At 38.0% G+C, this 72,089-nt stretch overlaps 3 protein-coding genes and 1 long non-coding RNA gene across 4 annotated transcripts; 1 reads left to right on the plus strand and 3 right to left on the minus strand.

Annotated features, from left to right (window-relative positions):
- Positions 1-8,250: 8,250 nt before the first annotated feature.
- Positions 8,251-24,308, minus strand: LOC307146822 (alpha-tectorin-like). The gene is made up of 25 exons (XM_079851124.1): positions 24,056-24,308; positions 23,881-23,979; positions 22,547-22,689; positions 21,334-21,612; positions 21,116-21,211; positions 20,878-21,031; positions 20,472-20,725; positions 20,231-20,377; positions 19,565-20,144; positions 18,862-19,445; positions 17,348-17,912; positions 16,629-17,233; positions 15,960-16,515; positions 15,165-15,370; positions 14,682-14,891; positions 13,268-13,456; positions 12,874-13,163; positions 11,799-12,070; positions 11,239-11,358; positions 10,930-11,114; positions 10,428-10,588; positions 9,817-10,062; positions 9,407-9,569; positions 9,126-9,228; positions 8,251-8,990 (listed from the first exon to the last, which is right to left on the minus strand). Exons 1-25 carry the CDS (start codon positions 24,285-24,287, stop codon positions 8,881-8,883), a joined length of 6,549 nt encoding a protein of 2,182 aa, XP_079707250.1. The 5' UTR covers positions 24,288-24,308; the 3' UTR covers positions 8,251-8,880.
- A 9-nt stretch (positions 24,309-24,317) lies between these two features.
- LOC307146694 (uncharacterized protein) lies at positions 24,318-31,587 on the minus strand (the record flags this gene model as incomplete). Its single annotated transcript, XM_079850904.1, has 6 exons — positions 24,318-24,436; positions 29,675-29,761; positions 29,859-30,260; positions 30,387-30,779; positions 31,041-31,112; positions 31,191-31,587. Coding segments are annotated over 6 exons (1,470 nt in total), but the record flags the coding sequence as incomplete, so codon positions are not given.
- Positions 31,588-34,992: 3,405 nt separating this feature from the next.
- Positions 34,993-40,428, plus strand: LOC307146846. The gene is made up of 5 exons (XR_013819165.1): positions 34,993-36,126; positions 36,356-36,387; positions 36,560-36,810; positions 37,220-37,384; positions 39,947-40,428. It is a non-coding gene; the product is annotated as an uncharacterized lncRNA (long non-coding RNA).
- A 16,163-nt stretch (positions 40,429-56,591) lies between these two features.
- LOC307146695 (uncharacterized protein) lies at positions 56,592-62,595 on the minus strand (the record flags this gene model as incomplete). The annotated part of the gene is made up of 8 exons (XM_079850905.1): positions 56,592-57,651; positions 57,741-57,852; positions 58,770-59,162; positions 59,288-59,680; positions 59,951-60,022; positions 60,113-60,502; positions 60,751-61,164; positions 62,520-62,595. The coding sequence occupies 8 exons, from the start codon at positions 62,593-62,595 to the stop codon at positions 56,592-56,594; spliced, it is 2,910 nt and encodes a 969-aa protein (XP_079707031.1).
- Between the last annotated feature and the right edge of the window lie 9,494 nt (positions 62,596-72,089).

Below are 72,089 nucleotides of genomic sequence, written 5' to 3' on the forward strand. Positions count from 1 at the left end.
ACTGCCCACTATTATTTTGTGTTAGAAGACACATGAATGAAGCTAGGGAGATTGTTTTAAGTGTGTTTTAAGAGAGTGAATTTTCCATAAGCTCACAGTGCCAAAAGTGCTCCTAGTTGGAAAATCACCCATATATATGATATATATAAATGTATATATAAATAAATAAATAAATTTAGTAATAATCTCCTGTGACTCCAAATATATATATTTTTTCTTTTCTTTTGGATTCTCCTGTTAAAATCAATGTGTAAGAAAGTGCTAAAACATGAGAAGGTTTTATATGAATAGGAAAACTATTTTATCATAATTATGAATTATTTCTACTACATTTATTTCAACATTTTTAATGAAAAACAAAGGATGAATTGAAGATTGGATGAAATGAAAGAATGATCGTACCTGTTGTTTGTCCATTGGTTTTTTCACCTGTTAAAAACACAATATAAGCACAATTGTTTATTATTGAGAAAATAATTCAGTAATTTTATATGACAGATTATAAAACACCCACCATTAATAAGCAGCAGCAGTGACACACACAGTGAGATCAGAAACCTCATTGTGACGAACAGAACCTGCACACACACACACACACACACATATGAAATATGGTTCTTATATGTTGTTGTATTTTATTCTTTCTTTGTTGTGCACATTTGTAAAAGAACTATAACTTCACTTAAATATTTAAATAGCACACTAATTTTACATAATATAAGAAACAGACAAACTCATTAGAGCCTAATGGTATATAAAACAGAAGTAACTTTACCTGAGGTCAGATGCTGCTGCAGAGCAAACCCAGATTGATGACTGGTCTATGAGATTCTCTCTTCAGTAGTTCAATACAGTGATGCTGAACTGCAGCGCTCACAATCTTATCAGTGCCTTTAATAACTGTAGGTGGACCTAGATTGAATTCCTCAACAATAGCTTAAACCAGTTTTTTATTTTTCATTTGACATCAAGATATTTGTTATTTGAACTGATGTTTCCTTGTGTACGCCTGCATTCAGAAAGACATTCTTTCACTCTTTGTTCACATAGATGTGAATCTAGATGGAATAACGATGGGTCAGTTTGATTAGTTCAGTGCATTCAGTACAGTTCAGTACAGTACAGTAAATGTACAACCTTAAAACACACAATGAGTGAACCAAGTGTCACAGGGAAAAAAAATCATTAATTATTTTACTAATTAGTTTAATAATCACATTAAAAGCTTTAGAGTTCATCCCTAAGACATATTGGATGCAGGCAGTGGTCAAGTAAGGCAAGGTTTGTAAGTTGTGCAAACTAGCAAGATCATAACAGAAATGCAGAAATACATATCAAATGTTTTTTAATGCAACTCAACCTCAAAGCTAAAGCCTAAAGTAAACTGTAATGTATTTTAAAATGGCTGGGAAACGGCATGCTCATTTGCAAATTAATGAGGCAAATCGATATCTAATATTTGGGTATTGACAATGAAGGAAAAAACAATGATAAACAGCAACAAATCCTAATTATGGAACTTGATTTACAAAGACCGCAGTTAATAATTCATAAAATTAGGCCAAACAGACAAATGCTGGCCCTTACCTAAATGAGAACATGTCATATACGTAGGCCTATATGTTTTATATATTGTTCGCGTTGACAACACCCAAGACATGCAACTCTGGCATTTGTTCTTAAATAATTTAAAGAAGTGAACATTATGTTCTCCGTTTACCGGAGGAGCAACAATTACACTCTTTACAAGAATTGTTCTAAATTCCTCACATGCACAAACACTTCATCATCATTCAAAGAAGCCTGTGACACACTTTAATGTGTCCTGATACTGTGTCCCCTCTGTAAATGTACATATGTACAATCGTGTGTATTTGTATACACACACACATACATTTACACATATAGGTAACATTTAAACTAGATGTGTCACCATGTTGATTTGGCTCTCTATTCTTACCAGTTATCAAATGTGCAATGCTTTGTATATGTATGTCAAGAGTTTTTGTTAAAGAATTGAACAGTGAGGTTTGATTAATTAGTCATGACATTATTATGTCATTTACACACTCCCTTGTCAAAATGAGGATCATGAGAAGCTTGAGAGCATGATAATTTTGTAACAAGCAGAATAAATGAAGGTTAGTTGATGTATTATGAGTTTAAATTCACACAGTAAATCCGGCACTGATATAAAGCACATTTCATCCTCTGAATACAGTAAATGAGAATCTCATGAGATGTACTGTGTATTTCATAACCTGATATTCAGGTTTACTGTCATTTTTACACATTTCAGAGCTTTTAGTACATGACTGTCACCACTGCATTAACAGTCTTTTTTATTTTATTTTGCATTCACACAACGGCAAATATGATGATTGCAGTTTCTGCATATTATTACAAATTGGCTAAATAATCATGTTAAAAACAGTCATAAGAATGCAGTAGATCATGTGATAAAAATTAAAAGGGTTACAAATGATGACGAGATTATCTAACCATCGATAAAGACAAACAGAATGAAATGTATGAATGTACAGCATGAAACCTGAACATTATTAGGAGCTGATCGTATACTGGCTCTCAGTGAAGCTCAAGCCTCATGTATAAAAGCGTTATAGAGACTCACTGAAGAGGATGAATACTATCTAATTATTCCCTAAACAATCTCTGATTAGCCTCTCATTTAATTAAAATGGATACTAATTTGACCCAAATGTTCATCATAAGCTTTTGTATGCCTAAGGTAAATGGATGTGCAATGAAAGATAAGCAAATGTATATCTGACACATTTAAAAACCTGTTATACTGAATATACCGGCTAAACTACAAGTTGTTCTGTGGTAAAACTAGTCGAAACCAGATCAAACAGCTCCATGTAAACTGAAGTGTTGAGGTCAAATACACAACATAATTAAGCTTTTCAATACACACAGAAATTACCATGCAACTACTAAAGGTGTAGAAATATGATATTGTTTTTTATTGTTAATATTAAAGGTGCTATATGTAACTTTTCTTATAAAATTAATCCTTTTTTTATTGTCTGTGTGTAGGGGTTTTAATCACACATTACAATGATCCACTTGTCGTGTTTTGCTATTACCTCTGAAGGCCAGTATTCCTATTTCTATGTGAAGTCTCCGGGTCGGATTTTCTGCGAAATCCACCGGATGTGACGTGCATGCGCGCTCCCGAGCCTCTCTCCTTTTTATATACAGTCTATGCGACATGGAGTCTGATAACACCCAAAAACGACCTGCCTCCAGCACAACACAGACTCCAAAACAAACTCCAAAAAAAAAAAAAAAAAAAAAAAATTGTATCTGCTGAAGCTCGTCAGGCCAAACATCAATCGGATCGACTCAGGACGAAAACACGGATCAACATCGGCAGAGCGTTTGAATTATGGAGAGACCTCCGCTTTGTTTTAGGTATAAAAACAGACCCTGAGTTGGCTTTCATCCTTTTGGACAGGTAAGCTAACATTACTTCAAAGCATGTAAAATATATTGTGATTTTGTGCTTTAGTTGGCTCAAGTTAGATATCATTAGTTCGCCAGCTAACGCCGACCAGTTGCTAACGTTATCTGATGTGAAATACTACAGTTGTAACGTTATGGCTTTCCACATTACATCACCAGCTAAGTGTTGGTTCTGCAAGAAATTATGACTTGGTACAAATTAAACAGTTTCGTAACGTTGGGTTAGATTTATTGTCGTTATACCGATAGATATTCATGCACACACTTGCACGCCAGAACATGACAGATAGTGAAATGAAATAAATAATAGTAAACTGTAATGAAATAGCAAGGTAAACTACAACATACATGAGACATGAAATGAATACAACTCATCCCACTACTATCATATTGTTTATAATACACATTTCCAGACACGTTCAGTACAGTAATATTACTTCATACTGTCTTATTGTTACACTGAAATTGTTCAGTCTAGTTGACTAACCGTTTTCGTTATCATTCATTGACCTATGTTGACATTGCTGATTGTGAAAGATACACGAATAGTTAGTGAAATGCCTTATGCTAGATAACACCACATGTCGGCAAAATTCAGTCAATGTAACGTTATCATGGTACTACGAGCATAGAGCATTAGTTCTACGTCAAGCTGATAAAAGTAGCCTATTATTGTAACTTTGCAGTGGGAGTTTACATGAGTTTCCTATGGAAGCTTGTTTCCACCACAAAATAAAAAAATAAAAAGATAATTGCGACTTTTTATCTCACAATTGCGAGTTTACATCTCGCAATTCTGACTTTATTTCTCAGAATTGCGAGATATAAAGTCAGAATTGCGTGAAATAAAGTCAGAATTCTGAGATATAAAGTCAGAATTCTGAGATATAAAGTCAGAATTCTGAGATATAAAGTCAGAATTGCGAGATATAAAGTCGCAATTGCGTGTTATAAAGTCAGAATTCTGACTTTTTTTCTCGCAATTCTGACTTTATATCACGCAATTCTGACTTTATATCTCAGAATTCTGACTTTATTTCACGCAATTCTGACTTTATATCTCAGAATTCTGACTTTATATCTCAGAATTCTGACTTTATATCACGCAATTGCGAGATATAAAGTCAGAATTGCATGATATAAAGTCGCAATTGCGTGTTATAAAGTCAGAATTGTGAGATATAAACTATTCTAAGGTAAAAAAAAAAAAAAAAGTCCGTCTTTTTTTTTCCCCTTAGAATTGGACTTTATATCTCACAATTCTGAGAAAAGATGTCAGAATTGCGAGATATAAACTCGCAATTATGTGTTATAAAGTCAGAATTGCGTGATACAAAGTCAGAATTCTGAGATATAAAGTCAGAATTGCGTGATATAAAGTCAGAATTGCGAGAAAAAAAGTCAGAATTCTGACTTTATAACACGCAATTCTGACTTTATATCTCAGAATTCTGACTTTATATCTCAGAATTCTGACTTTATTTCACGCAATTCTGACTTTATATCTCGCAATTCTGAGAAATAAAGTCAGAATTGCGAGATGTAAACTCGCAATTGTGAGATAAAAAGTCGCAATTATCTTTTTATTTTTTTATTTTGTGGCGGAAACAAGCTTCCATAGTTTCCAGCATGTTGTGTGATGCTTTCTCCGTTGTGTTGAAAGTCTCAGTGTGGCCGGGAGTGAGTGCGCACTCTTGAGTTCGAGCACGCGCACGAGCGCTCTTGTTGCAATCTGAAACATCACCGCTAGAGGCCGCTGGAACCTACATACAGCACCTTTAACATTATTAGTTTTACATTAAATATTGGGTAATATTAGGGCAAACAAGTCACTTTTATAGAGGTTGTTTTATAGTGTTTAAGATTTTTTTCATTACAAATACCATAGTTTATTATTAATATTGTTGTTGTTGCTATAGAAACCATAAAACCATGGTAATGCAGAGCCTGGTTTTTAGCTGTGTCTTGAACTTACATGTAAACTCTGGATTCTAAGCAGTAACTATGGCAACTTTTCATTAGGGAAACTACAAAGGAGAATTAAGAGCTTTATAGCCTGGATGAATTAAGGACAAAGCTATGACGTTTGTGTAGATATGTTCAGTTCTAATAAACTTTAACTTTAAAATATTATTGAACATATTTACATATTTAATATATATATATATATATAATAACTAAGATCCTTGTAATATAATGCAATATTTATATTGTCAAGCACATTTGCAGTATACTCTAAAATATTTATTTTTATTTGTTTCTGTTCTTTATTTGTTCAGTAATTTATTTATTTATTCCAATTTAAAGGACTTAACCCAGCAAAACATTAATGAGGAAACGTATGGAGACAGAAAGAAGACATTCTAATGTTAAACCTATTTAAAGTAAACTAAGTTATATATGCGCAAAAGTTGTTGCTTTTCTGGAAACCTGTTTGCTTTGACCTCATATTTAGTGTTAATGCATTTATGCTTTTAATATGTTGTAACCTGGAATATTTTCATATTTTATATACTGTAGAGATATAATACATTGTATATCTGTGTTAAAGATATGGCTTTTCTTAATGCTCTTGGGCCTGACTACAACATGACATACAGGCCAAGGAGTCTTTCACATGTTCAGCATGTTAACCCTTAGAGACCAACTGGAACACAATCAATACCTTTTATAGGTTAAAACTACACATGCAGGTCATACTTTATCTTTCTTTCTACTTTATCATACAATAGCTCATATATTTATCATGTATTTTACATGTTTGATAGGAATTTGCAATCTGAATCACACAATATGGTAATTGAATATACTGACATACTGCTCATTGTTTATGATCAAATGTAGAAATCTTCTAAGTATTTGATCTGTAATATTTTGTTGTCAAATCCAAACATATTTAGTAATAGAAACACGTTCACAATATGGTATTAATAATAATAATAATAATAACAGTTATTAATATTACGCTCTCAATCGAGGACAGTGTCAGAGGACTGCCTGAATGTGAACTTGCTAGTCAGGCATGCTAAATCAGCATGTATGGCCTATACTAAATCAGCATGTATGGCCTATACTAAATCAGCATGCCTGACTATATGCAATGCAATAACCTTGCATATTTAATATTTAATTCCACAGTGCCTTTAAAGGTGCATTGTGTAATATTTAGGAGGATCTGTTGACAGAAATGCAATTTCATATACATTACTATGTTTTCAGTGGTGTATAAAGACCATAATGAACCGTTATGTTTTTATTACCTTAGAATGAGCAATTTCTATCTACATACACACATAAGGGTCCCCTTATATTTAAATAGCCATTTTGAGCTGACATTAGCCAGTAGCCCGTAACGGACACTTTCATTTCTATGTTGTTCTTCGTGCAAAGAAGCTAGTTAAAGTCAGCAAATAAAACACTGACACAATGATGAACGAGTAGCAATAACATATTGTTTTACTGAATAATTAAGTGAACGTAATTTCTTAATTAAAGGGTTACTTCAGGATTTAGCATTAAGCTTTGTATTAGTAGAAAACCTGTAGTATTTTCGAATTACCATGCTTTCCACCCTCATATCCCCCTGAGACAAGAGATTTATGTATTTTTTGTCTGGAAAAAATCCTCCGATGACGCAAAAATCGTCATTTTGCGTCATCTGAGGATTTTCTGGCCAGAGGCTAAAGACTACAGCCAGTAGATGGCGTTGTTCCGCATGTTTTCAGCCCGCCCATAGGAGGTGGGATCTCACTCACAGAATGTACACAGTGTTAGCCGTCTTTCTTTGGAAGCTAAGCTAGCAGGCTCTTGTTCTGTGGAGAAAGCTTAATAGTATGAGAAAGCTGAGTAAGTAACCATCCTCCTTTTCCCGGACTTGTCCGGCAGGCGAGATCGTTCAAAATGTCCGGGATTCAGCTTTTGCTTTCTGCGGTCGCCATTGTTTACATGCACACCTTTTGTTTCAATCTAACTGAATTCATTCCGATTGGTGAATTTGAATGTAGCGTTTACATGAACGTTAAACAAGTGATCGGTTGATGTGCGTTTTACCATTGCTAAGAAAAATTCCCGCTCCTCCGTGAGAGATGGGAGACCCGGCGCGTCTCAGTAATGACGCCACCGGCCTTGCGCTGTTCTCCCGTGGCCGTCAGCCTCGTCCTGCTCGCCACAGTAAACATGATGAATGAATGGCGACTGTAGAACGCAAAAGCCGAATCCCGGACATTTTGGACGATCTCTAAATCCCTCGCAAACTCATCACGTAGGCTAGCTTTGTTGTTTTAAACTGCGCACTCTTACCGGTAGGCGTGGCCTCCTGAGACAGCGAAGCAAGTGCATTCTGGGAGTTGTTGTCTTTCATCCACATAAGCCAAAAATACATTTTCTGGCTTTTCTCAGTCTAGAAAGCTCCAAATTCAAAAATTTCTTCACATTTCTTCTACTTAAATGACATATTTTAAATACACATTCATCTTCCCAGAGGTGAAGTATCCCTTTAATCTTTGTAAAGAAACATCATTGCTTAACTGGCTACTCTCTGGCTTCATCTTTTCCTGTCTCCACCGTAACTTCTGTTGGTTTCAATTCACGACATCACCACAGTGCACCTTTAAGTGAAGTACAGGTTAAGTAAATGCTATGTAGACCTAATATAGTGCATTTAGGAAAAAATCCTATATTAAGTTGTTGTTTTTTTGGCAAGTTGTTTGAATTTGTAAGCCGAGACTTTGTTTCCTATCAAAAGTAACAAAAGCACAAGTCCTAGTTTTCTCCGGTTTGTGTTTATTTACTGTTCTAACTTAATTTTAAGTATGCAGGCTACATGTATTTTCCTATATTTTAAGAAAAACACACACAGAGATATGATCATGTTAATAATTTTTTTTAAATATTAGACCTTTAAATCCATGTCCTTAGAAGCAGTCGAAGGTCAGGACACCCTTCAGAAAAACAAGGCGGCCTAATACTATCATAAAATTACACAAGGACCGGACAGTTTTACATAATCACAGTCTGGATGAGGATTTAAAAAAAAAAAAAATGTATTTAGGAAGGAAGCATTTTTTCCCCTCATAATACAGTTATTAGCTTAAAGCATTTATCGCAGTAAATATATAGAGTATTTAAAATATATTTTAAGTATTTTAAGTACAATTGAAAATAAAGAAAGAAGCAATCAAATTAATTCTTATTTTACCATACTAGACAGAGAAAGATATCATCATAAACTTAAGGGTCCTCATTATTATTAGGTGCAAATGCAAGTCAAAGCAGAACAATTTATAAGTTCAATGTCATTTGTTCCTAATCCAATGTACAGTGTACAAATCAGATATGACAAACAACATTTTTTGAAATGTAAAATCAAAGAATTCAAAGGTAATTGTATGTCTAAACATACAACAAAGTGTAGGCACTAAGGAGTGAAACCATCAAAATGATCAAGGAACCACAGAGGCCTGGTGCCCTGGACACTTGCACTTTTTCTGGGATCGGTATGTCTGAAGGGGGACAAGAAATGGTTCAGTGCATGGTAAAGTTGCAAAAAATAAATAAATATGGATTAAATCTTACAGAAAATTGACATAAGTAAAAAAAGAAAATTAAGCATTAAGGTTATTAAATGTAATGTTTACCTGAGCTCCGTTCAGACCAAACCAGAGGACCCAGGGATATGGAAGCACTGTCATGGAAGTCGAGAGACCTGCTCTCTCTCCGCTGGTGTCCAGAAGAACAGTTCTAAAGATTAAAAATGGATAACCAGAATGTGATGAGATTTTTACAGTCTTCAACAGTGTCTTACTGCATACGCACAGACTACTTCACTCTAAATGGCGATATAATGCTAAAAACAGATTTTCAGTCTTCTGAAGGAACCAGAACAATCTGACACACGATTAGTGCACACTAAACTCACAGTTGAGCAGCGATTGCTTGACAGAAGGCAAAGGTGAACAGCACAGTGCAGGTAAAGCTTAGTGGAGTTTGCAGTGAAGATAAACATCCTGAAGGAGAAACGGCTGGATGTCGAGACACCGTTCTGCAGCAGATCCACTGTGTCGTCATGTGGATTGGGACACCTGAGAATATCAATAATGACAAATTATTCCTTTTTGAAACAGTCATTACAGAGTGATCTCCTTTAAATCATCACATGTTTGCATTCCATGTTCAAAAATGTAATATTTTCCTTTAGTCCTGAAAAACTGAAAGACATGTAACATGTAATGTAATCCTAGAGGTGATATGATTATTATTTATTCAGTAAAAATGTTACAATGAGTAAAGGCTAAGCTTAAAATAATTTTTTAAAAATCTCTGCTTTACTCTGAAAGGATGAGATCCCAGCGGAGGCTGTAATCAGGATCATTCACAGGTGTAGCCCAACACGTGTCCATCACCAGGGCAAACTGGCGGCTGTCGACCCCCTCAACACGAACTTCCACATGCATCTCCTGGTTGAGCTCTGCATCCACACTACCAGTGAAGGGCCGGGTAAACTCATCATCCTGATATGGAATCATCCGGACCTGATATCTGCCTTCACCAGCGGGAAGAGTCTTGTGCACAATGCTGTCGAAATAATGGATAGATCTGTGTTAAAACTATTATGTTTATGGATAAAATTATGTTTAAAATAGATATTCTTGGTTTCGAGAATATAACCATATATTTACTTTTTAAATACATTTATTTTTCTGCTAAAAGGATTAGTTCACCTAAAAAGATTTGGAATATAGTTCAGGAGTTATATGGACCTTTTTTTTTGTTTTGTTTTTTTACCTTTCTTAAGCTTGAAATTCCCCATGGGGATTAACTGCATTGAAAGATATGACCAGAAAAATGTGTGTGTTCCTTGGAACAAATATTAACAAACAAAATTTCTGTTTTTGGTGAACTACTCCTTTTTAAAAAAAATAGTGCTGTTTCACTCGCACCTCTCCAGTGGGTTGATTTCCACATTCATGGAAAGTGTTTGTGATTGAGGATAAACACAGCTGAAAGAAAGCTTCAGGATTTTCTCTCTGCTGATGATGAGACCTTCTGACCTCGGTGTCCCCAGAATAAAGTTATTATAGATGAAGTGGGTGCCGTTAGCCTGTGGACAACAAAGAAAACATTTGGAATTTAGTTTAAACTGAATTCAAAGTATTTATATATATATATATATATATATATATATATATATATATATATATATATATATATATAAAGCTAAAATGTTTCATCAGTAAAGTAAAATAAGAAGTCTTTAGGGAGGTCTGTTTGGGCCCTTCCTTTGGTTGTTACAGAGTGATTATTTCAGTATCCTTACAGACCTCCCTACAGACTTCTCAAAGTCTCATAGAGATTCCCCAAGAGGACAAACTAATCTGGTTATATCAGGCACTACAAATATTTTGATTGTGTACTGAATAGATTATACATAGTTAAACCTACCACAAGATTTGTACCACAGATGTGTTCATCATCATCAAAATGGAATTCCACTCTGCCATTCCGGACCGTTCCTTTGCAGCTGGGATCATTGAGGTGTAAGACATCAGCTGGAAAACCAGCCTCAAAGAGCTGACAGCGAGACACAGACATGGAGCCAGAGCTGCTTTCACAGGTTTCTGAGAACTCTGAGTTAAAAAAAAAAAAAAGGCAAAAGATTGTCAGAATTATAAAAAAAAAAAAAAAGAAGAAAAAAGGTAACAAATGACTGTTTTTTTTGTTTTTATTTTTTTATTTGTTTATGATACGAACCAAAAGAGTCCGGTTGTGGTCTGGGTTGGTCATCGTTACATAAACAGCCATAAACACCATTTTTCTTTCCACACCATTCATGCTCAGTACAGTTGAGTTTAGAACAGCGATCTCTCACATCTAAGAGGAAAAGCACAGATAGATTAAATACAACACAAAGACACTGAGTCATGTTAACAGAATCAGAACTTAATATTCTGGTCCCCTGAATGATTATTGCTCTGTATTCCTCAAGGTATTTTTCTCTAGTGAATTAAATGAGTCATTTTATTTTTAATCATTTTCCCATTGAGATCCAAAAAGATAGTGATAGTCAGGGTTTTTCACATCCATTTTCCATCCACCTGGCCATAAGAATTATATTGCTGGGGGGTTGTTACTTTCCCATTAAGATTTCCATATAAATGTCCTCAAAGTTCTCCACATGTGAAATGTGTAGCAACGAATACTTTTAACCCAATCTAAGTCTGCGTAATTGCCTCTTTCTCAAAAGGTTAGCTCTTAGTTTAGTTCAGCTGCCTACATTTTTAGTAACACTGGTGACAAAATAATTTACTTACCGCACCGAAGACCCGAGCGCCATTCTAGGATCTGTGTCTCCAAGATGGCACAAGCTGTCTCATAGGCCTCAACAGCTGAACATAGCATGCCATTTGCACGTGTGTAGAGACACAGATCATACACACAAGAGTAGAAGTAAGGTGCTGGGTCAACATGAAGATGGCAGTTCTGGAAGGGGCCAGTGGTGTTGGTGATAATACTACAGAGATCAGAATACCTCTGCCTGGATGGACACTCATCAACATTACCGGTCTGGTCTCTGGCACCACAGCTGAAGAATACAAGGAAACTTCACGTCAGTTGCTCATCATTTGGATAAAGAAAGGGTTTACAGGTGAACAACAAACATAATTTCCTATTCATAAAAATTTTAAACTAAAGCAGTGCTTCTCCACTTGTTATGAAGCAAGACCTTTCAGTAGAGGCATTACATTGGACATTGAGTGGTGACTCAACAAAATACTAAAAGCAAACAAAAGTAAAACATATTGAACATTAGCATGAAATCAACATTTGGAAGCCAATCTCTCTCTCTCTCTCTCTCTCTCTCTCTCTCTCTCTCTCTCTCTCTCTCTCTCTCTCTCTCTCTCTCTATTTTGGTTTCTCCCACTCAAGGGTTGGCAGAGTGGAGTCATCCACAGAGTTATTCGGCACAGCTTTTACACCGGATACATAACCCTTTAAAAGTCCTTAACTTTTGCAACCCTGAGCAGCACTGAGACTGCAGTAGCTTGTGTAACCTTAGTGGTTGGGACACTCAGACTTGGAAACCCACCCTGACACAAGGAAAGCATGCAAAACCCAGCCGGAACATGAGCCAGTCAATAATAAACCATTTAATGCATTTATGCAGTGTTTCATTCTGTCACTCCATTTACTTTTCTGCATTTGCCAGACTCTTTTATACAAAGTGAGTGTATTGCTTTCAATACATTTTATCAGTTCATGTATTCTCTGGGAATCAAACCCATGGTCTTGCCTTGACAGTGCCTTGCCATTTCCCCTGTCCACCACTCTATCAAAACAAACCTGAGACACATTTTTGTCACAAATGTAAAGTCTTGCGGTTCTTACCCTGGAATGCTGGTGTCTGATTTCCAGCTGTGGCCAAAGGAAATGTCATCAGAAGCGAGTTCTCCACTGGGCAGCACTTTGTCATCTGCAGGATTACCATTGAAATTCCCACACATTCCACACAGAGATCCAGAGAATCTTTCACTCACTCTGACTAGAAGGCTGCTATGTCCATCAAAATGGACAATGAATTCATTGAATGCATTTAGAATTACAAATCCCTGATCCTCGTGTACCTCTACAAGATCATTGATTTGATAAGCTGGTGTGTCAATAGCATTTCCATCAACCTGGAGGAGAATCAGAAAATTTCAACATAAAAAAACGAGAGAAATTGAGAGAAAATTTACATTGAAGTGTATACCAAATTTATATCATTTCAAGTGCAACTTACTTTAACTCTCCTGTTCTGCCCAATACTGATGTTCATATGCTGTCCATGCTGAGACAACCAAACATCCACTGCAGACACAAATGACACCACCATGTTCCCCCGGTGCCTGTTGGTGGCCACCACACGGAACTGCAGATCACTGTCCGTAACATTACCACAGGTCTGGGCAATCTCATACGAACACGTGCCCTGGTAGGATTAACACAATACACAGTCTCCATTATTACTTTCACTTCCAACACAGAAATAAGTCATGGCATACATTCATTAATCAAAGAATCTTCACGTATTTATGAAATACGTTAGCAGTCAAACTTGTTAACATATTCTAAACTTGACTGTTTACTCAGCTGTCCCTCATTAGTCAGATACAAAACAAAAGTTAAGGTAAGGTGCATAAAAAAAAATAAATAAATAAAAATAAAAAAAAACAGCAGACTTTATGTTATGGTCTAGTTCTGTTTTGTTTTGGGTTCATTTTCATTGATTGCCACATTCCCGTTTGCCTGATTTCTGTCTGCTAGTTTGTTTCCATACTTAGTTTCAGTTTCTGTTGATTACTTCACTGTGATGGCCTGGGACACACAAGAATTTTCAAATCTTAAATTATTTTAAAAGAAAAGGAGATTGATTTAAAAAAAAAACAAAAAAAACATTATAATCCTCTCAATGCACACACTAGACGATTTGGCTAGACCGCGGGACAACACACCTGCCGATTGTAGCAACATTTTCACATCACAGTGGCAATTACACATATATGAGATCTCACAGAAAACCGCGTGATCAAATGTGACTTTAAAAGAAAAACAAATATGGAGGACAATCAACGTCGTCAGCTGGCTCTTCTGGAATGTGTTATATTTTACAGCGAAAACCATAAAAGGAGAAAGAATAGGGGTGAAATCTTGGCTGAGAAGACACTAAAGATGCGGCTTATACATTCAGCAGCGCAAGCTTTCGTGACATGTTTGTGTGCCATGTTTCAGCTATAAAAACACATAACATCTGGTTGAAATTATATTGCGGTTATCCCGTCGGAGGCAGCCCGATCAAGAGTCATAAATATAAAAAAATATATATTAACAATTTGGGATTGGAGAGGCTCAGACTCGATCGGGAGCAGTAAAATTTTCGTAATGACAACACAATTAATGATTTTTTTGGACAAAAAGTCGGTTGCGACAAGCCTCGACAAGCCAGATCGTGGCTGAATGCAGATCAGGCCCCAAAATCGGGCTTAAAATCTTGAAGCGTGAGGCCAGTTCTTTGTCCAGTCATGTTAATGTTATTGTGTACTTGCCTTGTTGGTTTTCTCCAGTGTATTCCCCTGGATTATTAAAAAGAATTGTGGAATTCATTCTGATTTGTGCATGTTTATCTACACATACTGTAACAGTTTAGCAGTTTATACCTGAAAGTGGGCCACAGCCCCATCAAAGGTGATGTAGTGGGGATCGCCCCAGACTGTGCATGTGGACATTGGACTGAAGCAGTCACGACGTCCATTTCTGACCGCACACTCCATGGCCGCTGGGCAGAAAGATGCAGTGCAGCGTAGATCATTTGGAGCAAAACACTGACAGCGTTGGGAGCATGTTGAATCCCAGAACTGTTCATCAATCTACAAAATCAACAATGACAAAAAACTTTACATTTCCATGACATAACATCAGTGAGTATTTTTACATACAAAAAAAAAATCATGATATAGCCATGTAGTTTTTAGGAGTACCATGTATGATGACTATACAATCTTTGTACCATGGCATCACCAGAATGGTTTTAAGTGTTTAAGATGATTTATGGAACCATAATACACTAAGGCTATGCTTCCCCTTACCCAATGCTCTATATAATAAGGCTCAACATGTAAACATTATATTTTAATCCTCACATGATAGTAGAATCCATCATACAAGCAGCCACATTGTTCCACTGGTACACAGAGTCCTCCACTCCTCACAAATCCCTCATCACAGAAACAACCTTCTGAGCATGTGTGTTCACAACTAGCATCGATGCTGCTGGCGCACGTGTGGCCACAGTCTGTTCCACACACCTCATAATGACTGTTTGGGATGTTTGATGAGCAGTCCATGACTGGCAATGTAACAGAAAATATATGTACATGAAACATAAATGCTATTAATATATATGCACAGCATTAAATATTTGAGATGAAATGAAAACATATTTGTTTCATAAATTAATTTAGCAGACGCTTTAATCCAAAGCAACTTACAAATGAGAACAATAGAAGCAGTTAAACTAACATTAGGACATTAAATTAAAATGTAGTTTAAGGGGCCATTCACATATAGCGTCCTTTGCGCGCTCAAATTCGTTATTTCAAATGTATGAATTTTCTCCATGTTTTTTACGTTTTTGAAGGATGGAGTGCACCCAAACACTACAGGTTTTTTTCTCTTCTCCGTAAATAAATCTTGTAGCAGAGCTACAGCGTTTTTCAGTGGTGGAAATCCATTACTAAACTTCCTGGTCATTGTGGAGAGCGCAGTTCATGGTTTCATAGCAACGACAGACACCACGGGAGCACAAGCGCTTTGGAAAGGAGGAGAAAACGGTGCAACCGTGGTTTCCATGGTTTCTTAGACGCGATATGTGAACGGCCCCTAATTGCACTGGTCTTTTTACACACTGTATCTCAGCCACATCTCCAGTCACTTACCACACAATGCAAGTTCTCTCCAGGGGTAGACCATGGCATTGACAGACTGACAAGCACTCACATATGACTGGACAGAGCGACACAAAACTTCATTACTGTTCCCAGAGATGCACACATCAAACACACAGTTATCAAAATAGGCCTGCGGATCTACAGATCCATGGCAGAAGCTAAAGGGACCCTGGCTGTCTCTGATGATTCCACACAAGGCTTGAGTTGTGCTCTCATCTTGGCACAAAGGACAATGGTCCCCACAGCCATGATTGCATGACATGTCATCTTCAACCATCCATTCTGCCCCAAACTGGTCTACTGAAGGTGCCAGAGCACCTGAAGGAGTGAGGAAGTCATCCTCCGGATGGCCATTAAAGTTACCACAGATGCCACACATAATTCCACTGTAGTCTGCTGGCACAACAATGTTGACCTCCCAGGAACCACCATAAATGACACTTAAACCAAAGTCAGTTGAGACATAGACAAACTGTCCTGTGGAGTAGACAGACACTCGACCAGAGTCAAGATAAACAGGGAGGTTTCTGATCTCTTCATCAACCTAATTGAAGAAAAAGTTGAGCTTGTTAATACAAACATTCTTATCAATATTTACAACAATAAAGTTTTTCACGTATAATCAATGGCAAAATACTGTAAGTGGGACTTGCTTACCTTAACAGCAGAATAACCATTCATGTCCTGTGACATGTGAACAAGATGCCCAGAGACATTAACAAAAACTTCAACAGTTATTGACACAGGCCATCCATTCCATGCTTCATTTCTTGCTTCCACTTGGAAGTATGGTAGTCCACGAGTATCATTACATACTGTGGCCAGCACATATCGGCATGTGCCTTGAAAGTCAAAGTAGGTTCTATCAAAGGAGATATAATGGGGATCTCCAGAAGCATAACAGCTACCATGTGGATGAGGATGGCAGCCATACTCCCCCTCCACCACACTGCAGATTTCTTGGTAACTGCAAGATGATGGTGTACAACGGACATTACCAGTGATTCCATCACAGACACACAGGAACTGGCACTCTTCACCATGCCAGAACTGTTCTCCAGGCTGCCGATAGCGGCCATGATAGTGGCAGCCGCAACCAGTGGGGGGAACACAGCGATCTCCATCCAGCACTAGTCCATTATTGCACTGGCATCCCCCCTGGCATGGCAGAGCGCACTGGAAGGGAAATGAGAGGCTAGGGCAGGACGCAGGACAGGATGTGCCACACAGTTCAAAATGGGTATTTGCTGGACAGTTGGGATCTGGGATAATTAAAACAAAATGGGATGGAAAAGGCAATGAATGATCAGAATTTTGAAGAAGATGTATACTTTTTATTCTTTCACTTTATCTTTATAACTTTATAAGATACTAACCACAGTGGGTAACACTCCTCCACTCTCCAACTGCAATGCCATTGTGTTGGCAGTGAAGTGTGTACCCTCGCAGGGCTTCACATAGAGCCTCCCTGGCACCCTCCGTCTGCTCCAGCATCTGAATGCAGTCTTCAATCCGCTGCCAAGGGTCTAGTGTTCTGCTGCACTCAGCAAATGGTCCATCGTTCATTGCCATGATGCTGCAGAGCTCACTGAACTCACTTCTGTTCTGATAAAGTCCTGGTTCCCAAATGTCAGCTGGGTCCTCACAGTGGGCTGACAGGGATCCGTCACGCCAACTATCGGCAAATAGCTGGGAGTCATCGAGCAGGACCCCATCTGGGCTGTAGAATTCATCATCAGTGTTTCCATTCAAGTTCCCACACAGACCTCCAAGTGTACCATTGTAAGTGGTTGGAGCCGTGATTCGGACAATGTGCGGCCAGTCAGCTCTAACGGTCACTCCAAAGTTTGTCTCCAACACGAAACCCCTCACACTACTGTGATAGATGTGGATCTGACTGGAACCAACACTGATGGGAAGGCCAACCATCTGTCCATCCACCTGAGGAGAGTATACAAGTAAATTGATAGGTAACACTTTACAATAAAGTTCTTTTTTTTTACTGTTCATTTTAGTTTGTTAGCTCTGGTGAATTAAATAATACTAACAGATAAAACTTTATATTTTAATCATTTTAGTAAATGTTGAAATTAACATCAACTAAGATTCATAAATGCTTTAGAAGTATTTTTCATTGTTAGTTCATGTTAACTAATGAATTAACTAATGTTAATAAATGGAAACTTATTGTAGTGTTACCAATTGATCTAGCATATTCTTGAGAGTTCTTGAGACTGTTCTTAAAGGGATAGTTCACTTTGAAATTAAATTTTGGTATGTTTTAGCTTACCTTAAGGGCATCCAAGATGTAGGTGTCTTTTTTTCCGCAGTAGTTTCAATTTTGATATTTTTAGGTCAAACCGTTCTTGTCTGTCAGTCATATAATGCAGGTCTATGGTCACCCCCTCAAAGAGCATGCACAGAGTCCAAATTAAAACACTAGATGTCGCTTGGCTACGATTTCGTTCCAATGAACTGCAGTAGCCAAGGCGACGTCTAGTGTATATATCTATACCCGCCCGCGCCCTCAGATTTGGACGCGGCTGTGTTATAAGAGGTAAAAACGATATAAATACTGTTCGTTTTCTTACACAAACCGCTCGTTTCGTGTCTTAGGCCATCAATGTGTACTTACGATGGGGAATTGTTTAACTTGGACGTCGGGGAATTGTTTTAATTTGGACTCTTTGAGACAGTGACCATAGACCTGCATTATATGACTGACAGACAAGAACGGTTTGACCTAAAAATATCAAAATTGAAACTACTGCGGAAAAAAAGACACCTACATCTTGGATGCCCTTGAGGTAAGCTAAAACATACCAAAATTTAATTTCAAAGTGAACTATCCCTTTAATACATGAAAAGAGAAAATTGTTTTTTAGCTAACCTGTACATTGCTACCTTCTCCCAATTCAATGGAAACATGAGTTCCTCCTGCCTCAAAATTCAGGAACCTGGAAAAGTCTTGAAGGCCTCTGGGTACTTTCTCCACTGTCAAAACAAAGTATGGCAGTTGGGATGGCCCCATCACTCTTGCAAGGATCAGTCCACAAGCTCCTGGGTATCTAAAAGTTTGTCCATCAAATGTATGGTATGAACCCAGGCCTTCAACTGAACAGGTAGCGTAACTGATGGGTTGGCAGCCCCTCACACCATTATGGAGTCCACACACCTCTGCTGGACCACACTGGTGCTGATAGCAGACCATTGACCTGCTACTGCAAAAACATTGTCTCCCACAGTCCTCGTCCAGCACTACTGACTGTCCCTCAGAGTAATAGAAGCCCTCAAATGTGCAGCCACAGTTCACTTCAGGCACACATTGTCCAGCACTGAGGATGTACCCATCATCACAAATACAGCTCTCCTGATTGGGCAAGGGACAGTTTATTGGGGCAGCTGGGTTACTGCAAGTTGCAGGGCAGCTTGTTCCATTGGACTCAAAATGACTGTGCTCAGGGCATATGATTTCTGTAAATGGAGGGCAGAAATACAAATATGCATCAAACTCTGGATCTTTTACCTTGCACAAATATTTCAGTTACTTTAAGCTGATTGCCAGACTTACTTATAATAAAGATGGCACTTACCACAAAAGCCTGGTTGTCTCCACTGTCCAAGTTGTACACCCTGCTGTTGGCATTGAGCAGAATACACATTGAGAGCCTGGCACAGAATAGGCTGGTAACCTCCTCCTAAGCAAAGATCATAGACACAGTTCTCTATGTAGGTCTGTGGTGAAAACACAGAATGGCAAGATGTAAAAGGCCCCGAAACATCTCCCAGGATTCCACAGTGATTTGTGTCACTGTAAAGGCTCATTTCACTGCTGGTACAAACCGCACAAGCGAGACCTGTGCACCTGACATCATGGCATTCAGGATCTGTGTCCCCCTCTACCCTCCAAGAGTTTGCAAAGTCAACATCTGAGCTCAAGATCTCCCCAGAGACTGAACGGAAGTCATCTTCAGGATGTAGGTTATAGTTCCCACAAAGACCACATGTGGCATTCTGATAGTCATAAGGTACAGAGATGGTGACATAGCTATATGCATCATAGGTCACTAGGAGACCAAAATCTGTGCTGATGGCCAAGGAAAACCCTGACTGATAGACTTGGATGGATCCATTGTGGAGGGTGAATGGTGTTGCTAGAAAGGTCCCATTAACCTTGACAATGTTGACAAAAAAGAAATTAGGAAGATGGATGGATAGCTGAACTCAACTCAACATTACAGCAATACAGTGATAATTACCTTTGCCTCATAATAATGATCTTTGACTAGTTCAATTTCTTCATTATACACAAATACTCTGACCATCCGAGTCCATGACACATGTGTACTACCCCGATGCTCGTTTTTCCCCTCAATGCGATAGTACGGCAAACCATTTCCACAAGCCTAAACAATAATTCAAATTCAAAATCAGTAAATGACTGTACAATCTCTTCTACAATAAATAGAAAGTCATAGTAACATTACTAAAATTACTAACCTCCGACAGAACATATGTGCAGGTTCCTTGAAAGTGAAATATCTGATTGTCAAAGGTGTAGTAGTGAGGATCACCCGAGATGGTGCATGTTTGTCTCTGAACGTTCTGACAAGAGTATTGGAAAGCAGCTGGACGACAAGCTTGGGAATAAGTACAGGACTCAAAGCTGCACTGGATGCCTCCTCTGGTACAGGTGCATCTCTGCTGACAGGTGGAATCACTCCAGAAGGAGTCTCCCAGCTGCACTGGAAAACCTATAACAAAGAGTTTATGGATATAAACACCAAAAGTGTGTAATTACTGGAAGGCTTCACCTATGGCTCACTAACATGATATAATTGCATTTGTCATTCATAGTCTTCCAGAAATTAGCAAATATTTCATGCAATCAGAAAAGCAGTTTTACCATTAAACTGACAACCACGTGTTCCATGATCTGTTCTGAACACCCATCTGCCTGGCACATTGACATTGCTGCTGTATGGTAGGCTTGTGATGTCATTCTGGAGTGATCCAGTAATTGAGAAATGGTGACTTGAGTCGATGGTGTCATAACCAGCCTAATGATAAGGAAGACATTCAGATGTCTGATTATTTAGTCATAAACAGTTCAATACATCATATCAATGTCATCTTGGGCCTACCTGTACATATTGTTGAGTTGGAGCGATTGCACCGTAGTTCATTACAACAAATGAGAGATGGCCATTTGAAATCAAAACCACTTGGAAAGATGTTTCCTTAAAAAAAGACAAATAATAACAATATTTTTTTTAGTGAAGCAAGAAAACATGTGATATACCAATTTTTTTTTTTAAATGGGCACATGACGGTCTCCATGGTACCAAATTGTTCTACTTACAGTTCCTGAATTGGAGAAGTATGCAACTCTATCCCATGTTGCAACAAAGACCCGTGAAGCAGAGAAACTCAAGTCAGGGAAGTATTGGTTTATGTCTTGGGTCGCCTGTGTAAGGACACTGCCAGAGGTGTACTGTTGATATGAGATAACACCATTCCAACGGTTGTCAATATCTGTCCAGAATGGAGCAATGAGGTCTTTCCCTCCATAAGCTGGGAACTGGTATGGAGAGTAGCTGGACCATGCCCCATCAAAAGTCAAGTGTCCATTGTTGTTAACCTGAAATAGAAAAGGACTGATTATCAGGTGCAGGTTTCTTAAAAAATATGCTATATTTCTTGTAACAGTAATTTAAACCGCAGCGAATTGTCATTTTTCCCATTTACTTTTTCTCAAAAAGTGTGATGTTTATAGACAGGGGTGCACATAACTTTATTGGTCTGGTTCTCAAGGGAGCACCTGGAGATGCTGCTTTGTACTCACACTTTACACGGCACACTTATACTACAAGCTGTTGTCATCACTTTCCTCCTGACTGCTCTCCTCACTATCTTCTTTTCTCTCGAACATGGTAGATGATGATGATGATGTTTTTATTTTATTAACATTAATGACACAGACAACAGCAGGAATATTAGGCTGCTGTCACTTTAAGACTGAAATCATGGACCGCATATTCTGACACACAACCAGTTTCTTTCTCAACAGTCGACTTATGACATAATCGAGAGAATTCTTGTCCAGATGGGTATTTTGACATTAATTTGTGTCTATGTATCCGTTCAAGCGCAAAATAATGCGAATTGAGCGCTGTCTGAAGCGTCTCTCTCTCTCTCTCTCTCTCTTTCTCTCTCTCTCTCTCTCTGCGTGCACTCGCTTCGGGTGTGTGAGGCTGTGCACTCAGATAACAAGTGCAAGTCCTGATTTTTTCCTCTTCTTCCACTTTTAAATTGTTTGAATATAGATTGACAAGTTGCACCCCTAATAATTAATGAAAACACTTATCATAATGATTGCTATCTTACCACAGATAGAGAAAATCCTACTCCAGTTAGTAAAAGTGTCCCTGTCCCCAAAAATGTTGGTACTCAAAAGTACTTCTTTTTACATTTTCTGATGCGCATTGTTTATTTTTACCACACATGCACCCCTGTTTATAGACATAGGTTTAGACACTCATAATCCAATATCCCCTCATATCAGATTGACTTACATAAATTTGGTTGTATGTTTGCCCAAAAAATATAAATGGCTGCTGAAGGTATATAACTGATGAACTCCCATCATCAATGCGTCCATTTACTAAGTCCCCAGTTCCAAATTGATAAAATCGGCTCGTAATATTGATGCCATTGTCTGAAAAAAAAAAAAAAAAAAAAAAAAAAAAAAAACAGCATTGTAAATGTGCATCATTTCAATTTAATTTACCTTAGTGTCCCCATCATAATATTTGTATTCTCAGTATAATGAAATGCATATTATGGGCCCTATCTTGCACCCAGCGCAATTGACTTTGTTCACCGACGCATGTATCATTCCTATTTTGCACCCGCGCAAAGCGCGTTTTTTCCTCCACAGAAGCACATCGCTAAACTAGGGAATTAACTTGCGCTCCCTGGGCGGTTCAGCGCAAAAAAGGAGGCGTGTTCCAGCGCAAACGTTCCTTCATGCTATTTTGCAGGTTTAGAAAACAGTTGCGCCACTAACCAGGAAAAAATGGTTTAAAGTCAGTGGCGCGTTGCGCATGTTATTCATATGCTATTTTAAGGGCGCATGCTTGGCCATTATCAATGTAGCGTGTGCACAATGCGCATACACTTTGATTCTCTCATCTACACAGAAGCAGCAGTTTTCATTTTTGCAAATTAAACATTATTACGATAGATAGATAGATAGATAGATAGATATACAATTTATTATAAAAGCATACATCTAGCTTACACATTTACCCAAATTATCATACGCCTTTTTAACCAAAGTTAATTTGGGTGGGTTTCTCCATCCCCAACGTCCCTGACGAGAGCGTTGCTCTCCTCGGCTGTGAACCGCTCCTGGTGTGCGTCTGGCAAATCCGCCGTTATAATAGTTATCCGCTTTAGAACAAGCGCGCCTGCTCTTAAAGGGAATGTGAGATGACGCTCTGATTGGTTTATTTCACGTTACGCCCAAACCACACCTATGAATAATGAAGCTACTTCAGACCAACCATTTTAGATTTGCGCCTGGCGCAAGAGTCATTTATCCCGCCGGGAAAATAGCAACAGCGCCAAGACCCGCCCACAAAGTTACTTGCGCTTTGACACTTGCGTTTCAGATCGTTAAAATAGGGCCCTATATATCATTGTGGCCATATATCAGCATGGCTGTGATTTCCAGTGGCCTTGTGCCTATGGCTGAATCCCTTTAATATAGCTCATAATATACTTGCCTATACGGCTTTATAAATTATTTTATAATATTTACTTGCATCACAAACACATACCATGGATCTGATTTTCTCATGCCAAATAAAAATCCTCCAGATTAAAAAATAATACATTGTATTACCACTTGTAGTGTCCATGGTTGTAGTTTCTGCTGTTGTAGTTTCATCTGTGGTTGTCTCTGGCGTGACAGTAGTAGTGGTAGTGTTTATGTTGCTTGAATCTGAAATATATAAATATTACATACAAAAAAACAATGATCACTTACATAATTGAAGGGCACATGTAAATATATTTACCTGCACAGTATGCCAAACTGCAGCCAGTTGGGCTCACAAACTCATAGACATAATAATCTCCTGGACAGGCTTTGACTTTAATGGGATTGGATTGGAAATAGCAGCAGTTATTGCTCCAGTGACCACAGACATCTCGAGTGACCACTCCATCCTCAACTGTTGGATGTCCTCCGTTCAGCCACAGTGGAGCATGAGTGCCACAACTATACTCATCAACACATGTGTCTGGCATCTGAACGCTCTGACCCTGAATGAAGAGACGGTACCAGCCGTTCCAGCTGACTGCAAAGTCACAGTTTATTTGAGAGGAATGTTGATTGTTGGTGGCTCTCCATGAATCATCCAGGATATTGTAGTTGAAGCAGGGGTCAACAGGGGGAGCTGTTGTCACAGAAACATTACAAATATACATTTTGCTTAATGAATAAATGGATGATGTGATAAAAAAAAAATCGTAGTAGTTGAGCTGTGAAAACGTTGTCTCCAGAACGATCTTTACTTAAGCTCCCTGTTTCATTTGTGTTTTAAGTTCAAAGCTGAAGACAATTTGTCATGAGCTTTCAGAACATCTCCACTCATTTAGCTGACAAAACAAGTGTTAAAAACAGCTCAATTTCCACTGTGTACAGCACCTAGTACCTGGTACTTTTTTTTAGTACCACCTCATTTGAGGTTCCAAGCGAGCCGTACAATACTAAAATGTGACGTGTTAAAACTGCAGATCACTGATTGGTCAGAGAGAATCGTCACTACCAGCGTCATTGGATTTGGTGCAACTATAACAATCAGTCTATAATCCCAACCACTTTATAGCAGTACTAAACTGCAGTGGAAAAGCAAACCCAGCCAAAGTAAAGCGAGCCGAGCCGTAAATGAAGATTTTGTCATCATAAACTCACACTCAAGTTTTTCCCAACCTCTATGAATTTCTTTCTTCTGCTGAATAAAAAAGAAGATATTTTGAAGAATGTTTGTTAACAAACAGTTTTGGGTCACCATTGATTTCCATACTATGGGAAATGTCGTGTCTTTCCTTTTTATAAAGACAGAGGACAGAAGAGTCTGAAACATCAATTCAGGAACTAAAGAACTTGCATCTCTTTATTGCTCACATTCACTGCTATACACTTGAGCATATCACTTCGTCATCATTCTATAACTCCACCCATTACTTATGTCTTAAAGTAACAACGCTTTATACATAACACTCCTTCCCCCCAAAACAGAATGTCCTCTTTTTTTCTTTTCTTTTTTTTACAATAACAAATGTAAACACAAGAGCACCTTCAGTCAATTACTGAACTAAATTGAAATAAAGAGTCTTTTAGGTGGGCGTCTTTCCCTAGTGGAACGGCGTTCTGTGCTTGAAATGGGCTCTGAAACAGATATTTTGGATCTTGATTCTGGTTGTTTTTCCAAGTTTTGCATCTGTGGAATGTTTTCAGCCTCGGGTGGCACAGATCCTTTTTCTGGTGTAAGTGGTGTGTCCACAGCCACTTCTGGAACCATCGGAAAGTCTGAATAAACAGTGGGTGTGGCAACAGTAGACTCCACCTCATAGCAGATCCCAGCAACAGCTGATCCAAGTGTCTTTTCCAGGTAAGCTTGTCAGAAGTTAGTACAATGTATGACACTGGGCCGGTTTGAGCTATCACTGTCGCTGGTACCCACTTTGGTCCTGAAGTATAGTTGCATGCCAGAACATTTTGTCCTGGATGGAACAGTCTGCTTTTAGCCTTCATGTCTCTCCTGTGAACTTGCTTCTGTTGCTGACGAGTTACCACCTCTTTAACAGTAGAAGGTCTCTGTAAGTCAAATCCAGAGCGCAGTGGACGCTTCAACATCAGAGAAGCTGGAGAAACCTTTGTTGTCCAATGGCTGGTATTTCGGTATGACAACAGGAAATCATTCAGGCGCTGCTGAAGGCTCCCTTGTTCCTGTGATGTCTTTAAGGCGTGTTTGATGGTTTGAACCATTCTCTCTGCGAGACCATTTGTGGCTGGGTGGTACGGAGCTGATTTAATATGTTGTACCCCACAACGCTGTAAAAACACAGCAAATTCTTTTGATGTAAACTGTGGTCCATTGTCACTGATGAGCTGGGTAGCCAAACCGGCTAAACATTTCTCCCAGTTTCAATACTGTTTTCTCAGCAGTTGTAGAGTGCATAACAGCAACTTCAGGCCACTTGCTGTGGGCATCCACCGTTATTAACAAGATTTTTCCTTCGACTGGACCAGCAAAATCCACGTGTACACGCTGCCAAGGGATTTCTGGCCAGTCCCACGGGTGTAATGGGGCCAATTGGGGTTCATTTCGCACTTGCTGGCAGGATGGACATGACTTTGCTTTACCTTCAATGTCCCCCTCAAGACCTGGCCACCAAAAATAACTCCGAGCCATTTCCTTCATTCACACAATACCACAATGGCCCACATGGAGCTGCTGGAGGACCGGTTTTCTCAACGATGGGGGAATGATGACTCTTTGTCCCCAGAGAAGACATCCTGAATGAAATGACAGTTCATTCTTTCTCGACAGGTACGGCTTCAAATTGGTGGTGTCCTTAGGCACATGTCCATTGTAACGCAGTTCAGATGTTATGGGAAGAAGGAGGCGGGAACCGGCGAACATTCAAACGTTTAATGATATAAATAAAACAAATACAAAACTAAAGTAAAAGACAGCAGCCCCTCACGGACGACTGCTGTCACAATAAAATAAAATAAAACACAACACAAGTCCAGGCCTGTTCCTCTCTCGCTCACCACTGTCGTCGCTCCTCCTTTTATGCTTCCGCTCCTCCGTGAGAGATGCGAGACCGGTGCGTCGCGCACGTGGCGCTCAGTATCAATCACGCCACTGGCCTCGTGCCGTCCTCCCACGGCCCTCGACCTCGTCGTGCTCGCCACATACCCCCATCGCCCCTCACAGGCCGGGGGGCACCCACGAGACTGCGCCTACTCCCCCTCCCCCCCTCCCCGGGGGGACCGGTCTGGAATTTTCAAAGGAACTTCCTCTGAGGAGGAATCAGTGTCGTCTGTGTACTTGCAATTTGACTGCATTGTATACACATTCTTCTTGTTCTTCGATGTGCCAGGCATTTTGCAGAATTTTTGTTTTGCAGCCTTTTGTTTTCCTCTGCAAAAACGTTCTATGTGGCCTTTTTTTCCCACAACTACGACACACCAACTCTTTACTCCAACACTCAGATGCAAGATGTTCGACTTTGCCACATCTAAAACATGTTGCATTATTAGATGCTTTGCCAGGGGAATTCTGGAAAGTGCTCATGTCAGCAGACAATTTATGAACTTTATCTGAGCTACTGAAGTGCTGTGCTTCTTTAGCAGCAAGTTCCATGCTTACACTTATTTCAGTGGCTTTCTGCAATGTGAGATTACTTTCACTTAACAGCCTTTTTTGAATGGCTTCGCTTCTTAATCCACAAACGAGCCTGTCTCTGATGGTATCATTCAAAACATCGCCGAATTCACAGTTTTCTGAAAGTTTCTTCAGTGCAGCCACAAATATAGTAACAGTTTGTCCATCTTCCTGATTTCTCTTGTGAAACCGAAATCGTTCTGCTATCACCAGCGGTTTAGGTGAAAAATGTGCGCTCAACACTGCAACAATCTCGTCATAAGTTTTCACACCTGGTTTTCTAGGCTGTACGAGACTGCATAGCAAAGTAAAAGTCTTTGCACCCATCACACTGAGGAACGTAGGCACAATATTCTCATCCTCAATGGCGTTTGCCTGCAGGAAATATTCAAATCGCTCCGTGTATGAGCTCCATTGTTCAACATTTTCGTCAAATTCTCTGATATTTCCTATTACGCCAGCCATAACGTCTCTCCGAGTTCGCGCCGCGTTCAGCTGTTTTCTGCACTTCACTACTCTAACGTTAGTCTTCGGCAATTCAAACACGCAGAGGTTCTTTCAAAACATCCTCGTCGCCACTTTGTCGTGTCTTTCCTTTTTATAAAGACAGAGGACACTAAAGAAGAGTCTGAAACACCAATTCAGGAACTAAAGAACTTGCATCTCTTTATTGCTCACATTCACTTCTATTCACTTGAGCATATCACTTCGGCATCATTCTATAACTCCACCCATTACTTATGTCTTAAAGTAACAACGCTTTATACATGGGAAATAAAGGAAATAAATACTATTTTTCAATGGTGCCTCACAACTGTTTGGTTTCAAATATTTTATTTTTTATTTACTTTATTGTGTTCAGCAGATAAAATAAATTCATACAGGTTTGGAACAACTTTAGGTTTCTGGGGTTAAAAAATAAGTTTAGGGTTACAAAATGTGTTTGAGAAACTCTGGTGGTTTAGTTTCACTATTTACAACACTTCAGTACTTCACTTTGCCTAGAAATGCATTCTTTGTTTCCATTTTAAGAGTTTGAATTGCATACTCATTTGTGAGCTGTATTACTTCTTGTTAATGTGATTTTTTGGTAACACTTTATAATAACTGCATGCTAGTAATCATTAGTTAAGCATTACTAAACAGTTAATTCTTCATTTATAAAGCATTAATAGACATTAATAAGCAGTTTATAAATACAGCTATAAATGCTTTATTCTTGATTTACAAGCATATCTATAATGTGTTTAATAATTGTATTTTCATACTTTATTAATGATCAATTTATCATTTCTAAATGAAGTATAGCATTATTTACAAACCAGTTATATTATTTACCATTATTTACAAACTAGGTGTTGTGATTGATTAATAAGATCACTTAGAAAGTGTAAGTAAATGTAGTAAATTCAGGGAGTTATAAAGCATTTAGTAGTGGTCAGTTAACTATTTTGTGAGCTCATCTAAAGTGAGGACTAGTTATGCCTTGTAAAGCATTTACAAAGGAGATTTAAAGGCTCACTGATCTTCTAAACAGAAAAAGGAAACAAACACAACACAGTGATAGAGAACATAAAAGTATTTAACAGCTTTTAAATCTCCTTTGTAAATGCTTTACAAGGCATAACTAGTCCTCACTTTAGATGAGCTCACACAAATAGTTAACTGACCACTACTAAATGCTTTAGAAATACATGTTAATAAAGCATTTATTAACACACTAAGTAACTATTACTATATGTCTGAATAATAATGTATTTAAACAGTTTATTAATCATTTACTTACACTTTCTAAGTGATCTTATGAACCACTGACAACTCCTAAATCACCAGTTTGTAAATAATGCTATACTTCATTTAGAAATGATAAATTGATCATTAATAAAGTATGAAAACACAATTATTAAACACATTATAGGTATGCTTAAAAATCAAGAACAAAGCATTTATAACTGTATTTATAAACTGCTTATTAATGTCTATTAATGCTTTATAAATGACGAATTAACTGTTTACTAATGATTAACTAATGATTAATAGCGTGCAGTTATTATAAAGTGTTACCGATTTTTTTTTAATCTTTTTCTGTAGAAATTATAATGCATTTGTTTAATGTGATAATCAGGAACATTTCAATGTTCAATAAGGATTCAACAATTCAATAATTCATGTTTCAGAGAAAATGCATGTCCAAAAAGATGCTCATGAGAGTTTATTAAAGAAGCAATACTTTACCAGTGGTTGTGATTGGTGGAGTCATGGATTCTATAGATGGGATCGTTTCTGTTGTTGTAGACGCTGATGTGATGGACTGGTTTGAGGCTTTTGGTATTAGGAACATTTTATATCAACATAAATAATTTTCAAACAAAATCCAGGAAAAAATTAAACAATGAAGATTGTATCAGTAAATGCTCACCTGTACAGTAAGCGCTGCAAAATATTGGCTTGACAATCTCATAAACATAGTAATTTCCTGGACAGGCTTTGACTCTTATTGGGTGGGATGTGTAAGTACAGCAGCCATTCCATGAGGAGACACAGACGTGACGGGTGACCACTCCATCTTCCAGCTGTGGGTGAGGGCCGTTGAGCCACAGTGGGTCACTAGTGCCACACGTGTACTGATTTACACATGAATCTGGCATCTGAGCATTTTCACCATTGTAGAACATCCTGTACCAGCCATTCCACTCCACATTATAATCACACATGCTATTGTAGTGTTGGTTATTATAGTAAGAGTTGTTGGTGGATCTCCAAGGCTCATCCAGACTGGTATAGTCGTAGCAGGGATCGACACTTGGGGTGGAGAAAGGCACTATTAAGGAAAAAGGAGAAAGAGAGCATTATATATTGAAGATTAAATATATTCAAGATGATAATATGAATTCAAACCAATACAAATCATAATAAGCACATCAAATATAAAGATGAACGAATGTACCTGCACAATATACAGGATCTGGGATTGAAAGAGTTGGTCTGGTAAATTTGTAGACATAATAATTTCCAGGACAAGCTTTGACTTGGATTGGGTCGGATCTGTAGCGACTGCACTGTTCATTACGGGAGCCGTAAATTTCACGAGTAACAACTCCATCTTCTAGCCGAGGATGAGAGTCACCAAGCCACAGAGAACTATAACCTCCACATGACATGTAATAAAAACACCACTCAGGCATCTGAGCACTTGATCCATTAATGAAGAGTCGATACCAGCCATCCCATTCTACACGAGTGTCATCATGATCAGATATGAATCCATTACTAGTCCAGTAATTGTGTGTGCTTCTCCAGTAGTTGTCGAGTATGTTGTAGTTATTACATGGTTCATAATCTGTTAGTGAGAGATGATGACACCAAAACAAACAAGTTATATTTCAATGATGAACTTTACATGTGCAAATCTGAACCAGTCAAAAACTGTAATAATCATGAGATTCATAAACCATTCATACACAATGTGACTGTGTAAGAGTGAAAACGTTCATGCATAAACATTTCCATTTAAACTGAAATGCAAATCTTTCATTGAAAAAAAAAAGATCATTTTTAATAACATTCATGTATTCGTTCATATATATTATTTACAACTTACTCAAGGTGATGCTGGATCCAGTGAATATATCTGGACTTATAGTGGAAACCACCTGTGAAATAGTGTTGACATCTAAAAAGAAGGAAATTTATGTCATGACAGAAATCATTTTAAAAGTTTTGAAATACTTAAATGAGAAAACCACAGTACCTGTGCAGTATCCTGAACACCAGTATTGTGGATTCACAAGTTCATAGACATAATAATTGCCTGGACACGCTTTAACTCTGATTGGTTTAGACTTGTATCTACAGCAGTCACTCCAATAATCACTACCACAGACCTCCCTGGTCACCACTCCATCCTCTATTTGAGGGTGAGGATCAATGAGCCACAGAAAGAGGTCTGTGCTACAGCTGTATGAACTAACACAGGTCTCTGACATCCGGATGTCCATCCCATAGTAGAAAAGCCGGTACCAGCCATTCCAGGAGAAACGTTCATCACAAATGTAATCTCCACTTTCATTGTTGGCTCTCCAGGGACGATCCAGAGACTCAAAGTTGTAGCAGGGATCACTGCTGATGCTTTGGAAAGCAACTGTCATGGAGTTTGCAAAAGTATTATATAGGCCTACTGTATATGTATATAAGTATATAAGTCTACAGTAACAAAAAAACTTGACTGCAAATAGGCACAAGAGGACTGTAGAGTACTATGTTTTCATATACTGTTTACATATTATAATTATTGAGCAAATGACCTAAAGTGTGATTTGAGGAGTTATGTAACAAAGAGATCTAGGTGTTATTGATCTGTAACATAACCTACTATACAGAATGGATAATGGACTGCACACCACTGATTATAACTAGTTAAAACATGATTATTTTCATAAAACAAAAAATGTATGTTAAATTATCTAATATATAGAGCGTTTACTCATTATAGTTAAGTAAAAAATCATAACAAAAATCCCAGAGACAAGGGTTAAAATTGTACCTGCACAGTACATAGGCCGGGGGGATGATATGATGGGTTTGACCAATTCATAGACGTAATAATCTCCTGGACAGGCTTTGACTCGGATGGATGTGGAATTGTAGGCGCCACACTCACGGGAATACTCCCCCAACCCCCACCACCACCACCATGCACTAGTTCCCACGACTTCACGGGTCTCCACTCCATCCTCAAGTGTTGGATGAGAACCGTTGAGATACAGTCCAGTGTCACCGCCACATCCCATATCACTCACACACCACTCAGACATCTGGGCACTTTCTCCATTCAGATACAGCCGATACCAACCACTCCATTCTACAAGAGTGTCATCATGTCCATGGTACTGATATCGCTTTTGCTGTATGTCTCTCCAGGATTCATCAAGAGTGTTATAATCATAGCATGGATCAGTTGTAGGTTCTGAGAGAATAAAGAAAAAAGACTCATTCACTCATTCACTGAGGTGTCAAACACAAGAGTACAGTTAAACATCTAACATCTGTGTTTGTCTGAAAGAGAAGATATTGGGATGGTAAACTGAAAATGGATTATAAACTGACTTTATTTTGTAAACCTACAACAAGTGTATCCTTTATACACCTCTCTCACTAATTAAAAAAGAGCTGCCACCTTGATCTTAATTGAGTGTTAAGGAACTGTATATTTATGTTCACCCACTTGAATAACAATGTTAAACTTAGTGTTGGAACATTGATGACAAATGTGAGATTCAAATATTTAAATACAATTATCTTCCCAATGAAACAAAATATATAAAAGGGGAACAACATTCAAGATCATCCTCAGATAATTACAGATTGTGGTGCTGTACTGTATGAAACATTTAAAATAAAACTTAAAATAAACAAATGAATATATAACAGTACAAATGTAAAGGAAAAAGAAGGGTTTGCAAAATCATATATTTCACGCTTTTTCCCATTCAGACCACAAACTACTGTAATTTCCTTAATTCATTATCTCATTTTTTTTATATTTCCAATAAATTTGTAATATAAGAAATTCCCTATTAAATTTTTCATTGACACCCATTTGTTTTATACAACATGTTAAGCCTCCCATTGATATTTTCCAGAAATTGTTCTAGAATATCCCTGAATTGAAAAACACTTGTGTCTACTTGTTTATTCCCACTAGGTTATACAAAATATTTGATTGAGATTAATTATGCCAACACTGTTTGGTCACACTTTATTTTAAGGTGCCTGTGTTACAGTGTAATTATGCATTTAATTACTGAGTAATAATAATTAGGGGTGGGACGATACAGGTACCTCACGATTCAATTCTGTGGCGATATGTGGTCCACGATATGATAATATCACGATTCGCGATATCTACGATATTCAATATATTGGAAGAAATTTCATCAACGATATATCACGATATATGTGACTGAAAAGAAATAGAAGGAATAAGGAAATTTTATGCATTTATTAATGCCAACATTTCCAACATTGTGCAAAGAAATATGCATTTGCATAATAACTCACTGCCTCCTGGTCTTAAATGTAAACACTGTACATCTAGACAGATAAAAGTGCATGAACATTACAAAACAACATGAACATTAACATGTGTAAACCATAATACTGAAACGTCAGTAGTAAGTTACTGTAACGTACGTATAACAGATCGGTTTACACAGTGTACTGATGTGAAAACTAAACAATACAGAAAGCAGCTCTCATACAAAAATACTAAATAGGTAACAATGAAATTGCCAATTTTACATACGTTAGCTTTTAACGAAGAAGGTGCCGTTCGAATTTGGCGCTCAGCCATCATGCGTCTGTTATGTATGTGCGCGACTCTGTTATGTGCGCGTCTCTCTTATGTGCACGCCACAGACTGTCCGCGCACTGCACGTCCGCTTATAGTTCCGCCTTTTGCGTTCCGTCAATATTACGTTATTAGAAAAAAAAAAAAATATATATATATATTTTTTAGAAAATCGATTTTTGGACATTTGTGAATCGATTCAGAATCGTCCACGTCCGCATCGCGATGCATCGAAGAATCGATTTTTTCCCCCACCCCTAATAATAATTACCTATATGTACTTACTATAGGGTTAGAATTAGGGTTTGGTTTAGGGTTAGTTGCATGTAATTATGCATAATTTATAGTTATTACTACAGTAACTACATGTAACTTGTAACAAGGACACTGTAAAATAAAGTGTAACCCACTGTTTTTCAACAGGAGGCATTTCATTTCTAAAAGCAATACATTTTATTAAAAGTACTATGTGTAAAAGTCAGTCGGGATAAAAATATCTGCTTTAAGCTTCAGATGCATAATCTTTTTGTAAGTTAAAACAATACATCCTTTTATCCCTTTGAAACAATGAAATACACAGTAGCTTATTAAAAATGTTGTTTTAATATTACTGCACACTCATAAATAATGTAATTTTCTTTAAAATGTTAAATACACGATATGTTGTCAGGTCTAATATCCTGTGTTACTGTTTAAGTCTGGTGTTACTGTTCTGCTATCATTGATCATCCCACCTGTTACTCCGCCCATTTCATCTGTTCATCATTACCTCTGATTATCTCATTATCTACAAGCATAGCATATATCCACCTTTTTCCGATCGAGTCTACTGCGTTTTAGATTGTGGGATCCACTTCAGGTTCGGGAAGTTCAAAAAGACTGAAACAAATTATAAGGTTGAGCTACGAATAATATTTATCTGTCAATTTGATTGAATTAGCTGTAAAATTTCCTTCATGTTCTATTTTTTAGACATCAGGAGAATAACTTAACGCTTGGTATTTTAATGTGACATGGTATTGTGACACTGTCACACATGTTTTAACCACTCTATTTTGATGATTATATGTACTGTATATTAGAGTTTTAATAGGTTTACATGTTGTCTTAGCCATTTTTGTCCATTTTATTCCTCTTATCTGTTTTAATGTGTGTAAACCATACTGGGTCTGCCTGTCATGTGACTGATCACATGACAGGAAACAGGAAATGGCCAGCATAAAGGAAGCAGCATGGCAAACAAATGAGGGCTGACAGTACACAAGCTCTGGAAAGGACTGACTGACGTGAGCGGAAGTATTTTGACTGACACGGAGGCAAACATAGCGACAAATTATTAGGAGGAAAGACTAGGACTGAGAAGTAAAGGTAATATAAATACAGTTTAAATAAATAAAAAGAAAAAAAGGAAAAGGGTTGTGTGAGGAATTTGCAGTGGGATTATCGACCGACGGCCTGTATAGGTCCGGAACGGTGGTCTCACGGAGTTCCTTGCAATCCGTAGGAGATGGCAGGGAATGACTCTGACAGTGAGAATAATAACATGGCTTGTAGTGAGGAAGATGAGAGGAGGATAAATGAATGGGAAAGTGCTGGTAAGGGAAAGAAGGGAGAGAGTTGGGAAAGAAAGAAAAATCATGCATCTAGCATTTGAGAATCAGAAAGTGATGGAAGTGGAAAGGGGGAAAAAACAGTAAAGGAAGGAATATTGAATGTAGTTGTCAGATTTGAAGAAGAAGGCGGAGTTAAGAAAATTGACCCGATTAAATTAACAAAAATCATCAAGAATCAGATTGGGGAAGTGAAATATGCAAGGATTTTACACTGTAAAACTTTACTGTAAATTTACAGCGAATTTCCTACAGAATTGTACTGTATTTCCATAATACAGTATTAGGCTGTATATTTTACAGAACAGCTGTAAATATACAGCACATTTCTGTTTTCAACCCGATAAATTCGTAATACAGTATCATACTGTAAAAGCACTGCATTGTGGGATTGATTTCTTTCGCGCTCAATTCAGTTCAAATGTGACGCGAGCCGACATGTAGCTACTACAGGCAAACTTGATTTGTCAGCGGGATTCAACTGAACAGAATAATCATTCCTGTTAACAAGATAAACAGTGTCTGCGAATCTGTGAGCAATTTTTAAGCTTTTGTGAGCTTCGGTTCGTGTTTGAAACATTAGTTGTCTGTGACGCAGCAGAAAATGGGCGACATTAATGTTACATGAAGACGGATGGAAGAATTTGTCATCTGAATAACCTGCGCCTGTGACGATTAGTGGGATTTAGAGTTTGAGAAGATGGAAAATTGTTCAACTGAGTGATACGGTAAGCCAATATATTTTGTTTTTTTGCGTTCGCATTTCTACATTGTTTTCACAAATGCTTATTTGGTTTGATTTTGCGATCGCGGTTTTCTACCGCGGCCGCGCAAACAATTCACTCTGTTCCACCTGTTTACCAAGTAACTTAACGTTAACTTCGATATTTCACATAATAGGCAACATATACCATGTTATTTGCATGACCTGCTTTTGATATATATTTTTCGTTTCAGGCTTTGTAATCTGATGACGGTCCAGTGCTAATGTAAGTGCTTTTAAGTAGTGTTACAGTTAACGTTATAGTCTATGTGGTAAAAAAAAAAAAAAAAAATGCTATCAAATGCTGTCAGTTCTGTGATCGTGCTTTTGAATCGTTGTCAGAATTTTCAATTTTGCTAGCATAAAAAAATCCATGTTAATGCTGTTTTCAAATGTAGTATTCCTGATTGCCATGCCATATGTTCCTACAAATTGCCTAACAATTCAAAGAGAAGTTAGACGGTGTTATCCTTCAAGCAGATAAGTAGATGATATTCAACAAATCTCATTAATCTGTAATATATGTTTTATGTTTTGGTTCTGTTGATCATGGTTGTGCTGTCCTTTTTAAAAATTGTTTCAGGAATTTGCAACGCTGATGTCCAGCAATCTAGCTACATTTGCCAGAGAGTCCACGCCTTATTTCCTGGTATGTAAACATTAAAGGTTTAAGTTTAAACCTAAAATGAAAAGCCATCATTTACTCACTCCACTGCAAAATATGTTTTTCTTAATTAGTGTTTTTTTCTTGTTTCCAGTCCAGATATCTAAAATTCTTACATGAAGAAGCATTTAATTGACAAGTAAAAAGTGTCTTGTTTTCTGAAAGAATAAGTAAAAATTTTGTGAGTTTATGCTTAAAACAAGCAAAATAATATGGCAGTGCGTTTTAGTGTTCTTCTAACCCTAATCAATTTTAATTTTTAGGTGAAAATTTTAATTTATAGAACTATGAATAGATAGACAACTACATCGAACCACAGTGGAACCCACAATAGTTATTTTAATTATTAATATTATTTATTAATTCATTTTATTTTATTTTTTTTCAATTACAGGTCAATCTCTAAGCAACCAGTGCTGGACATTACGTTTGGAAGGTCAAGGTGTGTGTGGAAAGGATCACAGCCTAGCTTCATCGCTGGCCTGGCAGCGCTGTTTGCCTCCTCCTATAACTTCAGCTTGCAGTACAGGAAGAGGCAGCACCTTGAGTTTGTTCAGAGGTTAGTCATTAGCATATTTGCCATTCATATAAATATTAGACTGAATTGTGACTTGTCTTGACAGTATTTATTAAGCTGACTGACTACTGGTATGAACAATATGGCCCTGGTTTCCATACTGGGCTTAGCTTAAAGGGTTAGTTCACCCAAAAATGAAAATTATGTCATTAATGACTCACCCTCATGTCACTCCAAACCCGTAAGACCTCCGTTTCTCTTCTGAAGACATCTTAAGATATTTTAAATTTATTCCGAGAGGATTTCTGTCCCTCCATTGTAAGTGAATATATACATTTTGGTCCAAAATGAACAAAAACTACGACTTTATTCAACATTGTATTCTCTTCCGGTCTGTTTTCCATCCGCGTTCACGAGTCCACATTGACGCTGCTGACGTGTTATCTGGTGCGTCAATATGGACTCGTGAACGCGGATGGAAAACAGACCGGAAGAGAATACAATGTTGAATAAAGTCGTAGTTTTTGTTCATTTTGGACCAAAATGTATATTCGATGCTTCAAAACATTCTAAATAACCCACTGATGTCACATGGACTACTTTGATGATGTCTTTATTACCTTTATGGACGTGAACAGTGACACGTCCATTGACTTACAATGGAGGGACAGAAAGCTCTCGGAATAAATCTAAAATATCTTAAGATGTCTTCAGAAGAGTTCAGAGGTCTTACGGGTTTGGAGTGACATGAGGGTGAGTCATTAATGACATCATTTTCATTTTTGGGTGAACTAACCCTTTAAGACAGGTCTAGGCCTTAATAAAATTAGGGTATTTAAGCAGCTTTTATAAAAATGTCTAATAAAAAAAAAACATTACTGGTGTGCATCTTGAGACAAAACAGTGGCAGTCACATATTTAAGATATGTCAGTGCAAGTTGTTTTCAGTTGAAGGATTAGTGAAAATTCTATCATTAATTACACACCCTCATGTTGTTCCAAACCTGTAAGACCTTTGTTAATCTTCAGAACACAAATGAAGATATTTTTGATGAAATCTGAGAGGTTTCTGAACCAGCCATAGACAGAAATGTCTTTGCAACTTTCAAGGCCCAGAAAGGTAGTAAAAACATTGTTTAAATAATCCATGCAACTACAGTGGTGCAACCTGTTTTGTGCACAAAAAAAAATACAAAAAAATAACGACATTATTCAACAATCTCTACTCTTTCACGTCATTCTCCTACGCTGTTGACGTAGTGTAAACAGTGTCAAGTCACCTTCATTTATATAGCGCTTTTAACAATATAGATTGTTTCAAAGCAGCTTTACAGTGATAATAGGAAATTACAGTAACATAGATTGTTTTGGCTTTACAGCAGCTCTAGAATATAGTTATTAGATCGACTATTTTTGACTGTCAAAATGCAGGCGGACACAGCTTCCGTGAGTTGTTCAAAATCTTTATTTTTGGTAAACTCTGTGTACACAAACAATGTTCTCAATGCTGGAGTTCATGTGTAGAGCCCCTGGTGATACTTCGAGCACAGTTTCATGTTGTGTCGAGCCTCCTTAGTGTTTTAAAAAATAGCGATTTTTAATGCTATCATAGTCCAAGCACTCCCATTCAAAAGGCAATTAGACCGAAAACGAAAATACGGTCAAACTTAAGTGGCGTTTCCATCCTAATTATGCTTTTAAATGAAAGTTTGCCTCTGGTAGATTAACAAAAAGACCCTAGGTTGCATTTTGGCGAGAGTTACCCTTTAATACACTCCGGCCTACTCATCCTCACAAAACAGTGTAGGAGAATGACATGTAAGAGAAGAGGTTATTTTGGGGTTATTTTGCACACAAAAAGTATTCTCGTCACTTCATAATATTAAGGTTGAACCACTGTAGTTATATGTTCTATTTACCAATGTTTTTACCACCTTTCTGGGCTTTGAGAGTTGCAATGACATTGATGTCAATGGAGGGACAGAAACCTCCCAGATTTCATCAAAAATATCTTAATTTGTGTTCCGAAGACAAACGAAAGTCTTAAGGGTGAGCAATAATGACAGAATTTTCATTTTTGGGTGCAAACATGCATTTTAGTCTGGTAAATGTCATGTTTAACATTATCATGTAGTCATGTATGCAATAAACATTGCAAGGCTTGCAATTAAAGTTAAATTATTTCTGTCACAAAGGTTTGGGCTGGATTCTGGCAATGTGTGCTCTATATAAACAGAGTCTATGGCTGCCTTTCCACTGATACTCTGATGGGACCTGATGAGGGGATGATATTAAAAGTTGTAGAATAAAACTTTAAATCTGGCAACCCCACTTCCAAAAGTTTAGTTAGTTGACAGTGCGCATGTAAACAGACACATTGAGTTGATGTATTTTAACCAGGGCAGAAAAAATATCAGTTATTGATCACAACATCCAACATTGCATTTTTTTTTATGTTGTTCAGTTTTATCCAAACAGATTAGTCGTTAAAACCGATATCTGTTTTTTATTTACACATCTTTTGTGCTGTCTCTCTCTGTCAAAATATATAAACTCAGTCTATAATATTTCATTGTTTTTTTCCCTTTCTTTGCTGCCTTTTAGACGATTTCCTGACATCAATCCTGAACGTGGATCAAAAACAAAGAAAGGACAAGTAACTTCAAACAAAACTGGCCAAGTTGTGCAAAAAAAGAACACTGTAAGCCTACAGGTGTCCTCACTTCTGCGAAAACTTGAAGACTTTGAATGGGATTTCGTTTGCACTTGTATGGACTTCAAAACAGAAACAGCAATTCACTGCCATTATAAAGCTTGGAAGAGCCAGGACATTTTTTAATATATCTCCGATTGTATTCGTCTGAAAGAAGAATGTCATATAGACCTAGGATGACTTGAGGGTGAGTAAATTTGAGCTAATTTAATTTTTTGGGTGAACTATCCCTTTAATTAAGTGCTAAGTGTTACCTGTTTGTTGTTAAGTGTTAAAATTGCATTTTATGTTTAAAAAAAATTCAGCCAACATGTTCACAGAAGGCAATTTTCTGATCTTTGCTTTTAACCAAAATAAATGTTTTAAAACCCAGAAAATGTTGTTTTCTTTTTCCTAGTGTGACTACTATACAATTTATTGCTGTAGACAAGTTTAATATTGTACAAATATGTGGTATATTCTGTATTTGGTAATTACAGTGGAGTACTGTAAATGCTGTTTACTGTACTAGTGCTGTAAAAATACAGTATGTGGCTGGCAACCCAGCTGCCAGTATTTTACTGTAAATTTACAGTACAATGTTTTACAGTACAATACTGTAAATGCTGTCTACAGTACTAGTTCTGTAAAAATACAGTATGTGGCTGGAAACCCAGCTGCCAGTATTTTACTGTAAATTTACAGTACAACGTTTTACAGTACAATACTGTAAATGCTGTTTACAGTACTAGTTCTGTAAAAATACAGTATGTGGCTGGCAACCCAGCTGCCAGTATTTTACTGTAAATTTACAGTGAAAAGTTTTACAGTGTAGGAGATGGGAATTTGCTAATTGGATGTGAAAATGAGACCCAGTTAGACAAAGCTAAAAGGATGACATATATTGGGAAAGTTAAGGTTCAGAGGGTTGTAAAAGTTGGAGAAAAGAGAGATAATGGATGTAAAGGAGTGATTTATGGGATTCCCATTAATGTCAATAATAAAGAAATACAGGAAACCATGAGAGTGAGTAAATTCAAAGTGAAAAGTGTCAAAAGATAAAAAGGACACTGAGTCAATACTGATTGAATTTGAGGAGAAAGAGTTACCTAAAGAGGTATATTTTGGATATGTAAGATATAATGTGAGAGAATATGTACAGAAACCAATGGGATGCTACAACTGTCAGGAGTTTGGGCAAACTGCTAGAATGTGTAAAGGGAAAAGAAGGTGTGCTAGATGTGGAGGTGAACATAATTATGGGATGTGTGGTGAGGGAACAAAACCTAAATGTTGTAACTGCGGAGGAAATCATAGTGTAGCATACTGGGGATGTGAAGCACTTAAAAAAGAGGTGGAGGTGCAGAAGATAAGACTAAAAGAGAAGGTATCATATGCTGAAGCAGTTAAGATGAATGGACAGAGGAATCAGAATATAGAGGGAAGAGTGAATAAAGGACAAGAGGAAATGGATGATCAGCAAGGGATGAAGAAAGCATGGATAGAAAAAAAGAAACTGGTCACATTCATTGCAGGAGTAATTAATGCAACACATGAGATTAAGTCAAAAACAGAAAGAATTCAAGTAATTGTGAAAGCGGCAGAACACCATTTGGACATGATAGGGCTGAAGTGGGAGGAAATAAATGATGAACTCAGGATGCAAGCAAGTCAGGAGACATCATGATTAGGTTTTTAATCCTAATAATGCTGATTTTACAATGGAATGCGAGAAGTCTCTTAGCTAATGGGCAGGATTTTAAGCAATTTGTTGGTAGTAGGGTCGAAAAACCAGAGATAGTGTGCATTCAAGAAACTTGGTTAAGACCTCAATTGGATTTTGTTTTATTTGATGTGGCGGTAAGATATGATAGAAGAGAGGGGGGAGGAATAGGGTGTGTTACATTTATAAAGCAAGGAATACCGTATAAAATCTTAGGAGTGGGATATGAACAAGAGTATGTAGTAGTGAAAGTATGGGCAGGAAAGCGAGAGTTGGTGATTTGTAATTATTATGATCCTTGTAAAAGACTAGAGAAAACTAAGCTAGAAAAGTTAGAGGAACAAAATTGTAATAATATTATATGGTGTGGGGATTTTAATGGGCATAACACTTTGTGGGGTGTAAAAAAATGATTACAATGGTCAAATAATAGAAGAAATGCTAGATGAGAATAATTTAGTGTGCTTAAATAATGGTGTAAGTACAAGAATTGATGTTAACACTGGAAAAGAATCAGTATTAGATCTCACATTAGTTTCAAATAAAATTACAGCAAGATGTGATTGGACAGTGCATAAGGATGGCACAATAGGCAGTGATCATTATCCGGTGTGGTGTAAAATAAATATAGAGGTAGTATGGAGTATTGGGGAAGCAAGTGGAAAATGGATTTTTGAGAAAGCAGGATTGGGGAAAATTACAGGAGGAAAGTAATAGAATGTTTAGGCAAATTAAAGATGAATTTAGTGTTGAAATATTAGATAACCAAATTAAGCAAGGTATAATATCAGCAGCAGCAGAATCCATTCCAAAGAGTAAAGGAAGATGTAAAAAGAAAGCAGTGCCATGGTGGGATGGAAAATATAAAGAAGCAGTGAAAAATAGAAACAAAGCATTTAGATTAGTTAAAAGAACACATAATTATGATCATTTGATTCAGTATAAACAAGCTCAGGCAATAGTAAGGAGGATAATCAGACAGACAAAAAGAACATTCTGGAAATCTTATTTTGACACAATAGGAAATACAACTCAAATAGGTGAAATATGGGGAATGATTAAAAAGATTGGGGGGGGGGGGGGGGGGTTGGTAAAAGAGAATGGAATTATCCAGTTCTGACTGAAGGAAATGAGAATGCGATAACAAATTAGGAAAAGTTAGAGATGATGGCAAAAAGTTTTGTTAGTATAAACAGTTCTAATAACTTGTCAGAGGAAGGAAGAATAGCAACAGCAAGAACAAAAGCACAGTATAAGGATGTGATATGCAGAAAGGATAATGGGGATGAGGAACAAGATGCTCCTTTTAGCATGGGAGAGTTGCAGAGAGCGCTGGATAGGTCAGGGAAAACGGCTCCAGGAAAAGATGAAGTGTGTTACAGTTTGTTAAAACATCTAAGGGTTTGGGGAAATTATTGAATTTATACAACAAGGTATGGGAGGACGGGAGACTTCCACAAAGCTGGAAGGAGGCAGTAATTATTCCAATAAGGAAGCCTGGAAAGGATCCAAGTAATCCTGGTAGTTACAGACCAATCGCATTAACATCGCATATATGTAAGATAATGGAACGCATGATAAATGAAAGACTATACCTTTTAGAGAGTAGAAATAAAATGGCTAGATGTCAAAGTGGTTTTAGAAAAGGAAGAAATACAATGGATCCTGTGATAATTTTGGAGGAGGAAATAAGGAAAGCACAAGTGAATAAAGAAACTGTAGTAGCAGGATTCTTTAATGTGGAGAAAGCATACGATATGCTGTGGAAAGAGGGTCTCTTAATCAGATTACATTTAATGGGAGTTGGAGGGAAAATGTTTAATTGGATTATGGATTTCTTAAATAGAAGGAATATACAGGTGCTGGTCATAAAATTAGAATATCATCATGGTTTATTTCAAGAATTCAACTTAACAGGTGAAACTAATATATTATATAGACTCATTACATGCAAAGTGAGATATTTCAAGCCTTTAGTTGTTATAATTTTGATGATTATGGCTTACAGCTTATGAAACCCACGAAATCAAAATCCCAGATAATTTGAATATTACATGAAATCACACAGTAATTACAGAGTAATACCATGGTCATTGAACCAGGTTTTGGTTATTTTGGCAGTGTGGGCAGGTGCAAATCCTGCTGGAAAATGAAGGAAGCATGAAGTGCTCTGGAAATGTCCTGGTAGACGGCTGCGTTGACTCTGGATTTAATAAAGCACAGTGGACCAAAGTCCTCTTTTCTGATGAGAGCAAATTTTGCATCTCATTTGGAAACCAAGGTCCCAGAGTCTGGAGGAAGAATGGAGAGGCACACAATCCAAGATGCTTGAAGTCCAGTGTGAAGTTTCCACAGTCTGTGTTGGTTTGGGGAGCCATGTCATCGGCTGGTGTTGGTCCACTGTGCTGTCCACTCAACACAGCCGTCCACCAGGACATTTCCAGAGCACTTCATGCTTCCTTCAGCAGACAAGCTTTATGGAGATGCTGACTTCATTTTCCAGCAGGATTTGCACCTGCCCACACTGCCAAAAGAACCAAAACCTGGTTCAATGACCATGGTATCACTTTGTAATTACTGTGTGATTTCATGTAATATTCTAATTTTCTGAGATTTTGATTTCGTGGGTTTCATAAACTGTAAGCCATAATCATCAAAATTATAACAAATAAAGGCTTGAAATATCTCACTTTGCATGTAATGAGTCTATATAATATATTAGTTTCACCTGTTAAGTTGAATTCTTGAAATAAACCAACTTTTTGATGATATTCTAATTTTATGACCAGCACCTGTACAGGTGAAAATTGGGGTAGATTTGTCAAAGCAATATGCTGTAGAAAATGGAACACCGCAGGGAATTGTGGTTAGTCCAACTTTATTCTCCATTATGATTAATGATATTTATTTAAATCTTCCAGGGGATATAGAGAGGTCTTTATTCGCAGATGATGGTGCTATATGGAAGAAAGGTAGAAATGTTGAGTATATTTTAAAGAAGATGCAGGAAGGAATTGATCAAGTTGAAAATTGGGGAATAAAATGGGGATTTAAGTTTTCAGTGGAAAAAAATCAAAAGTAATGGTTTTTACAAATAAAAAGAAGAATAAGTAAGTTAAGTTGAAAATGTATGGAATATTAGAGAAAGTAGAATGTTTTCGTTTCTTGGGATTATACTTTGACACAAAACTAACATGGAGAGAACATATAAAGTATACAGTTAATAAATGTAAGAAAGTGCTAAATGTGATGAGATGTCTTGCAGGGTTGGAGTGGGGTGCAAGTGTTTCAGCTTTAAAATATATATATACATTGCTTTAATAAGATCTAAATTAGACTATGGGAGTGTTGCGTATGGGTCAGCAGCAAAGACAACGTTAGCTGAATTGGACATTGTGCAAGCGTGTGCCTTAAGAATATGCTTAGGGGCAATTAAAACTTCCCCAGTATGTGCACTTCAGGTGGAGGGAGGTGAAATGCCATTGTGGCTTCGACGGAAACAATTGACTGCAAACTATTGGATAAATCTTCGAGGGCATGAAAATAGTCGTCCAACAAAAAAGGTATTACAGAAGTGTTGGGAAAAGGAGAGAAGAAAGAAAAAAAAGTTTTGGCTGGATAGGTGATTTAATTGCAGAAGAAATGGAAGTGTATAATAAAAGATTTGCTAATACTGTGTTATGGCCTGTTAAAGGAGAACTCCGGTCAATTTTAACATTGAGCTCATTTTTTTTTTTGAGCTCAAAATTGACCGGAGTTCTCCTTTAAGCCAATTTGGACATTGGAAATTCCGAAGGTTGATCTAGAGCTGTTAACAATTAAAGGTTGTAGCAGAAATATAGATATAATCAATGAATATTATAAATATAAGAACAAGTATAAAGACAATACTGAGATTTATACAGAGGGGTCAAAGGACCTACAAACAGATGTGACAGGGTCTGCGGTATACATCCCTAAATATGAGATAGGAATTAGCAAAAGAACATCTGACAGCATAAATGTTTATGCAGTTGAATTATGTGCTATACTTATTGCATTAGAATGGATTGAACAATGCAGGGATATTAATATTCTAGTATGCAGTGACTCAGTATCAGCTCTTATGAGTATGAAGACTGGAAAAGCTAGTAGTCATCAAGAAATATTATATGAAATCTTGTTTTTAAATTCAAGGGTATGTAGGCAAGGGAAAAATATTACATATATGTGGATACCAGCACATGTGGGCATACAGGGAAATGAGAAAGTTGATAGATTGGCAAAAAAGGCAACAAAAAAAGAGCATGTTGATATTGAAATTAAATTGTCAAAATAAGAAGGGAAGAGTCTAGTGTGGAAAAAGATAATGGAAATATGGCAACATCAATGGGATCATGAAAGTAAAGGAAGACAACTATGATTCAAAATAAAGTAGGCAGTATAAGAGAGATGTCAAATAGAAGGACAGAACAAGTGGTAATAACAAGGCTTAGGATTGGGCATTGTAAGTTAAATGGAACTCGTTGTATGTTAGGAAAACATCCCACATGCCAATGCGATGAATGTCAAGAGGAGGAAACAGTTAGTCACATTTTTATGTCATGCAGGAAATTTATAAAAGAAAGACAAGAGTTGAAATATAGATTACAAGAAATTGGTATGGACAGTACAATGTAAAAAGTATATTAGAATGTGGAAAGAGTGAGCAAGGAAAGCAATATTTGTTTTATTTTTTAAAGAGGACTGGACTGGAAAGAAGAATATAATCAATAAGTGACATGATAATAGACAGCAGATGGCAGTAATGTAACATATTGGATACCAACTGCCTTAAAAACCCAAGGAAGAAGAAGAAGAAGAACAAATGAGGGCTCTGTCAAGACGACCAAAGCTGGATCGAAGAGTTTCTTTTAAGGACTTACCATTCCAGCAAACCCAATCACTTTTCATTGGATTATCACTACAGATGGATTGTAAATACATTGTGGGACACTTACACACTGGGACTTACGAGGACTTGCGAGGACTCTAGAGGAATGTTTTATGGTATGGAACCAATGGACTCTATGCTTTTAACAGCCCAAGGCTTCTAGTTGTATTGTGTTGTTTTCCTTGTTGAAATTGTAAATACACTTAATTTATTCACTTTATTTCTGTTGTCGTCTCATCTTTTAAAACGCTTCCAAAACTCTCACAGTTTAATCTGACCCCAGTTTTAGCTTGTGTAACTCATCCGATTAGGCCGATTGTTACAGTATAACAAGAATATTTATGACAAAAGCTCTTTTCAATCACTGTATTCACTGTATTCTCCTGATTATTTTCTTTTTTGCTTTGTATTCCGGTGTAATGGGCCTTTCACACAGGACGCGGTATGCGCGGCGCTGCGCTATAAAATCCATTCATTTCAATGGCCTGCGCCGCGCAAGGACGTTTTGTTGCTGCGTCGACCAAAGCGCAAGCGCAGCGGTGCGCATCATTGGCGTGCTCACGCGCACGCCGCGGTCAAAGTTCAAAATAGTTCAACTTTTGCCGCTGCGCTCTGTGACGATTACCAGCGCGGCCAATAGAATCGGGGGATCCAAACAAGCACGGAAATCAAAATGGATGAACGGTTAGTAGTGTGTATATGTATAATTTGTTTTTTAGTTTCAGGTTTAATGTTTGAATAAATGTTTTATTCTAAAAAAGAGCTGACTTCATGATTCTTGTTTTGATTCAGATATTAAAGTATATAAAATCGCGTTGTATCTGAAGGGCAACGCTGAACCCAGCGGCAAGCGCCGCGCATACCGCGTCCTGTGTGAAAGGCCCATAACAGTATGACAAAATACAACATATCCTGCACATTTGTGGTCTGCTCTCTCCATTTAAAGGTCCCGTTATATGCCCCTTTTCACAAGATGTAAAATAAGTCTCTGATGTCCCCAGAGTGTGTATGTGAAGTTTGAGCTCAAAATACCCAACAGATCATTTTTTACAGCATGTTTAAATTGACATTTTTTGGGGCTCAGAAAAACGAGCTGTTCCAGTGTGTGCCCTTTAAATGCAAATGAGGTGCTGCTGGACGACCCAGGGGGCGGAGCTTCAAGAGCTCGCGCTCTGCGGCGCTCAGTCTGTCAGGAAAAATTCATCTCACGGAATGATGATAATATCAGAAACTCTCAGTAACGGCGTTCATTTCGAGTCGGACAATAATGCCTACAGAGTCAGAGTGCTGTACAGAGATGAAACAGGTATGGTTTAGTAGTTTAATTACGGTTATTATAACGTATTTGTCATCTGCTTGTAGGCTATGTATCCATTATTTATTAATAGCCTACAAGTCTGCTGTCTGAATGATGATCAAACATGTACTGATGAGTTTAATAAAGTTTATTGTACATCACACAAAAGATGAAGCGTCAGTTTTACTTCAGAAAATCACCGTAAGAGCTGAGTAAACACAGTAGGTTAAGTTATAAGAAGTGCGCAAGTAGCCAGTAGAGTTGAGGGAGCATTCCTGTGGGCGGAGGTTAGTCAAGAAACGGTTCTAGTGACATCACTAAAGCAGGATGTAGAGGGGTGTAGTCCAATCATGGCTGGACTGGCCATTGGGCATACCGGGCATTTGCCCGGTGGGCCGACGTGCTTTTTGGGCCGATATATCTCATAGGCCTACTCATAATTTTTTTTTTTTTTTTTTTTTTTTTAACGGGCCATAAAATTTGCACATCGGCGGCCCATTCGTTTTGTTTTGCTTAATTGGCGGCGCTGGGTTTGTGCCGGTGTAATGAATTGGTCAATGTCAGTGTTAGTTTTTTTTTCTGACAGACTAGCCCATGAAACACGCAGATCAGCGGCCCATTGGCTCTTTTCTTGATTGACACTGGGCTGGCCCAATCACAACTTTAAGCGAGTGAGCGAGCGTGCAGCAGTGTCAGTGTGTATCTGTCAAAATAGATGAAGAAACGCAAGGAATGTGCAGATAAATAGCGTGAAAAAATAGAACCAGGCCCTTAAAGCAGACACTGTAAACTGTGTCAAAATATATGTTTTCTGACCTTCATCAGCTCCTGTGGCAGATGATGATAGTGAGGACGGAGGATCAGGAGAGAGATGAGAAAGTGTAGAGTCCGCGGTAAGCAGAACTACTTTCAAAACACTTAGGCCATGTCATGAGTGTAGATTATTTCCACATCTGCATAGTTGACCAATTTTCAGTTGGTAAACATGGTGACGTTTTTGTGTGGGCGGAGCTTAGGTGGTGGCAGAACGAGCCCTCTGGCCGCTTCACTAACGTTGGTTTGCAAGTTTTGTTAGCTTGTTTTTTTAATAATGACTGGAGAAAATCCGATTTTATCTTAATGTGCAAGGTTATTCACTGTCCAGGACCGCGATTGTTATTTGCAAAAGTTAATTTTAACAGACATCCCAGATTGGCTGACCATACACGCAGTCAATGAATGGACGATCTGACAGGATTAACGTCAACGCTACCTCCGGTTGAGTGGCCTGACTTCTACACCTACCCGATAGAGAAACTGAGCGTAAACAGAAACTGAGGGCATATAAATCTTTAGATGCCTATAACTGTAATGGCCACGTACAAGACTTGTGTGGTAGCCTATCCGATCCGCAGTTCTGCCTGGCCAGCGCCACGGCCACCAGACACAAAGACGACAATGTAAGTGGCATTACGGTGCAATTTTAACGAATGTGATTAAATAAAAATTCCAGATACAGCATATTCATTTTTTAACTATGTATTTGATTACCCTTTTTTACCAGGTTCTTCAAAAAGTATAGTCACAATCAATCAAAACTATGTATAAAATCATAGATGATTCACAAATAATCACAATTATTTAGAAAACATTATGCGATAAAATTTCAAATTGGAGCCTGTACTCCGTTGATTCTTGTACCCAACAACACAACAAGATGACATTTAATAACAATAATAATAATTTAAGCTCCTTATAATGAGCCAAATATGTGCTTGTTTGTATTGGCCGCCCTTCCTTTTGCCACCAACTAACGCCGTGACGTAACTGTGACGTCGGCTTGAAATTGGTCTATTCACTAGAAATTTAATGAGACGCGTTTGTAAACCATGTTTTCCGCCAAAATAAAAGCTTGATGCAGTTTGCGTCAAAATAAAAGATCATGTGCTTATCTCTTTCAAGTATAGAAATTGGTACAACACTAATTATGAAAGTTTCCTTTATTTTTTAGTGCATTTGTTTTACAAAATATGGCTATTACTGTCATTGGATTAATATTATAACTATTATTATGTAGTAGGTGTAATGTAAATAGACACTATAACTAAAAGAGGTTTGAATTTTTCTTTGTTTAATTTGCACACTGAATATGGGTTGGAGCTTTTAATTTTGAACTCTCAAAGTACACCAGATTGATGAATTTAACATTAAAATGCACAAAATGTTCGCACAGGGGGGGCATGCCCCCGAACCCCCCTAGAAGGACCAAGGTCACACCACCATAGTTTGAACAAAAATCCTGTAAGAAACACTTGTATTGCTATGCCAGAGCCGCTTATAGATTGTTTTAGGATTCACCACTGTGGAGTATAGTTCAACTGTATTAATAAATATCAAATTTTGACTTATTTAATCTGTTATCTCTCACTCGTTCCTATACTCACTCACTACATGGCATTAGTGGTTTTAATGAATAGGAGTTGGTATGCATATAATTAAGGGCGTGCAAAGATGGGTGGTGTTTATGATCATATAGTGGGCCGGGCAAAAATGCCCGGGCCGATTTTTTGTCCCAGTCCAGCCCTGAGTCCAATCGAGCCGTTTTTTTGTAGTCAACTTCTGTTAAATAAAATATCTCGCTTGGCATTGAACTTTGAGCTTTATAATTTTACAGATATTATTTATGCTCTAACAGCAACATTACACACTAACTAAAGTTTGAAACATGGAATCGCATGCAACGGGACCTTTAATTTACAATTTATCACATGGATAATTCACTGGAATGCACAAAGAATCTCTCGGTTTCCTCCCTAAATCCACACTTCTTTTTCCAGGTTTTTCACATGGATGCTTTAAAATGTAATTGTCTCCCTTTTTTCACTTCTAATCTCTATTAGCTGTGTTTACTGGAATGTTTGTAAAGCAGGTTAATAAATACAATTACTGTATGCCAAAATAATGTAAATCACTTAGAAATATGTTCAGTGTTCCAGTTAATGAACATTTTTGATCAAGGCAACAAATGTTACAGACATATATCACTACAGTGATATTTAACACGTCTGTAATATTGCTGTGGAAATAATTAAGCTTGTGAGGTTATTTATGGTCTGATAGTCATTTGTTAATGCTTTTACACTTTTAAATTTCCTTTTTATGTAGAATAGTGTCATCTCATAGTACCCAATTTTGGAAATGCTTTTTATTGCATTTATACAGCAAAATTTTCACTGATTGTTTACAGTTAAATAGAAATAATTTGCTCAAAGCGTCATGGGGCTTAGGAAAAATGTGGATACCTGCTTTCTTCAGTAATTCTCCAAAAAAAAAAAAAAAAAGTATTGAAAATGTATTAGTAATGTCATAGACATCTTTCAATTTAATTTACCCCATCATAATATTTGTATTCTATTTAAATACATATGATACAGCATAGCAGCAGTATATCAGCATGGCTATGATTACCTTTGACCTTGTGCCTATGGCTGAATCATTCTTATTATAGCTCATAATTTAATAGCATATATGGTTTTATAAATTATTTTAAATTATTTACATGCATCACAAACACAACATGGATCTGATTTGCTTATGCCAAACAATAATCATTCAGATTGTAACACAATACATTATATTACCAGTCGTAGTGTCCATGGTTGTAGTTTCTGTTGTTGTAGTTTCATCTGTGGTTGTCTCTGGCATGACAGTAGTAGTGGTAGTGTTTATGTTGCTTGAATCTGAAATAAATTATAAATATTACATAAACAACAATTATGTCTTACATAAACAAAGTGCACATGTAAATATATTTACCTGCACAGTATGCCAAACTGCAGGTAGTTGGGCTCACAAACTCATAGACATAATAATCTCCTGGACAGGCTTTGACTTTAATGGGATTGGATTGGAAATAGCAGCAGTTATTGCTCCAGTGACCGCAGACATCTCGAGTGACCACTCCATCCTCAACTGTTGGATGTCCTCCGTTCAGCCACAGTGGAGCATTAGTGCCACAACTATACTCATCAACACATGTGTCTGGCATCTGAACGCTCTGACCCTGAATGAAGAGACGGTACCAGCCGTTCCAGCTGACCCAAGCGTCACACATTATTTGAGAGGAATGTTGATTGTTGGTGGCTCTCCATGAATCATCCAGAACATTGTAGTTGTAGCAGGGGTCAACAGGGGGAGCTGTAGTCATGGAAATATATAAAAATATACATTTTGCTGAATGAATATGGCAAGCCGTTTTAACATTTAAAGGGTCATGAAACCCCCCTCTTTCAGCTCAAGTCTAGCTCACAATCTTTTTGAAAAATGCAACTTAATTGGGCGTGGCTGGCAGTGAGAAGAAGGGAGGGGAGTGGGTGTGGTATGGCACGGCAGGGGAGAGTGGAGGGGGGAACTGTCATCGCCAGTGGCCCATGCATATCGACTGTCACTAAAAATCAGTGGTAAATGCTAGATTTTTTTTATAGCTGACAAAGTTAAAGTCTAATGAAATAAACTGACACCTTATTTTTGTCCTTTCAAAAGTAACTGAATGCACTGCTACATATATAAACCTACAGTAATCATAATTGTATTTAAAACATATAAATGTACTTGCATATGTATAATTGTCATTATAAAATATATATTTGTTTATATACACACTATAAATGCATACATTTTAAAATAATACATTTTTCCGCTTCGAAAAAAAAACGTTCCCTACATAGCCTATATCTACGCGCCCCCTAAACCCACATAATAAAGATGGACAGTGACATAGAAATTTCCGTGGTTGATGGCCAACCAACCGCCCACAGCCAGAGTCTAGCCCTGGCAGCATCGCGAGGAAAGATGCACTGGAACTTTTGCACCACGAAAACAAACGTGAATCATTGCCTCTCTCATCTACTTCATTACTAGTACTTATTCATTAGATACTAGTGCTTATTCTTTAGATACTAGTGCCTATTTGTTAGATACTAGTGCTTATTCTTTAGGTGCTAGTGCCTATTTTTAGATACTAGTGCTAATTCTTTAGGTGCTAGTACTTATTCATTAGATACTAGTTCTTATTTATTAGATACTAGTACCTATTAAAAAGACACTAGTACTTATTCATTAGATTCTAGTGCCTATTAAATTGGTACTAGTACTTATTCATTAGATACTAGTACTTATTCATTAGTTACTAGTATTTATAATTAGATACTAGTACCTATTAAATAGATACTAGTTCTTATTCATTAGATACTAGTACTTATTTCAATAGTGAATAGTAACTATTGTTTTGTTACTAGTAACAAATATTTTTTTTGCCATTGACTTCTATGGTGATCTGTCATTCAGATATCAACTTTTCAGTTCTGACTAGTATGTATTCCAGTTGTGACTAGAACGTATTTATTAGATACTAGTACTTATTTTTTAGATACTAGTACATATTACTAGATACTATTATTCAATAAATACTTGTACTAAGTCATTAGATAATAGTACCTATTAAATAGATACTAGTACTTTTAACATTCAACAATATTATTGATCTGCCTTATTTAGGGTGGACGATGATGCAATTTTCTTCTAGAAACAAACTTTGTTGTATTATTTTCATGTTATCAATGTAAAAGCTGCTTTGATACAATCTCTATTGTAAAAAGCGCTATATAAATAAAGGTGACTTGACTTGACTTATTCATTAGCTACTAGTACTTATTCAATAGATACTAGTACTTATTCATTAGATACTAGTACTTATTCATTAGACACTAGTACCTATTAATTAGATACTAGTACCTATTAATTAGATACTAGTACTTATTAATTAGCTACTAGTACTTATTCAATAGATACTAGTATCTATTTATTAGACACTAGTATCTTTTGTAATTGTTACTAGTAACTATTAATATTTTACTAGTCACAACTGCTTTTTTATTCGTCTTATGTTATGACTAGTCAGAACGGCCACTGTACAGTTCAATTAAAAATCTTACTAGTAAAATAAAAAATCTTACTAGTAACATTTGGAATAAATACTAGTATCTAATAAATAGGTACTAGTATCTATTGAATAAGTACTAGTAGCTAATTAATAAGTACTAGTATCTAATTAATAGGTACTAGTATCTAATGAATAAGTAATAGTATCTAATGAATAAGTACTAGTATCTATTGAATAAGTACTAGTAGCTAATAAATAAGTACTAGTATCTATTTAATAGGTACTAGTATCTAATGACTTAGTACTACTATTTATTGAATAAATACTAGTATCTAGTAATAGGTGCTATCTCAAAAATAAGTACTAGTACCATAAATAACTACTAGTATCTAATAAATACGTACTAGTCACAACTGTCAGAACTGAATAGTTGATATCTGAATGACAGATCCCCATAGAAGTCAATGGCAAAAAATTAATTTGTTACTATTAACAAAATTAGTTAGTTACTAGTCACTATTGAAATAAGAACTAGTATCTAATGAATAAGAACTAGTATCTAATGAATAAGAACTAGTATCTATTTAATAGGTACTAGTATCTAATTAATAAGTACTAGTTTATAATAATAAATACTAGTAACTAATGACCGAATAGGTACTAGTTTTTAATAAATAAGAACTAGTTCCAATTTAATAGGCACTAGAATCTAATGAATAAGTACTAGTGTCTTTTAAATAGGTTGTCATGTAGTGTCATGTCTTGTCATGTTATGTCTTGTTCTTGATCTTTCTCTCTACTCTGTCTCCCTCTGCTGGGGTTTTGACGTTACTGTTTCTTTTCCCTTCTCCCTTCCTCCAGCTGTTCCTCATCTTCTCTAACTACCTCGTTTACTCTCTTCCCACCTGTTTCCTCTCCCCTCTGATTAGATCCCTATTTCTCTGTCTGTTTCTGCTTCTTTCCTTGTCGGATTCTCACTTGATTTTCTCATGCAAGAAACGAACACAGTCCTGTCTGTCTTGTCCGAGCCCTGTCCTGTTGGCATCTGCCTGGTGAGCGCTATCTGTACCACAATAATCATCTTGATCTTTGTATTCTGTCCAGTTCATCTGATGCTGAAAGAGATCTGCTAACCACTGTAGCAATCTGAGCCTTGTCAACACTGAGAGACCCGCAGCCTTTCGCCGTTATCAATCATCTCTGTCTGCCGTCAAAAGAGACTCTTATCTTCTCTGATTTTTCTTTCACAAAAGTATTTTTGTTTTGTTTTTTATCGCCCTCTCTGCGGGTTGCCTGTTTTACCATTATCTCTCAATAAGAGGATTTGTGTTCTACATTATTGCCACCCAGTGTTGCTACCCTGTGTTCTCATTAAAGACTCTTTTTGTTAATTCGCTATTGGGTCCTCTCTTACCTGCATAACATAGGTACTAGTATCTAATAAATAAGAACTAGTAGCTAATGAATAAGTACTAGCACCTAAAGAATAATCACTAGTATCTAACAAATAGGCACTAGTACCTAAAGAATAAGCACTAGTAGCTAATGAATAAGTACTAGTACTCAATGGAATATATACTAGTATCTAAAAAATAAGTACTAGTAGCATGAAAATAGATACAAGTAGGTTTTAAAGATTAAATGTTAAAATGGCTTTCCTTAGAATGAATAAATGGATGATGTGATAAAAACATTTTTTTTGTAGTTGTGCTATGAAAACATTGTCTCCAGAACGATCTTTACTTAAACCCTGTTCCACTTGTTTTTTAAGTTCAAAGCTGAAGACAATTTGTCATGAGCTTTCAGAACATCTCCACTCATATAGCTGACAAAACAAGTGTTAAAAACAGCTGAACTTGAGTCCCTTTGCAAATTGAGCCCAAATGGCGCTTTTCCACTGCATGGTAGGCTCAGTAGGGCACACTTTTTGGGGGGTTTTCCACTGTGTACAACACCTAGTATCTTTTTAAGTACCACCTCATTTGAGGTTCCAAGCAAGCCATACGATACTAAAATGTGACGTGTTAAAACTGCTGATTACTGATTGGTCAGAGAGAATCGTTACTTACAGCGTCATTGGATTTGGTGCAACTATAACGATCATTCTATAATACCAACCACTTTATAGCGGTACTAAACTGCAGTGGAAAAGCAAACCTAGCCAAAGTAAAGCGAGCCGAGCCGTAAATGAAGATTTTGTCATCATAAACTCGCACTCAAGTTGTTCCCAACCTTTATGAATTTCTTTCTTCTGCTGAATACAAAATAAGATATTTTGAAGAATGTTTGTTAACAAACAGTTTTGGGTAACGTCTCGGTTACATGTGTAACCCTCGTTCCCTGAGAGAGGGAACGGAGACGTCTCGTCGTGACCGACGATTCTGGGATCTCGCTCAGAGGACCGATCTACTTCGAGTGTAACTAAACAAGCCAATTTCACATTGGCATGCAATCATTGCATTCAGCTGCTCTGCCTCATCAGCGCGGGTATAAATGAGCAGCTGGTGCATGATGCAATCAGTTTTTCGCTGAGGAGTTGAGCCAAGTTGGTGACCCAGGCCCCAGCGACGGTACAGCACCCGTGGTGACGGGACGAGACGTCTCCGTTCCCTCTCTCAGGGAACGAGGGTTACACATGTAACCGAGACGTTCCCTATCATTCGGTCACTCTCGACGTCTCGTCGTGACCGACGATTCTGGGATCCCTACCAAAGCGCCACGGGCGCTGGAAGCGGGAAGCGGGCTCGTAGCGCGTGGTCCGTTGCGGCACGAAGTTCCTGGAGAACCCCTGGGTCGCGACTACCCTCGTGCAGGTCCCTCAGGGCTTTGGCCTGATGAACCTGCAGTAATGCCATGGCGTGTAAAGCAGAGGCAGCCTCTCCACAGGCTCTGTAAGCCTTGCCGGTTAACCCCGACGAGTACTTACAGGCCCGGGATGGGAGACACGGTTCCCCCCTTAGTGTGGAGTTACGGGAAAGTTGCATGGCAACTGTCCACTCCACGGGGGGGATATGCGTATAACTCTTGGCTGCCCTGCCATCGAGGGTAGTGAGGGGGGAGGGGACCCTAGGACCACTTCTGGCAGTAAAAGGTGCCGTCCATAACATAGTGATCTCCTCATGCACCTCGGGGAAGAATGGTACCGGGGCAGGACGCTGAGAACCAGCGCGAGCTGCCCCGAGAAACCAATCATCCAACCGAGAGGGTTCGGGACACGGTGGAGGGTTCCACACGAGCCCGACACTCTCGGCGGCCCGAGACAGCATAGCCATCATCTCTTGGTCCGATTCGGGCAACACTGCCACACCCGAAGGGGGCAGCGCAGCCGAGTCATCATCCCCGGAGAGAGAGGACCCGCCCTCCGATGCCGCGATCGACATCTGATCGTCAGGCGGGGCGCCGAAGGATACCACTGGTGCAGACCTTGATGGTGGCCCAGCCCGTTCCTCCGACGGCCCAGCTGGTTGCGGAACAGGGGAGTGAGGGGGTCCCGGGGGTAGTGGCCCCACGGAACCGGACCTCACTGTCACCCTCAGATCTCCCAAGCAACGGCCCGAAGAAGCCCCCCGAGGAGGGTTAGATCGAGGCAGAGGCGAGGGGGCTCCCATCCCTTTGAGGAGTGAGAGCCGCGATCGGAGCTCCGAGATGGTCATGTTCCCGCAGTGAGAACATGACTCATCCACGAACCCCGACATTGCATGCCGAATGCCCAAACATACAATGCAGCATCCGTGACCATCACCTGGCGTCAGGAAACGACCGCATCTAGAAACGCACACACCGTGAAGCTCTTTTAGAGAACTGCTCTGTTTTTGTGCCGAAGCACGCAGGGAAACCCCGCTCGCGTCACCAACGGTAAGGGGAATCCCGCGGTGCGCAACCGATACCAGCTGTAAAAACAGCTATTGTTTTTTAGAAGGCGCTGGATCGGTCGAGGAAGTTCGCTGCCGTGCCGTTTCACCAACACTCCAAGAGAACAGGAAAGCACACTCTTCTTTGTAGATCTTCTTTGCAGAAGCTCAACTCCGAAGCGAAAAGCTGATTGCATCATGCACCAGCTGCTCATTTATAACTGCGCTGACGAGGCAGAGCAGCTGAATGCAATGATTGCATGCCAATGTGAAATTGGCTTGTTTAGTTACACTTGAAGTAGATCGGTCCTCTGAGCGAGATCCCAGAATCGTCGGTCACGACGAGACGTCGAGAGTGACCGAACGATAGGGAACCATTGATTTCCATACTACGGGAAAATGGTGCCCCACAACTGTTTGGTTTCAAATATTTCTTTATTGTTTTCAGCAGATAAAATAAATTCATACAGGTTTGGAACAACTTTAGGGTTTTGGGGTTAAAAAATAAGTTTAGGGTTACAAAATGTGTTTGAGGAATACTGGTGGTTTAGTTTCCACTATTTACAACACTTCAGTACTTCACTTTGCCTAAAAATACATTCTTTGTTTCCATTTTAAGAGTTTGAATTGCATACTCATTTGTGAGCTGTATTACTTCTTGTTAATGTGATTTTTATTTTTATTATTATCTTTTTCTGTAGAAATTATAATGCATTTGCTTAATGTGATAATCAGGAACATTTCAATGTTCAATAATGATTCAACAATTCAATAATCCATGTTTCAGAAAAAATGCATGTCCAAAAAGATGCTCAAGAGAGTTTATTAAGGAAGCAAGACAATACTTTACCAGTGGTTGTGATTGGTGGAGTCATGGATTCTATGGATAGGATCGTCTCCGTTGTTGTAGACGCTGATGAGATGGACTGGTTTGAGGCATCTGGTGTTAGGAACATTTAATATCAACATCAATCATTTTAAAACGAAATCCCAAAAAATAAATGACTAAAGTACAAATAGGTAAATGCTCACCTGCACAGTAAACTCCACAAAATGTTGGCTTGACAAACTCATAAACATAGTAATTTCCTGGACAGGCTTTAACTCTAATAGGGTGGGATGTGTAAGTACAGCAGCCATTCCATGAGGAGACACAGATCTGACGGGTGACCACTCCATCTTCCAGCTGTGGGTGAGGGCCGCTGAGTGACAGTGGTTCATAAGTGCCACACATGTACTGATTTACACATGATTCTGGCATATGAGCATTTTCACCATTGTAGAACATCCTGTACCAGCCATTCCACTCCACATTATAATCACACATGCCAAAGTTACTATAGTAAGAGTTGTCTGTGGCTCTCCAAGGCTCATCCAGACTGGTATAGTTGTAGCAGGGGTCGATATTTGGAGTGGAGAAAGATACTATTGTGGAAAAAATAAAAAGACAGCATTATATAATGTAGATTAAATTCATTCAAGATGATAATACGAATGTAAAAAATACCATTCATGCTAAGCATGTTAAATATAAAGTTGAATGAATGTACCTGCACAATATACAGGAGCTGGGATTGAAAGAGATGGTCTGGTAAATTTGTATACATAATAATTTCCAGGACAAGCTTTGACTTGGATCGGGTCGGATCTGTAGTGACTGCACTGATAATAGTAAGAACCGTAAATTTCACGAGTAACAACTCCATCTTCTAGCTGAGGATGAGAGGCACCAAGGTACAGAGAACTAAAACTTCCACATGACATGTAAGACATACACCACTCAGGCATCTGAGCACTCATGCCATTAATGAAGAGTCGATACCAGCCATCCCATTCTACACGAGTGTCATCATGATCAGATATGTATCCATACATAGACCAGTAATTGAGTGTGCTTCTCCAGTAGTTGTCAAGTATGTTGTAGTTATTGCACGGGTCATAATCTGTTTTAGGTGGAGACCACAACAAAGTTATATTTCAATGATGAACTTCACGAGTGTGAATCTAAACCAAACACAGATTCTTAGATTATTCAAAGACAATGTGACTGTGTAATAGTGAAAATGTTTATGGATAAAAATTGCCATTTAAACTGTAATGCAAAACCTTCATTGGAATAAACTAGCAAATTGTTCCAATGAGATATATATTTTATAATAACATTCTTTATTATTATTCATAATATATTCTTTCATATATGATTTAGAACTTACTCAAGGTGATGCTGGATCCAGTGAATATATCTGGACTTATAGTGGAAACCGCCTGTGAAATAGTGTTGACATCTAAAAAGAACAAATTCATGTCATGACAGAAATCATTTTAAAAAGTTTGAAAGACTTAAAATAATACTGAGAATGAGAAAATCACAGTACCTGTACAGTATCCTGAACAGAAGAATGGGGGATTCACAAGTTCATAGACATAGTAATTTCCTGGACACGCTTTCACTCTGATGGGTTTTGACTTGTAATCACAGCAGCCTCCCAAATAACCAATACCACAGACCTCCCTGGTCACCACTCCATCCTCTATCTGAGGGTGAGGATCATTAAGCCACAGACTGATGTATGTGTTACAGGTGAATGAACTAACACAGGTCTCTGACATCCGGATGTCCATTCCATAGTAGAGAAGCCGGTACCAGCCATTCCAGGAGAAAGAGACATCACAAATGTAATCTCCACTTTCATTGTTGGCTCTCCAGGGACGATCCAAAGACTCATAGTTGTAGCAGGGATCACTGCTGATGCTTTGGAAAGCAACTGTCATGGAGATTGCAAAATAATTTAAAGGAAATCATCACCAATGGTGCCAAAAGCTATGCAAATAATCAAGTTTTTCTGACGAGATTTGACTGAAAATCAGCATGAGGACTGTTGAGTAATATTATGATGTGTTTATGTATGACAGATAGGATCTAACAGATTTTATTTAAGCATTTACTCTCGAGAGTGACATAAAAAAAATTGTAACAAAAAAAAAAAAAATGAGAAAAGAGTTAAAATTGTACCTGCACAGTACATAGGCCCTGGAGCTGATATGATGGGCTTGACAAATTCATAGACGTAATAATCTCCTGGACAGGCTTTGACTCGGATGGATGTGGAATTGTAGGCGCCGCACTCACGGGAAATTCCCCACCACCACCCACGTCCATATGTTCCCATGACTTCACGGGTCACCACTCCATCCTCAAGTTTTGGATGAGAACCGTTGAGATGCAGTCCAGTGTCACCACCACATCCACCATTACTCACACACCACTCAGACATCTGGGCACTTTCTCCATTCACATACAGCCGATACCAACCACTCCATTCAACAAGAGTGTCATCATGTCCATTGTACTGATATGGGCTTTGCAGTATGTCTCTCCAGGATTCATCAAGAGTGTTATAATCATAGCATGGATCAGTTGTAGGTTCTGAGAGAATAAAGAAAAAGACTCATTCACTGAGGTGGCAAAATTAAGAGTACAGGTAAACATTTAACATCAGTGTCTGTATGACAAATAAACTATTGGGATGGTAAACTGAGGATGGATTCAATAAATGGACTAAACGTGTATCCTTTATACACCTCTCTCACTAATTAAAAAAATAGCTGCCACCTTGATCTTAATTGAGTGTTAAGGAACTGTATCTTTGTTTTCACCCACTTGAATAACAATGTTAAACTTAGTGTTGGAACTTTGATGACAAATGTGAGATTCAAATATTTAAATATAATTATTTTCCTATTGAAACAAAATATACAAAAGTGGAACAACATTCAAGGTCATTATCAGATAATTAAAGATTGCAATGCTGTACTCTATGTAAGATATTTGTGTGATTCTGACAGGTCAATTTAGCTCAAAAGAATTATTAATTAATTTATAGGGAATTCGAAAGAATCACTTATTACAACCGAGCAAATGACTCGTTCGCGGTTCATTTGAACTGGCTGTAACTATCAGCTCTGCACCGAATATAAATATCACTCTATTAAATACTATTTGTTAGCAAGGTAACTTAGATCAGCAGTTTAAGACATTAAATTCGTAAGCACATAACACAAGTAAAACTTTAAAAATACAAACAAGACTTTATTGATTATTCTAACACATAAAATTAACATCTAACACAAACACACGCGCACACACACACACACATTCATACGAGTTGCAGCAAGAAAGAGAGTGAGGAAAGAGTGAGTTTTAAGAGTGAGATGATGAAATCCCAATTTTCTATATGCACTTATAAGACATGACCTGGAAAACCATCAATCATTAATTTAACCCTTCTTAGGCGGGTTATTAAATCAATACAATACACCAGTTCAGCTTTTAGTCTGGAGGTTACTTGCTTGTGTTGCGTAGTGATTCCCTTTTTGTCGGCGTAAAAGGGGGTTTCCTGGGTTCGTTCGTTGGTTGATGTCCTCGTGCTTGAATAGATGTCTGGGGCGGCCACTCACGTGGTATGGATGACGGATGGATTGAAAGTCTTTGTCTGAAGCTGGCTCTGGGCAGACGAATCGTGGAACGAAACTCTGCCGCAAAACTTAACTTAGAACTGAGACTCACAACGGAAAAGAAAGGAAAACTTAGAAAAGAAAGAAAATTGAGACGAGAGTAGTTACTGTAGATGGCTTGAATGAAGTTGTTTAACCCATGTTCTTCTGATCTTGATTTGGGTTCTTTCGTCTGCGCGTTTACATGGTTACTTTTCCTTGAGAGAGAGCCAGAGAGAGAGGACTTTGTTTTGGATCTAAGATTTTAAACTCAAAAGTTTGTCCAACCTCCTGAAGAGATCGGACCAATTAGACACTGGCTTAATTTAGGAGGTTGCTCTATTCTCTTCTTATCGTAAATCATGCGTTATGATCTCCTTGCTCTCCAGCACTAGCAGAGAGAACACGAGGCCACAGTTTAGACATTATTACTATTATAAGAATACGAAACATTTTACACAGATTTCAATCAAGCCATCTTTTGAATTAAGAACATACGATCGTACTGATAGGAAGCACGACACACTTTCATTCAAGCATCTAATAGTTATAACAATTTCATGAATTATATGGGATCTAAGTATATTAGACACACACATATATTGTAGACACAAAATAGAATCATGTAGTTGCATGATGTTTGATTATAAGTCCATCGAGAATTGTTTTGGGATGATTTTATGTATTTTTATGAGTCAAAGTCTCAGTCTCTTTGGTTTGAAGTGATTTCAAAACTCTGAGTCATTCAGAGGTCCTTAAGGAGACTGGGGTCTGTTTTGTGTCTGTGTGGAGTCCAGCAGCTTCTCTGCTGTTATCTTGATCGGGCACTGAGTTGTGCCATCTCTGAGCCAATAATTCTTTTCCAAGCTATCTCACATTGACAAGTTCTTCCTTTTGTTTGGCCATAAAATGTTCTTAGTTGGGGGTTTTCGTTGGTTATCGGAGACTCGCTGGAGCCTGATTTTATGGCCCTGGACTGGTGATTTGGGTCTGGAATGTTGGGTTCTGTGTGGAATTATGTTTGAACAATTCACCTGGAAGATTAATTTGTGTTTGTTTCGCACTCAATCCTACATCTATGAAAAAAAATGTTTAAAATATTTTTTTTTTAAATAACAGTACAAATGTAAAGGAAAAATAAGGGTTTGTAAAATCATATATTTCACACTTTCTCCTATTCAGACCTCAAACTAATATACATTCAATTCATTTCCTCATTTTTTTTTTATTTCAAATATATTTGTAATATATGAAATTCCATTATTAAATTTCCCATTGACCACCATATGTTTTATCCGACATGTTAAAGGGATAGTTCACCCAAAAATGAAAATTCTGTCAGTAATTACTCACCCTCATGTTGTTCCAACCCCGTAAGACCTTCATTAATCTTCGGAACACAAATTAAGATATTTTTGATGAAATCTGACAGCTGGATCACTTCTTTATAGGCTTCTAAGGGACCGAAACTTGCTGGCCCAGAAAAGTTATTAGAGATCGTTAATATAGTCCAAGTGACTACAGTGGCTCAATGTTAAGTTTATCAAGCGACGAGAATACTTTTTGTGCGCAAAAAAAATAGTTAGTTCATGTAGTGTTTTAGCGCAGCGCGTCTGTGTTGCACGTCATCACGTAGGCTCACTATTGGCCAACACTGGTCATGTGTGTGATGCGTGTGTCGTACAACACAGACGCACTGCGCAAAAACACTACGTGAACTAACTCGAGGCCCAGAGAGAAGGAAATGAATAGTGGAATAAAGTCGTTATTTTTTTTATTTATTTTTTTGCGCACAAAAAGTATTCTCGTCGCTTGATAAACTTAACATTGAGCCACTGTAGTCACTTGGACTATATTAACGATCTCTTTAATAACTTTTCTGGGCCAGCAAGTTTCGGTCCCTTAGAAGCCTATGGAGGAATGATCCAGCTGTCAGATTTCATCAAAAATATCTTAATTTGTGTTCCGAAGATGAACGAAGGTCTTACGGGGTTGGAACAACATGAGGGTGAGTAATTACTGACAGAATTTTCATTTTTGGGTGAACTATCCCTTTAAGATTGATAATTGATATTTTCCAGAAATTGTTCTAAAATATCCCTGAATTGAAAAACACTTATATCTAATTGTTTATTCCCGCTAGGTTATACAATATATATCTGATTGAGATTAATTATGCAAACACTGTTTTTGTACAGGAGGCATTTCATTTCTAAAAGTTTTTTTTTTTTCTTTTTTTTTTAGGTACTCGGTGTAAAAGTCAGATAAAAACATTTGCCCTGGTGAAAAAAAAAAAAAAAAAAGCTAAGTATATAGCCCGCGAGCCGGGACTCGAATTGGGTTGCCCGAAGCACAAAGGCGCTACATGTCGGCACACTTGCCCACAAGGCTATTGCAGTCTTCACTAACAAATGCACATTAATAGACAAATAATACTTAACTATACTTTGAACAAAATACTATTGTATACTATAATGTATTTTGAAAGTATACTTTCAGTGCATTGTTACAGTGATCATTTCCAGCACACAGTTATATGTAGTGCCGGGCTGCTACACTGGAGAGTAAGAGGGTAACCGTAAATGCCATGCCCCTTGAAGCCCAGACTACCTTCCGGCAACCAACATCCTTCATCCGGGAAGGGGAGAAACGGTCGACCAATCGATTGCCTCCAGATTCATGCCCACTGAACGCAGCCCGGGACTGGGAAATGCGGGTAGACTTAAATCAGATGCTCACCTTCCCACCGGAAATTGCAGTGAACAACCTGCGCCCAGTCCTTTGGTCCAAATCCTGTTGTGTGTCTTCATCGTGGAACTGACAGTCCCATGGGAGGAAGCCATCGATGAGGCATTTGAAAGGAAAAGGTTGCGATATGCAGATTTGGCTGCCGAAACAGAGGACCGGGGCTGGAAGGTAAATGTGCGTCCAGTGGAAGTGGGCTGCAGGGGCTTTGTAGCTAGTTCCACCACAAGGCTACTAGAGGAGGTTGGAATCAAAGGCAAGCGGTAACACTTTACTTGAAGGGGTGTGCATAAGACTGACATGACACCTTTATAATCATGACATGACACGTCATGAATATAAAGGAGGTTTTATGCATGTTTATGACAACTGTCATTAAGTATCATTCGCTCAATTATGACATTTTTAATGCAAATATGAAATTGTTTGAGATGTCTTTGTTGTGACAACTTGACATTACCAAGACAACATAAATTGTCATAAACATGACATAGCAGATTAATTATCAAACTTAAGAAACCACTTAGCTTTATGTGTTAACATTACATTAAACTGTCATGTGATTGGTTTTGACATTGGCTGTCATGAGGCCATTATAACTATGCACTCTCAGAAAAAAGGTACAAAAGCTGTCACTGGGACAGTACCCTTCAAAAGGGTTCTAATAAGTAACATTTAGGTACTAATATGTACACGTTTGGTACCAATATGTACCTTTGAGGGACTTATATGCACTTTTTAGGTACAAAGATGTACCCTTTGAAAAGGTACCGCCACAGTGACAGCTTTTGTGCCTTTTTTTCTGAGAGTGTGTCATGAATGTTTTTCTTGACCTCAACTACAGTGGTACAAATTGAATTTGTCATTAAAGTGACATTTTAATGACAAATTAAATTTGTACCACTGTAGTTGAGGACAAGACAATTTATGTTGTCTTGGTAATGTCAAGTTGTCATGACAAAGACACTGACAGGTTTTTGATGTAATGGTTTATGTCAAGTTGTCATAACAAAGACATCTCAAACAATGTCATATTTGCATTAAAAATGTCCTAATTGAGTGAATGATACTTAATGACAGTTGTCATAAACATGCATAAAAAACTCCTTCATATTCATGACATGTGTCATGGCATGATTATAAAGGTGTCATGTCAGTCTTATGCACACCCCTTCAAGTAAAGTGTTACCGGACAAGCTCAGTGGAAGACCATTAAAGACCTTGCAACTGCTGCCGAAAGAAGCAGTCACTGGCTGTGGCTGAGACTGTATGGGCTGCCAAGTGACCTCATGGAGCCTCCGGTGCGACACACACCCAGGTCTGATCAGCCTGTGGTGGGCCAACCTCGGGTGAGGGTGTTTTGTGATAAAAGACCAAAACACCCAATGAGGCCGGGGTGCATAACTGATGATGTGTCGTAGTGGAGGCACCAGGTGGTCATCCCCCAATCCAACCCCACCCAAGAGGACATCTCCAAAAACAGCGCTTGCTGATTATCAAGGGATTCTAACATCTAGTTTTTAATAAAGTGCAAATAAATACACTTTAAAAAAATAAACTGAATTTTCACTTCAAGTATATTTTTCTAAAATATATTTTTAGAAAATATACTAAAGTACAATTATTTTAAAGTATGTTAAAACTTGTATGTGAAAATGGGTAAAAGCCTGATGCTAATATACTTTTAATATATTTATAATACAATTTTGCTATATTTGCAATGAATATTGAAAAAAACTGAATATATTTCAAATACAATAAAGTATACTTTTATAATTGATAAAGTGTACTTCATAAATAATGCAATTTCCTTAAAATTTTAAATATATGGTATGCTGTCAGGTCTACTATAATATCCCGTGTTACTGTTTAAGTCTGGTGTTACTGTTCTGCTGTCTATCATTGATCATCCCACCTGTTACTCCGCCCATTTCATCTGTTCATCATTACCTCTCATTATCTCATTATCTACAAGCATAGCATATATCCACCTTTTTCCTAACAAGTCTACTGCGTTTTAGATTGTGGGAGGCAATTCATGTTCGGGGAAAGTTCAAAAAGACTGAAACAAATGATAAGATTGAGCTACAAATAATTCTTATCTGTCAATTTGACTGAATGAGCTGTAACAATTTATACATGTTCAATTCTCAGACATCAGCAGAATAACTTAGCACTTGGTAGTTTAATGTGATGTGGTAACAAGAATATTTATGACAAAATATATATTTATCTCTATTCGTTTCCTCACGTGTATTTTCCTTTTTTCTTTGTATTTCGCTGTAACAGTATGACAACATACAACATATACTGTGCATTTGTGGTCTGCTCTCTGCATTTAAGTTATGATTTATCCAATGAATAATTCACTGGAATGCACTAATAATCTCTCGTTTTCCTTCCTAAATCCTCACGTCTCTTTCCATGTTTGTTTTCACATGATGCTTTAAAATGTACTTGTCTCCCTTTTTCACTTAGAATCCCTATTAGCAGTGTTTACTGGAATGTTTCTAAAACATTGATCAAAGCAACATATGTTACATAATACAGACATATATCACTACAGTGATATTTAAACACGTCTATAATATTGCTGCAGAAATACGTAAGTGGATGCATGCACCAGTTGTTTTTCGCTAAGGAGCCGAGCGGAGCCCGGAGTCAGTGGTGGTCCAGCAATAGTGGCGACGGGACTACTTCTCCGTTCCCTCCTTCAATGAACGAGGGTTACATACGTAACCGAGACGTTCCCTTTCAGTCGCTCAAGTTCGACGTAGTCAACTGATTGTGATCCTTATTAAAATGCCACTAGTGCTGCCACTAGTGCCTAGACAAAAGCCTCCTGATCCTCCCGCATATTTAGGTGGAGATAGGACAGGGCTCAGCCCAGGAAAGTCATAAGACCACTGGGAAAGCGTTAATCTTTAATTGGAAGGCATGCACTGCGGAAGCCACATCCTGCCCGTAGGGAGGTAACAAAATAACACATATGGACTGAGCGAAAAGCCGGGCAGTACAACATATGGAATGTCACTGAGGTAGCTCCAGTCGATAACAGGGGGAGACGCAACTGGTCAGTGACGGCAGTGCAGGCTCTGCCAAGGGCAGTGTTTGAAATAACGTTAGGTAATGACGTTATTTTTTCAGTAACGGGGTAATCTAACTAATTACTTTTCCCGTCGTTACAACGCCGTTAACATTACTGGATGTTAAATGCGGTGCGTTACTATTCATTGATTGAATAAACTCTATTAGACATTCTCTGATAAACTGTGTAATCCGAACGCACCCCTGGCTCGCCTCGCACAGCTAGTGAGGAGGTGGGTTAATAACGAGGTAAGCGATTATGATTGGCTAAGGCAGAGTCATGTCTTTCATGGTAGCCAATCAGAGCCAGTGTTTTTACACACATGCCAGCACATGCGCCACACACACACACACACACACACACACACACACACACACACACAAGCTCAACAGAGATTTGATGAAGCAGCAGAGATGGCGAGTCAGGAGCAATCCGATGAAAAGTTGGCAGTTCAAGGTGGAGATATACTACTTCAAATTCATACTGTTAGATACGCGGGTTCTTTATCTGTAGCCCCGCCTTAGCTCTGAACATGGCTCTGGAGCAGGCTGCGATTTAAAGATTGGAATGCTGGAATGTGGTGTGTGTGTGTGTGTGTGTGTGTGTGTATGAGGCGCCACGTAGGATTTAAATCAAACTTCGCTTATCAATACATACATAACACACGTGCATATACACCTATAAATTACTCGCATATACATGGATACTATTGGATGTTCAAAATACATACATGAAATACACGTGCACACTAATATGAAATCCACAATACATATTATGTTAGTCATGAATGCATATACACTTGTGAATAACTTGCATATACATATAAACTTGACGCACGCATACACCTATAAACACTCGCACATACATATAAACTTCCATGCATATACACCTATAAACACTCGCACATACATATAAACTTCCATGCATATACACCTATAAACACTCGCATATACATATAAACTTCCATGCATATACACCTATAAACACTCGCACATACATATAAACTTCCATGCATATACACCTATAAACACTCGCACATACATATAAACTTCCATGCATATACACCTATAAACACTCGCACATACATATAAACTTCCATGCATATACACCTATAAACACTCGCACATACATATAAACTTCCATGCATATACACCTATAAACACTCGCACATACATATAAACTTCCATGCATATACACCTAAACACTCGCATATACATATAAACTCGATGCGCGCATACACATCCATAAAATACTCGCGCATGTATACAAAATAAAATGTGGATGCATGCTTTGTGTATATATGTATATGCGAGTGATTTCATATGTGGGTATGCGTGAACTTTTCAGTGTAACCGGAAGGCATTTCAGTGCAAACGGAAGGCATTTCAGTGTAAAAGTCATTTGTGTCATTTTGATAGTTTGTTTTCCAATTTGAAATGAAATAAGCATAAATGAGAAAACGGCCCCTTTATTAGTTTTTTCGTTTAAAAAAAAAAAAAAAAAAAAAAAAGATTTCGGCTTGATTTTTCGTTTTTTAGTTCACAGGCAAAAAAAAAAAAAAAAAAAGACTTCAAAATTCGTTTTCCACATGTGGGCGGCCTGACACGCCCCCTTCCGCCGATAGGTCAAGCAAGTCTGAGCTTGTGACGTCATCAGTTGTCGCTCGGGTCTGTTCAACAAAATAATAGTCCTCTACTATGGCTACAGATTCTTAAACTGTACAGTGCAGGTCCTATTGGGCTTTCTTCTGTGCAACTTTACGCGTTTCACAGAAATCTTTACATCAGATATATTAATTATTAGTCTGCCACCTGTTTTATTTAGCTGGAGTTAAATCTGTGTGGTGAAGCTGCGCTTGACAGCGCCGAGCGGGAGAGGCTCACTGACCAATGTTCAGTCAGCAGTCAGAACTTTTCTTTTAGACGCTGCAGTGACTGCAAATACTGTAATGCCAATCGGCTGAGGGTGGGTACCGATGATGGTGAAATACATTTTTACTGAAACTGTAATCATATCCGCGACCCGCGAGAATGAGACAGATGATTGACAGGACGATAGCGAAGGCAATTAAAGGCGCAAGATAACTTCTGTTAACAAAAAAAAATCAATAAAAAAGTGTTTAATATAAGTGACTTTGTCTTTGTTTTATTGTTTTTGTTGTTTTTAATCAAATAATTGTGAACCACAAACTGAGCCTTCGTTTTAAAGGGCAATTTCCAAATATATTTTATTTATTTGTTATAATATGGGTATTTTATAATACAGCATAAATAAAAACAAACACACATAATATGTATGCCTATAGGCTAAACACCACCGTTTTTTGGTTTTGTTTGTGTGAACTTTTATCCCCAACCATATTATCTTCATGGGCTCCACGCCAGGGGTCACGCTCAGCACCCCTATTTCCCATGGTACTAACTGTAATTAACAGTTGGAAAACAAACTATCAAAAAGGCAGGTTAATTCCGTGTGCGCACTCGCGAAATCACTCGCATATACACAAAGCATGCATCCACGTTTTATTTTGTATGTATGCGCAAGTATTTTATGGATGTGTATGCGCGCATCAAGTTTATATGTATGTGCGAGTGTTTATAGGTGTATATGCATGGAAGTTTATATGTATGTGCGAGTGTTTATAGGTGTATGTGCGAGTGTTTAGGTGTATAAGCATGGAAGTTTATATGTATGTGCAAGTGTTTATAGGTGTATATGCATGGAAGTTTATATGTATGTGCGAGTGTTTATAGGTGTATATGCATGGAAGTTTATATGTATGTGTGAGTGTTTATAGGTGTATATGCATGGAAGTTTATATGTATGTGCGAGTGTTTATAGGTTTATATGCATGGAAGTTTATATGTATGTGCGAGTGTTTATAGGTGTATGCGTGCGTCAAGTTTATATGTATATGCAAGTTATTCACAAGTGTATATGCATTCATGACTAACATAATATGTATTGGTATGGATTTCATATTAGTGTGCACATGTATTTCATGTATGTATTTTGAACATCCAATAGTATACATGTACATGCGAGTAATTTATAGGTGTATATGCACGTGTGTTATGTATGTATTGATAAGCGAAGTTTGATTTAAATCCTATGTGGCGCCTCATATGTGTGTGTGTGAGAGAGAGGGAGAGGGAGAGTGGTAGGCCTAGCATCAGACGCTCCGCCACGTCCAATGCCGAAGGGGTGTGGAGGAACTCAACAGGGTTTGGGGGGAACTCAACTGGAGCAAATGGTGCACGAATCCAGGCCATAGGAGGGGAATGGCTCAGCAAGCCGACACTACAAATCGGGCTACAAAACAGTGAAGCTGGCTTCATGTGAAGGGAGCCCACGGAAAGCCACTGGCTCGACACATAGGCTATTTTCCTATAGAATGTGCTGGTGTTGCCCAGCCCGCAGCTCTAAAAAATCTGTCAGCGAGGCATTCTGTGTCAACACCAGGAAGGAGCTAACTCTTTGGAGGAGCTCACTACCCAGGTGGGCACAGTGCACCTTGGGTATAAACACACCAAGATGATGGCAACCACTTTGCAGTGGGCCAACAGCCTTCCCTTCTGCTGGTTTCTGTAACAGACAAGAGCTGGATGAGGACATAAGGCTTTGCATTCTGTCCTGTATAACCACAAGGCGGAAGGAACAGAGAAAGCCAGGGCTAGGTCTGCCTCCTCCGGGGCAGCGCTTGCAGGCTCACCACCTGGTCCTATTTTAAAGGAGAGTTAGGAACCTTGGGCACGTATCCAGGCCGGGGTCTCAGATATTGTGAGAATTGGCCGGCCCGAATTCCAGGCACAAATTGTTGACCCGAAAATGTGTGCAGGTCCCCTACCTTCTCAATAGAGGCAAGCAAGCAGAAGAACTGTTTCTTTAAAAACATGATTTTTTACTCAGCTGCCTGCAGTGACTCAAGGGGAGGTCTCTGAGTGCAGTAGCACCAGAGATAGGTCCCAGGAAGGTATATCCGCAAGGCGGATTCAGTCTCCTTTCTCCCCTCAGGAACCCGACGA

Source organism: Squalius cephalus, assembly GCF_949319135.1.
Source record: "Squalius cephalus genome assembly, chromosome: 19".
Lineage (NCBI taxonomy): Eukaryota > Metazoa > Chordata > Actinopteri > Cypriniformes > Leuciscidae > Squalius > Squalius cephalus.

Coding starts and splice junctions, on each gene's coding strand:
- LOC307146822 (XM_079851124.1), bottom strand. CDS start 24,287: ATGCCAGACACATGTGTTGATGAGTATAGTTGTGGCACTCATGCTCCA. Junction 19,446..19,564: donor GAGACAACCAGGCTTTTGTG/GTAAGTGCCATC, acceptor CTCCATTTACAG/AAATCATATGCCCTGAGCAC. Junction 15,371..15,959: donor GAGAGAACTTGCATTGTGTG/GTAAGTGACTGG, acceptor TTACATTGCCAG/TCATGGACTGCTCATCAAAC.